Source organism: Beta vulgaris, chromosome 6 (assembly GCF_026745355.1).
Source record: "Beta vulgaris subsp. vulgaris cultivar EL10 chromosome 6, EL10.2, whole genome shotgun sequence".
Taxonomy (NCBI): domain Eukaryota; kingdom Viridiplantae; phylum Streptophyta; class Magnoliopsida; order Caryophyllales; family Amaranthaceae; genus Beta; species Beta vulgaris.
In genome coordinates this window covers 45497047-45569135 of record NC_079207.1, presented here as the reverse complement: position 1 = coordinate 45569135, position 72089 = coordinate 45497047, and the positions used below count along the sequence as shown (strand labels likewise).

The window sequence follows — 72089 nt, the reverse complement described above, 5'->3', positions numbered from 1 at the left end:
GGCAGTAGGTCTGGAAAATTGTTGATGGGTGTTGTTTTTTTTCCTTAATTGAGGCAAAAGACCGAGTAGTTCCTCACCAGGTATCACTTTTATCTTGGTGGTGTTGTAATTGGGAAGAAATTGCAGCACTTTGGAAGTATGATTTTCCTTGAGACTCTTTGTGGGATTGAGTTTTTTTCTGTCTTTCTATTGAACACTGGCCTATTTTAGATTGTTTATCCTGCTCACTTGATTCACAACTTGATTGATATTTCTCTGAAGGAAGAGTGGAAGACTCTTTCTCTCGTGTGTAGTTTTTGGTTATTGAAATTGTGGTCTTTTCTTATCATGAAAACAAAAAATACGTGCAATCTGTTTAATGTTATGATGCTTTATTCTCTCTAAAGGATAGCATATTAGATTACAGAAGTCTTCTTTAGTAACTATTGTCTAAATCCCAAACTTGGCATGCTATACTAGGAATGACTGACATGGAGATGTTGATCTTTGTCTTCCGTATGAACTTGGCATGATACTTAATAAATCGCATCTCGCATTTCAGTCTATCTTCACCATGTATGCACCTAATTTTTGCCCCCCGTGTCTTCGTTGTGCATGATGAATGAGTCTTCTCCAGCTTGGTTAGTATAACTTTTTGCTCATAACTTTCTGTCTATCTGCAAACAGGATTCAGTACTGGCTTAACAGGGTCAATTTTTTCTGGTTTTAAGCAATAAGGAGGACTATGTGGGCATAAGACAGAATTTGAAACCCCACTATGGATGCTGCCTGCAGCTGCATGCCTCTAAGGCACTCCTTCTGCCCTATTGCATTGATTTCACGTTTTCCTGGTCCTCTTATCCGTAAGAAAACAAAACGCCTGCCTTATCGGTCTCTTATTCTTGATAATGCTGAAGGCTCTGCTTTGGAGAAGTCCTCCTCAGAATCTGTTACCCGTCGTCTGATTCTGCTGCGTCATGCGGAAAGCACATGGAGCAATCATTCTTTACGAGGTAATAGTATAATACACTGCTCCTTTTCTTCCATCTCACTTCTATTTAGTTTTCTCCGCAGAAAGCAAATTCTATGATAGGTCAATGACATCTGTGCTAAGCTAAGGAATTATGATATTCTTGAAGCTGTTGCTCCATGCTTATCTTTTGTTGCTTGATGATGGATATGAGAAATATGTCGAATGATATATGCATAAACTACACCAAAACGATTGCTTCTAATAAGAGCATCTACAATGGGTGCACTAGCTTTTGTTGGTCTTACTATTTTTTCTATTCTCTCTCCTTCCTCCTTACACCTCCCATCCCATTAACACCCTGCCAACTCTTTTTTTTTCTCACAATGAGTGCGCTTGTCTTACTTGGTTTTTCTATTTCACTCCCTACTTTTGTTATACTCCACCATATTCTTGTTCTCCTATCCAAAATGTTTTTATTTTTATATGGAGTAGTCTTTTTTTTTTTCTCACAATGAGTGCGCTTGTCTTACTTGGTTTTTCTATTTCACTCCCTACTTTTGTTATACTCCACCATATTCTTGTTCTCCTATCCAAAATGTTTTTATTTTTATATGGAGTAGATAATTTCTATTCGTATTTTAATTAGTGATATATTAATCGTTATTAATGCATTTTAATAATTCGCTATTTAAATAAGTTATGCTAATAAAGTTACTTTAAATAAGTTTTACCCTAATTAAAATACGTTAAATTAATATACCTAATTAACTTATGTTAAATTAAATTACGTTAATTTGACATTATAATTATAAAAGTAGTGAACACGATACATAAGATAGAATAAATTTAAGAAACGCATATACATGAATTTCAAATTACATAAACCATAAGCAATTAAATAAATCGCATCTCGCATTTCAGTCTATCTTCACCATGTATGCACCTAAATTTTGCGCCCTGTGTCTTCCGTTGTGCATGATGAATGAGTCTTCTCCAGCTTGGTTAGATGACCCCGTGCTATTTTTAGGTTGAACTTAATCATACTCATTCGATATTCTGATAAGTATCACGCTCATGTTCAACAATCATATTGTACGTGATGATACATGTCATGATTATTTTCCACAATATGTCTTTATCCCACGCGAGATGGAGGTTGCATTTGATTGTAAATCTAGCTTACAATACCTCAAATGCACACACTACATCGTTCCTGACAACCTCTTGATGTTGTGTGAATAATCTTTGATTGGGGGTTTGTGGGAGTTTTATGACGAGGATGAATGTTGACCATTTGGGGTAGATGCCATCCGTGAGATAGTAATTCATGTTACAAAGTGTCTTATTGACTGAAAAGTAGAACATCATCAAAGACGGGAGATCTCTGCAATACGCTCAATTGTTCATATCGTTGCATGAACCCAAGGTGCCAAAAAAAAGCATGCCATATCCATAGGTCACTTGAAGCAACTGCTTCTAAGATTATTGTTGTTGTTTTTGCTTCTTCTTTGATACATTCTTTTCCAGAGGACAAATTACACATATCAATGCAATGTAGGAGTAGATTATACAATGCAGGGTAAACATATCAATGCATTAACTATTTGCCATACTATTCAAAGTGAGGTGATTAGACAATTCACTGCAATACTATTTGGCATATTATTCAATGTCACATGATTAGACAGTTCAATGCAATAATAATGATAACAATAATAATAATATTAGTAATAATCATAATAATACATTGATATTCAGAAGTTAAAATATATACACATTCATAATTAAAGTACGATACAACTAAATTGCAAATTAAAACCAATTAAAAATCTGAACACTCCACATACTTATCCTGAAATTCTAGCTTAAGTTTTTCATATATTTATGTCTTATCCGCATCAAGGGAGGGCTGAACTATTAATATTTTTCGAAATTTGAACTTTCTTTCTTCTTCTTTCCTCATTCTCTTAATTTTAGGACTTTGTGATAAATGATGAGAACTTTGTGAAGCTTTTTGTGTAGATTGTTGATAATTTTGGTAATTTTATTTGCTTGGAAAAAACATAATATTAGGTAGGTGAATAGACATAATATTGGCTTAAGTAGGTGAATATACATAATTTTAGGTAGGAGAAAGTGATTAGAAAAAAAAGTAGGTTGGGCACAAGTGTGGTGAAATTATAAACGTTAAAAACATTTTATAGATTAAACATTCTATAACCGTTACTCTAATTTCTTTTAATTATAAGCGGATTCTTTTTTATTAACATTAAAAATGTTTGTAACGTTAATCTTACCGTTGTTAAATTACCAAAATTGAAAGCATGACAGGGGCACACGGTGGCGCATCACGACATCAGTTAAGCTAACAACCCAATGGTAATCTTACGTTGCAATTTGCAAAACGCTAGGCTTCACCATATTAACGCGTTCATTTACAAGCACTTGTGTCATTTGACACTAAATTCTATTAGAAAAAGCTTCACTCGACAGCTTTCAATACACGCGACACAATACTACTCGGTTGTCCGAGGCCTTGGTCTGCCGAGAGGACCAACCAATTGCAAGAGCTAGTTGCTCCAATGGTAAAGCCAAGTAAAACTAAGACTTAATTTTCCTACACCAGTAAGACCAAACCATTGTAGATGCTCTAAGTATCTTTTTGCTGACATACAATTGCACATAGTTTAAAATTTGGAGTTTGGTTGGAAATGTTGCTCACCTAGCCCTTCCTTATTTAGTGGAATTACTTACCATAGGACATTTAACTTCGTGGTAACGATCATGGTGATGCAAGAAAGAGGATGATGTGGTTGTTCTTTTGCCAAATATCGGCTTAGACCATGAGATATTCCTTGAATCCGCCTAAAACGCGGTTTTTTACACCTTTACGATGTGAATAGTATCGGTTTGGTTGATCAGAATACCTTTACGACACGGGTGATAAGATACGATGCGGCCTTTTTTTGACACCATGATATAGGATGACGTTTATCATGAGGTGTAATTGTTGTGTTTGTATCAAGTATGCTTGATTAACTATTCAATTTTATATTACATGATGTTGCACATAATTGTGATTGTATCTATATGAATCAATTTCAGACTTGTATTTTTAAATTTAGCGTTTTTTTATCATTATTTGGCTAGATCATGAGCGTCCTCTGAGTAAAGCTGGTCGCGCTGATGCTGCCGATGTCTCATACAAGCTCCAACGTTTAGGTTGGGTTCCAGAGCTGATCTTATGCAGGTTTGTCATCTATTGAATGTGACCGAGTGATGATGTTTTGCTATATTTTGAATATTACATCTACTCAAAGGTGCTTAATCTTCTTACTGATACACACGCTTGTTCCATTCTGGCAGTGATGCTGCAAGGACAAGGGAGACACTCTCGGTTATGCAAGAGAGATGCATGGGCTTCTTACAGGCTGCAGTACATTTCTTTCCAAGTTTCTACTCGGTTGCTGCTATGGATGGTCAAACTGCTGAACATCTCCAACAAATGATCTGCAAATTTTCCTCAGATGACATTCTTACAGTTATGTGAGTTAATTTACTGCATATTTTCACTTGCTCTTCTAGTTTTGGGTATTCATTATTCTGTGTGACCAGATACATAAAGCATTCATTGACAAGCATTCAGCAACACTTTCATCGCCATATAAAGCTGAAGATGCCATATCCTGAATGTGCCAGTCCTGTGAAATTCAGGGGAAAAAAATGTTATGCCCTATATTATCCAATTATCTTTTAACTTTTTGTCAGCATTTGTAAGCTTTTCTGCTTCCATACAGTGCAAATGTGAATTTTTTTGAAGGTAGGGGAAATATGCAATCCTCTCCATGTTTGGATATCTTAAATCTAACAAAAAGATGACCAAACTAAGGTAAGCATGAGTGTAAAAGTATCAACTGGATATCAATGAATTTGTGTTGATACATATATACATATATACATATATATATATATACATATATATATATATATATATATATATATATATATACATATATACATATATATATATATATGTACATATATGTATATATGTACATATATATATATATATATATATATATATATATATATATATATATATATATATATATATATATATATATATGTATATATATATATATATATATATATATATATATATATATATATATATATATATGCAAGCTATGATAGTTGATACTCAGTGCTTTGATACTTATGAGTTGTGACACGAGTATGTTTCTATGTGACTTTGCTTTTTTTATTTTTTATTTTTGCAGTTTCCATTGGTTTTGAAAATTAAGCATGAAGTGTCTATATCCATCTTTACAACACGAGTGCTCAAGGTGAATTTAAGAGACTAAGTTATGTTCCCATAATCCCCTTTCTAAGTTAATGAATCACATTTTTTCAGCTTGCAATATTTTACATTCAATAACATGAATAATAATGATAGATATAGGCTATCCAATAAAAGAAGACCTTACTAGAAAGTGTCGCACTCTGCTTTTCTGTAACATTGTTGGATAAGTGATTATAGTTGTAATCAGAACAATCATTTTCTTCATAATCATAAGGAAATGATTGATAATTTTTGTAGTATTATCTTAGACTAATTGGTGGCGGTGTCGAATTGGAGGATTTTCGGTCTAAGTGGCTCCGCATCTCTTGAGGAATGTTAATTTTAACATTTAAATCCTTTATTTCCATGCCCACTTACCCTTATTTGTGATGTTCAAATTTAGTATGTTACAGCAGCAAGAATTGCTAACGAGGAAAACAAAATGACACTCTAGCACCTGGGGTCTAAAGTGCTTTGGGGGTATGCCCCTAGGCCTTACTGACGTTAGGAAGGCTTCACTAACGTACGAGTAATGTCAAGTGTAAAAATCACCAAAAACCAGTATTTGAAAGCAAATAAAGGGAATAGTAAGAAATAAGAGAAACACTTTTATTCAACTAAAGGCAACGCAAGAACAAAAGATAAGTTTAGGCTGGACAATTGCAAGGAACCATAATGGAAGACAATATTGCTTCCATCATAAGCGCTTGGCAATTGGAGAAAGATTAACAGGAAGATTATCCGGAAAACATGAAAATTATTATACACTAAGAAACTACCCTAATCTAAACTTCTAAGCCCAGTTGCTAAGACTAGTTCTACGAGTTAAGCTGAAGAAACTAGAGAATAGGTGCTGTTTGATGTTGATGATGATGTCCTTTGTCACCTGATCCCATGTTTCTATTTATAGGATTTTTTTTTTTGGCAATTAGTTATGCACTAGTCCCGCCTTTTTGCTTTTATTTTCCTACACTTTTCTTTAGTGCATGCTTCAACCCAAGTTCCTTGTTTTACGCACCCTTAACTGTCCATTGCCGTCTTTTGCGCTGGTTCTTCTTTGGATCCTTTGATGCCAGCGCCTAACTTCTTGATATGAAATGGAAGTCGTTATATAGAGTTCTAGTTCTGTTAGGATTCTATGTAAATTAGGGTTTTAATTTCAGTTTTATTTTAATTAGTGATTTAAGTGATAAAGGAATCCTATTATACGTAGGAGTCTAATTCCTTATCAGAGTCTAAATAGGAGTCTTATTTTACTAATTATATTAGGAATAGACGTGTGATAAGTATAGGTTATTATTTGTCTTTATCCTTAAGATAAAGATAGATAAGATTAGGTTTATCTTTTAAGCTTTGCTAGTTCTAGTAGGTTTAGGAAAACTTGTACTATATATATAGGTTTTCGGCCATCAATAATAGAGAGAGATTTTTGTGTTTAAACTTATTCTTGATTGTGTGCTTATTTGCTTGCAATTGAAACCATTAATTATTCTTCAGGAGTGTTGAATACTTAGTGTTAAACATCTTAATTCCAGGAGTGGTTTAAGAGTATTTATTCAAGGTTCAGGAGTGTTCTTGAATAAATTCATATCCTTGTTCGAGTGTTTAACTTGTTTGTTCGAAGTTCTTGGAGTGCATAGCTTCAAGATTTTTATTCATACTTGATTATTAGACTTCTTGGTTTAGTGATCATATCAAGTGGTATCAGAGCTAGAAGACGAATTCTGACGTGAAAATTGGTGGGCACAAAGTATACATATATTAGAGTGTTGTGTTAAAATTTAATTGAATTTGGACGAGAGACGAAGTCGCAACAGCCCTCGACATTAGACGAAAATTTCTGGCAGTTTCGCAAGAACTTAAGGTGATCTTTGAACGACTCGAACTCCCATAATATTTCGAGTTTTTTGATGATCATTGATCCTGAACTGGACTAAATCCTGTCTAGTTTATTGTGTTAAAATTTCACAAAGTTTCAAGGAGATTTGATAAAGTTTCGAGACTTTTCTTTAAAGGTGTGCAAGAATCGCTGGAATCAAGAACAGCGATATTAAAACGAGGATTGCCAGAACTTGAGAACGCATTTGGCTACGAAATTTTAACTAGAATCTTACAATATACAAATCCAGATTCTGTCAAAATTTCATAAGGTTTGGGTTTGTTTTGAGTAAGTTACGGAGTTCTTAGTTGGCGTGATACAAAACAAGGTTTAAGAAGTGGTTATACATCCAAGATTACACTTTTTACATCCAAGAATCAATCTTTCATGTCCAAGATTATATCTTTTACGTCCAAGATCCATTCTTGAAGTTCAAGAAAGGAGTAACAACCATCAAAGATCTTGACCATGGCATCCGAGATGGAAAAACTTGCTATGGCTATGAGTGACTTGGCTCGTGCTCAAACTGAGTCACGCACACACATGAGTGAACTAGCAAGAACTCAAACTGAGTCACACAACCAAATGATAAGGTTAGAGGCATGCATGGATACTCTTGAAACCATCATAATCAAGAAGCTTACAAAGTCGGAAAGAGTCATTTATGAAAATGAATTGGCTATTCGAAGGCATGTCCAAAGAATGGAAGCAAGAAGTAAGGAACTTGAGAGGCAACAAAAGGAAAAAGAAAACTGGGCTACACTCATGGCGACACTTAAAGATTTGAATGATTTGGTTCAACAACGTCAAGAGAAACAACATGAAGAAAAACAACAACTTCTTATTGTTGAGGATGAAAAAAAGATCGAAACTTTTTCTTATTCTAAGGATAAAGATTTGAACTTTGAAGCTTCTCATGAGGAAGGGGTGGTACCTAATGTTGATTTGCAGAAATATGAGCCTTTAGTTAATATTTCTTTTACTTTGGTGCCTAGTGTTGCTGATGATCGTGGTTTTCCCAAAGTTTTACATGTGTTTGTTAGGAGGGATAAATTGCGACTAGGGACAAATCAAGGTTTGGAAAGCCTAAGATTTTGTGCAGCAAAAGAGGGTGATGAACGACACCACATATTCATGGTGTATATTGCTAAACGCTTGATTTGGATGATTTCATGGATCATAATAAACTTGAGGACAAGTTTTTTCGAAGAAGGGGAGTATGATATGAAATGGAAGTCGTTATATAGAGTTCTAGTTCTGTTAGGATTCTATGTAAATTAGGGTTTTAATTTCAGTTTTATTTTAATTAGTGATTTAAGTGATAAAGTAATCCTATTATACGTAGGAGTCTAATTCTTTATCAGGGTCTAAATAGGAGTCTTATTTTACTAATTATATTAGGAATAGACGTGTGATAAGTATAGGTTATTATTTGTCTTTATCCTTAAGATAAAGATAGATAAGATTAGGTTTATCTTTTAAGCTTTGCTAGTTCTAGTAGGTTTAGGAAAACTTGTACTATATATATAGGTTTTCGGCCATCAATAATAGAGAGAGAGTTTATTTTGTGTTTATACATATTCTTGATTGTGTGCTTATTTGCTTGCAATTGAAACCATAATTATTCTTCAGGAGTGTTGAATACTTAGTGTTAAACATCTTAATTCCAGGAGTGGTTTAAGAGTGTTTAAGAGTCTTTATTCAAGGTTCAGGAGTGTTCTTGAATAAATTCATATCCTTGTTCGAGTGTTTAACTTGTTTGTTCGAAGTTCTTGGAGTGCATAGCTTCAAGATTCTTATTCATACTTGATTATTAGACTTCTTGGTTTAGTAATCATATCATTTCTTAAGCATTGGGTTGCCCAAAAAGTTAAAAATGGGTGTAGGTAAATATTTTTAAGAATTACTTGTGCAATTCTTCTTTCAACAAGTGTTTAATTTTGGAAATTGCTTTTCGCATAATGAACATTGACAATTGTGGGGTTGAGGCTATTGTTTGCAAGAATTTTTTTGAAAAGTAATCCATAGGATGGACATATTAAAAATAATTTAAGAAATTGTGATGCGTGGATGATGAGTAGTATGTTGGTGATGAGTCCTGTTCTGTTAGGACACACTTATTATGTAGTTTCCTAGTTCTGTTAGGAGACTATGTATTTTAATTGCTTTATGACTCTATGTTTTAGGTGTTTGAGTGATGAAGGAATCCTATTATATTTAGGAGTCTAATTCCTTTGTCATTGAGTCTTGTTAGGAGTCTAAGTGAGCTAGGATATGGTAAATCTTATCCTAGGCGTGGCTAGGCTTACTTTTAGGCGTGTGAGTAAGTTTATGGTTTATCTTTTTAGGTTGTGTTTATCTTATTAGTTGCTGTGTGTGATAGAATTTAAAGTGTGCTAGGATAGATTTGTTGGTGATGTTTATTGTTTATCTTTTATGCTTTCCTAGTCTAATAAGTTTAGGACTCTTTGTGTTCTATATAAGGCCATTTGGCCATCATAATTAAAAGAAGAGTTCTTTTTGTTTAAAGTTGAACGTGAGTTTGCTATTGAATTTGGACGGATTTTCCAGATTTGTAATTGTTTTTAGGGAGTGAACCTAAACTACAAGATCCTGATTTAAACAAGTGAAGTTTAGATTACGCTTAGGTGAGTTGTATAGTGAGTGAAGCTAAACCAAATCATCTAAAACCCTTCCTAATTCAAGTTTAAGGTGAGTGAAGCCCTAAAAGTTAATTAGAACCCTTAGTGGAGATTAACTGAGTGAAGGTTATTCGAAGCTAAGCAGCTTTCGTTCACGAAATCATATCAAATTCCTTGCAACAATTTTATTTTCCTCAAGAAATGATCTTGCTTCCAAGTTATTTTCCTCTGAAAACACTTAATTGCACTCGGAAATTGGTTCACAACACTTGAACTTAACTAAATAAGTGGAATCGGAGGGATTTAGAAGTTAATTAGCTTAATATGGGTGTAATATCTTACTTCTACAAAATGCTTGAGGTGTACCTAGACAGGAGCTAGCCTCACTGCTTCAAACAACCCTGGTTGCAGCAAAGAGACAAAATCACTGACTATGAGGCATATTCAAGGCACACATATGAGATCATTCTTCGGCTTATTTATTTGGTTCTTTTCTCCCCGCTTTATAGCTCATCTGTGTCCTTTCAAACCAACCGTTTCTTTAAATGTTGACATAAAATAGAGCAATCTACAAGGCTTTTGCAAAATTCTGCTCCTCAGGTGCTCGATGCGCGTCCCTTCACCTTGCATCTCTGCGCTAGAAATGATTTTGACCTTAGGGAGCCTTGCGCTTTTTAAGCTAAGGTATCTAATGATTCTGACCTTAGGAACCCTTGCGCTTTTTAAGCTAAGGTATCTGTAAAAAGAACCTTTAATTTGATTTGCTGCAAATATTCTTATAGGGATTATTATTTTTCATTCATTTTTTTATATGCTGATAGATAATTTTTTTGTAAGTATATCTTCTGTTCCCTCTGTGAGAGTTCATTCACAAATAAAACTTGAAATAAACAAAGATAAAATTTGTAGCTGGTGTTAATTACTAGTGTAGCGAAGTTAAGCCTGTTGGACTGGAACACGTAGAATAGCAAGGATTGGTGTTATGGGAACAGCTTGAAATTTCCCAAATCGGAGGTAAGTGGTACAAAAGTTCATTATCTTTGCAGCCAGAAGAAAAATTCACTAGAAAAGCAGCAAGTGATAACTTCAACTGAGAAGGATAAGATGTCCTCACTTGAGCATCACAGCCGAAGTTAATACAGAAAGCTAGGCATGCATCTTTTGACCTGGAACTTGTAAAAGAAATGCTTGAGCTTCCACTAGCTCATCAATCTTTCACTATAGATGCTTTACAACCCATGTGCAGTTATTTTCTGATCACCACTTGCACCAGTTAATACAGAAAGCTAGGCAAAGAATATTCTGCTAGAGGAATTTCTTATTATTCTTCTTTTTTTATATGCTTCGAGTTGTATTATCTATGGCTTTTTTGTTGCTATGAGTTCAATGCTGTTAATTTGGTATTGGGGTGTGCCAAATGCAGAAATAGCTCTAAGGTACTGCTAGTTGGGAATTTTGAATTGATTACAGGATGCCTCCAGGAGGATATGTTAGAAGAAGAGATGTGTATGCATTAAACAAGTATAACCAGTAATTTTACAGGTGTATGGGGCATAACAAAGGCTGGGAGGAAGCAGCCTCCATGTTCACTGGCTCAGTGATTGAATTGAAAACATGCAATGCTGCCTTGCTTGAAGCCACTGGAAAATCATGGGAAGAGGTAGGATCACTTATATTTTTCTGTTTTTTTCTTGTTTCAAAAATGATTCCTTAATGAACAGATTAGATGCTTCAACTGCTTTAGAAACAAGAATAAATATCCTTTATGCATCTGGATCGTCACCAATGATGGAGAGTGAAGACCTATATAGCTCAGTAACGGACTTAATCTGTTGCTGTGCACGATAGTGTTTTGATGTCAGGACAGGTTTGATTTGTGAAAACACATTGTTTGAGAATGTACTAGTATCAAGCTATAATAAAGTTACGTAGATAAGGAGTTAAGGACTATAAACAAGCCGAACTACAACATTAGGCAGCCGTAGAGAAATGACAAACTAAGGCTAAACAAAGGTTGTATGTGGATAGAAACCAAACCCAAAGTTTACCAGACTAGTCAATATGCTGAATCCATGGTTAAGGTGCTTTTTACAGTTCATACATATTCTTCAATTTTACCCTAAGGGTTTGGTTGGGGGTCTTCTAGAAAGGGTAAAGCCTAAAGGAATCAACTTACTTGATTCCCTTGTTTTTTACACTATGATTCTCTATTTCTCTTTACCCTCTCCTTATCCCCAAAGTCCTATACTTTCATTTCCCCCCACTTCCTCCCCCCCCCCCCCCCTAACCACAAGGTTTCACATACCCTTTCTTTGACTCATCATTGACTATGCAACTACCACCTGACCGAACCACTCAACCACCGTCTGATCATCGTACTGCCACCACCTGACCCCCAACCACCAGCACTCAACCGCCACCAAAATCTCAGTTGACCACCAACCACCACCTGACCCCTCCACACCAACAACCAGCACCTCCCAATCATCCACCAGGGCACCACCTAAGTGACTCAGCCACCGAGAGATCAATCAGCACCCCGACCAAACCACCCACCCAATTAAAAACCACCAACCTTTTGAAAACCGCCACTACCATCCACCACATAACCACCACTCACCCACACCCTAGAAAAAAAAGGAAGAAAAGAGAGAAAGGGAGATAGTGAGAAAAGGTGGCAGCGACGGAAATGGGAAGGGGAGGGACAACGACGCAGCGGAAGCGGAGGGGAGAGGTGGCGACGCAGAAATTGAAGGGGAGGGACGCTGCGAAAATTGAAGTGGAGGGGGAGGAGCGCTGCGGAAACTGAAGGGGAGGGGGAGGGGCAGCAGCAACCAAACTACCCCTAGTTCTAGAAGAGAAGAGCAGTTACCCAACTTTGTTATTGGGATAAACTAATTCTCATAACCAAATCATTATCTCCAAGACAAATGAGGTTCTGATGAGGAGAATAGAGATGTGTTCTGATGTATGCGATCTTACTGTTCTGTAATGACATTTAACTCAGATTGATTCTCACCTCTTCAAAACAAGGAGGACTACGACAGCTTATAACACTATGAGCTCAGAAGGCTTCTCAGCATATGTATTCTCCTAAAGCATGAGTTCAGTGAACTAGTAGTGCCTTAAAGGACTACAACATTAGCTCAGAAGGCTGCTGAACATATGCATTCTTCTAGAGCATGAGTGCTATATACTTCTGCAGTTTCTTTTTACTTGCAACAAAGAGGTTCTTACGGTAATTAAGAAACAGGAGAGAGGGTTGAAAAGGACATTAACCCATTTATTCAACAAAGCTACTTTAGCAAATACAAAATTTAAAAAACTAATTAGCTCCCTCACACCCAACTTCCCACTTGCCTGGGATACTACCATCATCACCTCCTAGCACCACCACAAACAACATCAGAAAATCAAATCCCAGCTTGGCGTAGCCACATCACCACCACCGCCAGCCGAACTCAGACAGACGACCAACGCCGTCACAAGCCCACTGCAGCAGCATCACTGTCAAACCACAACCTAGCAACACCACCAACCCAAGCTACCCAGTCGAATATTTTCTTTCTTCAGACTACCACCACCATCCCAATCTCTACTGTCACGATTTATAATAAAACAGCCTTTAAGATATTTGAATTCAATCATTAAAAATCCGGATTTGAACTTTGAGGGGTTAAATTGGACCATCACAAGACAATTACTGGTTTGAGAGAGATGGTGCTGATGATGATAAATAAGAAAGCAGCCATGGTTTCTTGAATTTTCAAGGAGTGAAGTCTGGGATAGCTCCCTAGAATGAAGCTTGGTAGGAAGAATAAAGAGAGAAATTATTCAGAAAACTTGATATATTTGTATAGTCTGAAGTTACCAACCTCTCTAATGTGGTAGCTGTATGAAGGATGATACTGATCTAATGTTATCTATCTGTCTTTATACCTTTTTATCCCACTTGCTTCTTATCTTAGTTCTCCTTTGTTCTTAGCTTATTTGCATTAGAAACTATGGGTCTCTATTCTCTAACACTCACATTCCCAAACTGAAATGTAAAAGAGGGGGAGACAGAAGTCACGGAATGACTTAGCACCATTGGACCTGTAAGCTATATTGACCTGTGGGATATGATATATGATCTGCCTTTAAGGTTTTGCTTCTACGTTTTTACTATTTTGTGTCTAAATCACACTACTCACTGAATACTAATGCTATCTTATTTCAAAAATTGCTCTGTTTTTTTGTCATTTGAACTGTGTTTGGTATACTGGGATGATAAGATGTTCATTGTTTGTGCTTGTTGTTGATTGTTGGGAATCCTCTTTTTTTCCTTTAAACCTTTTCCCGTAGTATATTTTCTGTATTAATTTTTTAAGAAATGGAACTTGCAGGCGTTTGAGTCAGCTGGACTTGGGGGATGGAAGCTGCAAGGTCTTGTGAAGCCAAATAGCAGCCTTGAGAATTATGTTCCCACGTGATTTCTTTTCAAACTACAAGAGTTAAGAAGTACTATTATGCAACACTTGCTGCCTAGTCTGCGACTTAGATTCATTGCCATCAATGGTGTACAGTATGACGTACATTGAAAGGGGCCATATTTGTCAACTCATCTCCTTCTGTTCAGATTCAGTGACTTTACTTAGCCGATATGAAGCCTGAAGCAATGCATGCTTACTTTCATCGATAAAATGTGTATGGCACTCTGCAGAAACATGGTAAGGGTAAAGGGAGGGAAGGAGCATATATATTCCCCTCTACATCTATTTGCATTTTTTATATATTTATTTATACCTTATTATTACATTGTTAGAGACATTATTTACCATATTACCCACTCATTTAGTGTGATTCTGTTAAATTGCTCACCAACTGTAATACCGTTATGGCAAGGAAAAAGAATCAACGTCAAAATCTGAAATATCTTGTGTTGGTAGACCTAGTAAAATAGTCTGTCAAGTCGGTTGTGGGTCGGATAACTTCTCATTTGTGTCATTTTTGGGACTGATTATTTGTTTATACTTGGCAGAACAGTAGCGTTTGTTGCGCCCTCTTATCCTGTTGATCGTACACCTTGTTTCCTTGATTGCTGCTGATTTTGTTGCACTTACAAAGTTTCACTTTCTTTTGTACTTAGATTTAAATCATTGTCTCTCTTTTCAGTTGTATCCATGTTCAGTTGCACACTCAAATTTGTCATTTTTAATTTCACTAACAAGTTGCACACCACGAAACAGCTAATGAAATTGTGGCCTGTTTGAAAATAAAATTTTGTTTGGAACTCTGGAATTGGGCTAAATGACAAGTTTCACTATTTCAAGAATTTGGATTTGAATTTGGCTCCAATTCATGCCATTTAAAAAATGTCCTTTCTAAAGAATTACAAATACAATCTTACTATAGGAAATCTAAAATCCCACGAAACTAGAGCTGCTTCACCTTCACTTGTTTTTCATTGATCTCCCATCTAATGCCCCTTTCTCTCTCTCTCTCCTGTTTTTATTGGTCAGTTAGAACTTTGATTTTCATGGTTCCATAATCATGTAACATCTTTTTTTTTTTATAGAATATCTGTTCTGTTTTTGGTTTTGTAAGTTTGTTGGCTCTATCTCTTCTTTTCTATGACAAATTTCTCTCCAAATTTTAGCAATTTGTTGAAACATTCCCTTGTCTTTGCTACATGGATGAATATGGAACTACGATTGTGAGTATTAAGTCTTCTTTGGAAAACTAATGCGTAAAGTAAGAATTCTGGGCTCAATAAATGACTGTCCAATATCACAAGAAAGCCATCCTATCACCAGACAAATGGCATTTGTGGGTCCCAACTCCCACCTAGGAGTTGATCTAATTTTAGGAATTTAGGGGTCCACGAAAGGGCTAAACAGGTGGTTACTTGAAAAGGCAACATAACCACTTATCCCAAGAAAGGCCCATCTTATCAAAGTTACCTGTTTGGGAATTTCCAACAGTATAAATAACATTAGTCTTATCAATGAACATATATTTAATTCTAACCTACCAAAAGCTAAAGCATCTATCTACGTTGATCACTTTCTCTCTCTACTTCAATCACATCTAACTTGAGCGTCGGAGGGGGGATCCTGAAACCACCCATGACGTAGTTTAACCTTGTTTCGCAGGATTTTCGTATACGGTTAGCGGGGCATTGGCAAACCTTCTTGGGGCCCACATCAAGGCTCGACCTTCAACAATCCTTAATTTTTTAGACAAACAATTTGGTGTCATGGGGAAATTAGAATAAAATTACATTCCCATCACTCACCAAGTTTACCTCATTGTCCATTTAGCAATATCCAAACCAAGAACACTTGCTCACAAGCTGACCCCAATCCGACCGGAAAGACCCCAGGCGTTTGGACAAGCTCAAAATTTCGGGCGAGCACCTTCACCTCTAACCCATCGTACTCCCATGGTTCAATCCCTGGATCTTAGAGACGAGAGGTCCAATGGAAATCTTCTGAACTTTGATGGAAATCAGTTTGTGCCATCAAGTCAGCTACAACAAGTTGACCCCCAACCTATACCCACAACGGATATCACTTTGTAGGTGCTTAGCTTCAACAGATCCAAAAGCGCAACCTGATGGAAATGTTGGCAAACCTACAATAAGGGTGCCCTCAACTGAACCCCAACGCATACGCTCTGGTGCCGTCTCATCGGGAAGAAAATCTCCCTCGCTTCATCCATGGCCAACCTAATGACAGGTAGAAGCGTAAGACGCCCTACATTTCCTCAATGAGAAGCGCCTCAGTAAATGATATGATGCCAGACATATCCTTATCAAGAACGCCGCTCAACATGAAGGGCATGGTGACTCCACCCAATCCAAACCCCCTCGGATCAGTAGTGGTTCCCTCGAGTTCATGATTCCCTCCAATCAAGCAATCTTGGAATCCCTCAACCCATGAATAATCGAAAACACCCCCCATTGAACCATTTATGGCCTAAACGACCTAAATGATCACATGGCCACATACAAAGCTCAAATGAGCGTTCAGACAAGTTGTGAAGCTACTTGGTGTCGTTTCTTTCCCACCACATTAAAGGGACTGACACTGAACTCGTTCTAGGAACTGCCTACCGGAATTGTCACTAGCTTCTCGGTACTAGAAGACATGTTCATCCACCAATTCGTCGCGGGAAAGAGGCAAAGGAAAACAAGGCTTCATTTGATAACGGTCAGATAGGAGAAGAAAGAAAGTCTAGCTGACTACATCAAACGGTTCAATGAGGAATCGTTGAAAAGTTTAGATTTTGCAAGATGTGGTAGCATTTGCCACCATGATGTCAGGGCTCTTACCCTGTTGGTTGAGATGGTCCTTGGCTGAAAAAGAAGTTAAAAACTTCTCGAAAGCAATGAGCCGGGCTTAGAGGTTCATCCAGAAGACAGAAATATGTCACCACTTGGATGAAGGGAGTAAGAAGAGGAAGAAAGAAGGAAATTACAAGGACCAGTTGAAACACCAAAAAACGGGAGGTCGGTCGGATAAGTTCAGTGACCATAGTAACGACCCTCGTTCATAAAAAATAGGATAGAAATATACTTGGACATAAAGGACAAGTCCATGCTCAGTATGCCACACCCCATCAAAACTATCTCCATGCGGTGAGACAAAAGCCAATGGTGCGAGTACCACAAAGAGTGTGGCCACACCATCAAAGACTGTAGAGAGTTCAAAAAATCCCTCGATAACTTAGTGGATTAAGGAAAGCTGAACCGCTACCTCAAGCACTCGAAAGAGGAGAATGGAAAAACATAAGGTGGATCAAACAGACAACGGGGACACATAGGGGTTCATCGCGGTCATAGCAAGTGGTTTTATGTCAGGAGGCCTAACCGGCCGATCTCGCACAACCCACCTACAGAGTCTCAAGCAACAAGTGCTTGACGTCCACCACCCCAATCCGATTGCCCTATAAGGACGTTTGGGGAATCCAGTCGGACTCTGCACACGCCACATGATGACGCCCTGGTGATCAATTTAAAGGTGGCTAATACGAGGGTCAAGACACATAGAGTGTTGGTCGATAGTGGGTGATTTGCTGACATAATCACCCTAGGATGCCTCAAAAAAATGAAGTATAATGAGAAGGATGTACCACCCCTGAATCAGCAACTCATAGGCTTCAGGGGAAACTCGATGCACCCAATCGAATCTATAAAGCTACCACTCGGATGGCAGAAAAAAGACAAGGGAAGAAGACTACCGAATGACTTCTTAGTGGTGGACATATCTCTGTCATACAATGTTAAAACGGGGAAGCCAACCCTGAACAAAGTCAAAGCTGCAATATCAATCTATGAGCTCCTCATGCAGTTCGAAATCGACGAGGGTAAGGTCGGAAAGATCTAGAGGGATCAGCAAGAAGCAAGGTAATGTTATGTCAACAGCCTGAAAAACAAAGTCGATGTCCAGAAGGACGCGAAAATGAGAAAGCGAGAGGAAAATCAACCAACAAGCAGCCTCGGGATATACATTACGGAAAACCCTAAGCAGTATGAGCGCCCTCAGCCAGCCGAAAACCATGGAGAAGTTGTCATCGACAAAGAACTCGGTCGACTTTGAGGGTAGGCAAAAGTATAGATCCTCAAGTAAGGGAGGAGATCATCCAAGTGCTCACTAAGTACAGAGACGTCTTCGCCTCTGAAGCCTCGAAGATGCTCGAGCTAGATCCCAAAATTATGTGGCACAAACTTAACATCAAGGAGGGGTTTAGACCAATCAAATAGAAGTCGAGACACCAAGGGTCCGAGCAAAACGCTGCAGCAACAACCGAGGTCAAGAAATTACTTGAGCAAGCTTCATAGAAGAATGTCAGTATTCATACTGGTTGGCCAATGTGGTACTGGTCAAGAAATTAAGCGGGGCATGACATATGCGCATAGACTTCATAGACCTGAAGAAGGCTTGTCCAAAAGCCAACCATCCCCTACCTAAAATCGATAGATTGGTCGATTCAACTGGTGGACATACCCTCCTAAGTTTCATGGATTTTCAAATGTTGGATACCACCAAATTCCAATGGTTGAACACGATGAGGTCCTACATAAACCGAGGCGTGCGTTGTTATAAGATAATATCATTCAGACTCAAAAATGTAGGGGTACATATCAGCAAACAATTAACAAGATCTTCAACGACCAGCTCAGTCAGAACATTGAAGTATATGTTGACGATATGATCGAGAAAAGCAAAGTCCAAGGGAATCACCCCTCAGATTTAAGAGAAACCCTTCGAACCTTAAGGCGGTTCCGCATAATGTTAAATTCAAAGAAGTGCGTCTACTAGGTGAAGGGAGGAAAGTGGCTCGGATTCCTTGTAGATGAGAGAGGGATCGAGGCCAACTAAGAAAAGATTAAGGAAGTTATGGAGATGAAATCCATCCGAAACGTTTGAGAGTTGGAACGCCTTACAGATTGTTTGGTGGCCCTATGACGGTTCCTCTCCAGGTTAGTAGACACTAGCCTTTGTTTTTTCAAGGTTTTGAAAAGAGAAGAGTTCACTTTGGACGAAGAAACTGAACAAGTCTTCACCTCCATCAAAATACATCTATCAACACTTCCTAAGTTGATCTATCCCTTGCTGGGGGAAACCTTGTTTCTGTACTTGGTTGTATCAGAATACGCGTGCTCAACATCGTTCTAGTAGTCGAGAGAGAAGAGAAGCAGCACCCGGTCAATTTCATCAACCATACCTTTCGTGGGACGGAAGCGAAATATAGTGAAGCGGAAAGAATGGTCTTTACCCTCGTGATGGCAAGTCAGACATTAAAGCCTTATTTCCAGGCTCACCAAATTAAAGTCCTCGCCTGACAGCCGCTCCGAAAGCTGATAGAGAGGAGAAGTCATTCCAGTCGAATGGCTGATTGGGCATATCAGCAAGCCGACTTTGGGTTAGAGTATGAGCCTAGAAGCGCTATCAAGGCCTAGGCCTTTGCCGATTTCATAACATAATGCACTATTAGGCTCCTAGTCAGCGAGCGAGATAGTTGGGAGTTGCAAGTGGACAAATCGTCCACCAAGACCTGGTGTGGAGCTGGGCTAGTAATCAAGCCTCCTGTTAGAGATAAAATGGAATATGCCATAAAGTTCAAATTCTTCGGATCAAACAATGAAGCTGAATATGAAGCACTCATACTTCGGCTACAACTTTGCATTCTGGTTGGAGTCACATCCATTAAAGCAAATTCTGATTCGCAACTCATATGAGGGCAAGTGTCGGGTGAGTACGAGGCCAATAAAGACAACATGGGAATGCACTTGGCCAAAACCCAAGAATTCATCAAACAGGTATCTGAATTTGATACCACTCACATACATAGATCATAAAACCAACAAAATGATGCTTTGGCTCGGATGGTAAGCTCAACGGAGTGGTTAGCCCTTCGGACCATCATGTGGGAAGTTTTACATCAGTCATCCACCTGGATGGATAAAGTGAGAAAATATATGAAGGATGGAGAATTACCCGAGGATCATAAAGAGGTCAAGCGGATCAGGCACAAGTTAGGGTGGTTCATGTGGCATGGGGACCAGCTCTACAAAAAGTCATTCACTCATGCCCTGCTCAAATGTGTATCCCCCAAGGAGGAAGACTACATCCTAAGAGAAACTTATGAGGGAGCATGTGGAAGTCATCAAGGGGGAAGGACAGTAGCAAGAAAATTCCTCAAAGCCGGTTACTACTAGCCAACTTTGAAAAGGGACGCACACAAACTGGTTAAGAAGTGCCCCTCTTGCCAGCTCCACTCGAACATTCCCAGGTCCCCTACCACCCCGCTGACCACAATTCAAGCGATTTCGCCATTCGACAAGTGGGGAATGGACCTCCTCAGACCATTTCCCCAGCATCAGGTCAAAGGATGTTCCTGATAGTGGCAATCGACTGATTTAACAAGTGGACTGAAGCTGAACTACTCTCCTCAATAATTGACAAGCAGGTCCAAGCATTCATATGGAGAAACATCATCTTCGGAGTACCAAGGTCCGACAATGGACGAGAGTTCGACAGCGGCCCAACTAGGGAGTGTTGTGTTCGATTAGGAATTTAGACGACGTTCTCCGCAGTATTAAGGCCACAAACAAATGGAAAAGTTGAGTCGGCTAGTGATTTATCCTTGCGTTTTTTTCACTAGTGATTAGCCCCAGTCCGAGCAGCGTCCTACTCCCTCGGTTAGCATGGAGTCCTCTAACTCCTCTGCCGAGCCACTTTACACTTAGTTAAATAATATGACTAAGTATCTCATCGCCCCCACTCGGACAACACTCGTCCGAGTAGCATCCTATCCCTCGGTCAGCATGGAGTCCCCATACTCTCATGTTGAACCACTCTGTACTCAGTAAAAAAATGGCTAAGCATCTTGAGGCCGTTCAGACAGCAAGGGGATTATTAGCCTCATCCGAGTGACATCACACCCACTCGGCTGGTACAAAGACCCTGTAACAAGTGGTGGATCGGTCAGCGCAAGATTGATCCTAAAACTCTTACACTTCAATCGAACATCCCAAGAGGAGGAGACTTCTATTCCGCCACAGATGCACGTCATCAGGTTGGACATCAATGATCCCACATCCATGGCGTGGGGCTAATTGTTTGGGCTCAATAAATGACCAGCCCAATATCACAAGAAAGTTATCCTAATCACCAGACGTATGGCATTTGTGGGTCCCACTTAGGACTTTACCTAAGTTCAGAAGTTTAAGGATCCACAAAAGAGGTGGATAATATGGTTACTTGAAAAGGAAACATAGACACTTATCTCAAGAAAGGCCCATCTTATAAAAGTTACTTGTATGGGAATTTCCAACAATATAAATAACACCAATCTCATAAATGAATATGTATTTAATTCTAACCTACCAAAAGATAGATCATCTCTCTCTAAATTGATCACTTTCTTTCTCTACCTCAATCACATCTGACTTGAGTGTCAAAGGGAGATCCCGGAACCACCCCCGGTGTAGTCTAGCCTTGTTTTGCATGATTTCAGTGTATGGTTAACGGAGCTCAGGCGAGCCTTCTTGGGGCCCACATCAAGTCTCAACCTTCAATAATCCTTAATTTCTTAGACAGAAACATAAGATGTTCATGAAGAAGTTAATCAATATTCCATTTTTTTTCCTGTTAAACTCTTTTCTTAACTTGAAATAACACATCTGCAAAAGATTAAAAGGAAAAATGAGACTTGGTTGATAGAAGAAACTATCTCTATTATATAAGCCAAGGGGGGAGCTATGTGTCCCCCAATGAAATATCTTTTTTATCCTTAGCTAAATATATATATAGTTAATTGGATATTCAGATTTTGTACAATTATATCATTTTCTAATTTAAAGATAGTTCATAAATTCCAAATAAAATAAATATGCATTAACAAAGTAACTCGACATAATAAGAAAAGTGGTTACTCAATAATAATAAAAATTACAAATTTAGTTTGACTACAAAACTTTACATCTAAATGTTTATCTCAATTATTAAAAAATTTATAGATTACAATAGTTTGTATAACAATAATTATAAAGCACACTTATATAATTTTATTTTGATGAAATTTACTAAAAATAGACCCAAACAATCGACGCATGCATCGCGTGCATTGAAAACTAGTGTATTCATATTGGATTTTCAAAGAAACTTCCCCTTGGAAATTTAGAATGATATTCAGAGAAATTTTTATTTGAAATTATGAGAATTCTAGAATAGCAATTATAGTAACTTTTCGAACAATAAATTTGAATTAAAATATCTAAAATACTAAATTTTAGAATTTTCCAGACATTGTATTCAGAATTAAATTTTGCCATTTTGAAAATCTAGAATTGTTGCCTACAAAAAGTAAATCTATATTAGAAGTTCATTATTTAATATAAAATATAAAATCCTAAACACTACCCCGGTGAATCTAATTTCTATAGTGTACAAGAGAAACGCAAAGTTGCTGCTCACAAGTTTTACACAAAACTAGGGAACTAATTATTCATGATAGAAAATAAATATATGTTAAAGAACATCATCGCCAAAAGTATACGATTGTATTGGAACATTTTTACAATAAAATGAACCAAGAAGACATGAATACATTTATAGAAGTTAAGATGTGAGTCTCTATTGTGGGCTAATAGGATTGGAGAAGTCAATTATGACAAAGCTTTTTACTCCCGGCGTCTATTCAGTCAGAGTTGGACAAAACATATAGGAATTTCTTTTGAAATAAGTTTCTTGAATTGGGAGTTACTAATTTAATAGGATAGGATAAAATTTGGGTTCCCAAAAAAGTTTGGCGGTTTGGGTTTTAGGAAAGCGCATGTTAATAATTTGCTTTACAAATGAAGTTGCTTTGGAAGATTATTGATAACCCATTTAATTTATGGGTTAAGATGATTTCTAAAAAGTATCTTAAAGGTTTATCTATTCTTGAGTATTCCCCTTCTAGTAATTGTTCTTGGCTGTGGAAAAAGTTATCTCATCGAGAGATATGTTTAAGAAAGGATGAAGATGTATTGTTAACTCAAGTGTTCAAGTTTCTTTTTGGGAAGATAATTGAGTGTTTCAATACCAATCTCCTCTATTTGTGTCCCCGCTAGGGGGTATGAGAATTTAAAGGTAAGTGAAGTTATTAACGAGTTTCGGCAATGGATAAAGAGTTATCAGCTTCTATTGTAGCTTCGAACATTTGTTAAACTATTTATAGTTTATTTCTTCCATACATAAAGCTGATTCTGATAAATTAATTTGAGGTTTGACTTCAGATGGTAATTATTCTGTAAAGTCAGGGGCTTTATTAGTTCGGGGGTTGGCTCGCCCCCGAAGCCTTTCTCTTGGATTTGGGGGCTGAAGATTCCTCCTAAAATCAAGAATTTTCTTTGGAAGATTTGTTAATATGGGCTTCCGACTAAAGTTAGACTTCAGAAAAGTCATGTCTTCCTCCCTCAGGAAGGAATTTTTGGTAATCACCATTCTGAAATTGTTAATCATCTTCTTTTTGTCTGTCAGTGCTCAAGAGATGTGTTTTCTTGGATTCACGATCTTTATGGATGGGCTTGTCCCCCTTCCGTTACTCTGTCATATGATATTTTTTCTAATTTAAATCTTATCAAGGATAATTCGTCCTGCTTAGATTTGACTCACTTTTTATTTTGCTTGATGGTTTATTTGGTTTTCTAGAAATAAAGTTATTTTCCAGGATGAGGTGTCCTCTCCTCATTAGTCATATAAATATTAAACTAATTAAAATTACATAATTTAGTCATGAAAAAACTCACTGCCATAACCACAAACTAATTTCATCATTCAAGTTACTAATTACATAAAAACTATTAATAAGCTAAATCAATTGAACGAAATCAAAAGGCATGATGAATTTACACTATCCATAATTAAAAGGAAATATTAACATTGAGAGTCTCAATTATGGGTCATTGCTTTTTTTATAGATCCCAACTATTAATGATTATCTATATGACTTGAGCATGGGCTGTTGTGATTTTAGTAGGGCCTAGAAGGTAACCAAACTATGTCATGTGACTCCATTAAGGGCCCATTTGGTTGGAAATATTATGGGCTTGGAAACGGATTGAGGTAACACACTGTAATATCCTGAATTTTTAACGAGTTTGAAATAATTATTTTACACAAATAATTTATTTACATTGACTATTTTTTTTCTCAAAACTCTAATAATTTCAAATTATCCATTTTAATTAAATCCAAGCTCTTAGTCTTCCAATTAGCCAAGTAAATTCAATGGGCCTTCTTGAACTGATCAGAAACTTCAGTTACTGATGGAATACAAAAACAATATGAGTTGTTTGATCTTCCCAATCTGATTCATCTTCCTCCTCTTCACCTCCCATTCCTCCATCCTATATATACTCCTCTAATTCACATCACTCAGCACACATCTCTTCTCTTGCTAACTAGTAATGTTATCTCTCTTCTCCTTCCTTTGTAATCTGAACTCCAATTTCATGGCTACAATAACAAAAAAAAAATAAACAGTCTGGAATATGTAAACAACCCATCAACAGTACAAACCGCCAAAATTCTCCATACATTGACACACACTACCATTCTTTTTCTCTACAGCCATACATATACTCTGAATTTCTCGCAAATTCGAATCTGTTCAGCAAAAAAAAAGAAAAGGAAATATAGAGAGAGAAAATGCTGACCCAAACGAACCCACCAACGACACTGGAGTTCTGGCGACCCGAATCGGCGTCGTGCTCTGGTTATCGGAATGCCATTCTAGCTCCAGCTTCCTTCTTCTTCTTCTCTACTTCCTTTCCCTTCATTTCTTCTCTCAATTATTTTCCTTCATGTTATACAAATATGTTTTGCAAAGTCATCAGTAACTTTGGTTTATTGGGTTACAACCCAATTGCTTTTCATATCTTAAAAAAAAAAAACAAAAGGAAACCTTGGTCTTGTCTCTTATACGATTACAACCATGTTTCCCTTCCTTTTTTAAAAAAAAAAAATATTTTTTTCCTCTTTTGTCTAACTTAAAAGACTAACAACCTTATGTAATTACAATTTAGTTTATGCCGCTTTATTAGTCAACTAATTAGAATTATTATTGTGCTATTGTAGACAGAGAATACTTAGAAGGTGAATTTTAGGCCAACTTTTGCTACGCTACGTGCACTCGAGGTAATTTGCAATGTCCATCCACTTTAGAATCCAGTATAGGAAAATTACGTGCTACGTGTTTACAAACGTGCAATTGTGTGAACCTTATTATTATTGTGTAAAGTACTACTATATGTACCATATGACTATATTAGTAATTATATTATTATAATGTTATAAATAAGTACTTTTACCGTTAGTCTACTATGATGATTTTGTACAACTAATGTTATTATGTTATTCTAAGGGAACTTGGTACTGGTATAATTCACGTTAACTCATGTAAGTTGATGACTATTGGATTATGGAAAAGTTATGATTAAACGATGTATGTGATTTCGGACTTTATGGGTAATGTGATATTGGACGTTTGACTTTTCACAACCAAAAGTAATTAAAGTGTATCATGTTTTATTGTATGTGTATAGTGTGGTGTATGTTGTAAATTATATGTTCTTGGTTGTCCTAAAATTTACTAAGTACGTAAAGTGGAAATATGAAATGGGAATGAAACCTATGGATTTGGATCCTCCATAGGTAATGAACAGCTACCCTGTGAAGTAGTGAACCTAGTGACGTTTGATCATTAGGCTACCAACACGTTGTGAACTTTTATTATTCTGTTATTGTCTTCCTCCTAATAGTGGACATAGTGGCGCGCGTCTGCGGAGATCATTAGGCTATTAGTGAGGGGTGTGCACACTAGGGACATTCTGTAAAATGATGTTGGCCATAAATTACTATTTGGGTGACGACCCACTGTTGAAGTAGGTGGTTACTGGGACTAGTCCCGGCCTACTGGCGTTCCATTCCCATTTCTTAATTAAAGATAACTTTGCATGAATTATATAACATATTATATTAATGTTTTCTTGACTGTTTGTGTACGTGTATATACTATAATATAATATGTTGAATACTATATGAAATTATTTTCAAAATAAAACTATTACTATTTTACGGGATGGAGTTGGAATTACTTAGTTTTTACTAATTTTTGTATATTTATTCTCTTTTTCTTTTCTATTAAATTTTGCAGGTTGGTGAAAGGGGATTACGTTCCAAGAGTGAGCGCTCAAGTAGTTTTAGATCCACCTAGTTGTGAAATAAAAGATTACCTTATTTTGAGGATTATTATTAAGTTATCATAGGATTTTGGATTGTGAAGGCGAGACTATTTGGTTTGGTTTTATTTAATACCTTAACTAACTAGTTTTCAAATTCTATTAATATACTATTACTTTAGTTAGCCTTACATTTGTTTTTGAAGGAAAATAGATGTGGCGTAATAACCCCAAATTTTGAATGGCCGTTTTTTTAAAAAAAGAAAAAAGATGTTGACTTTATTTAATAAAATACGGTTCAAAGATTGGGGTTGTTACACACACTCCCTTATTTTATGTTTGGTTGGGTTATCCATTTTTTTTCACTCCCTTACTGGCCCAATTTTGATTCCATCATCTTGAAACCCTCCTCCCACCAGAGGAAACAAATCACGTTACGTTTGATTCCCCCATCTTCAAACCCTTCACCTCCTTTCTCTCTCCTCTCGCAGACATTGTAACACCTTCTCGGGTTCTATCATTTTTTTTCCAAGTCGACCACTATAATTTTTCTCCGATGGTGCTTTAGTGTCAAGTAATTGCCTCTTTCCTTTTCCTTTATTTCCATCTTTCTGGCTAATACAACCTCTTTCTCTAGTACTTGACATCTGATATATCATGTAGTGTAAAATGTATACAAGTAGTGTAGCATCATGTATTATCCTGCCTATGATGGGATTTTGGGAGGTCTAAATGTGGGTACCCTAAAACCTAACCAATTAAGTTTTGTAGACAGGCTGTTAAACTCATGTCTAAATCAAAATTTGGAATGAATAGTACTTATCATGATCTGATCACCACTGAGGTAATCTCAAGAGCTGATCCAATGCAATCAATATTGAGTTTAATCTAATCAGGTCTGATTCAACTCCTACCCACCTTTGCAAAGAGCTTCCTGGTACTTGTGAATACCAACTCCAACTTTCAATAAGTTTCAGAATTCAGAAACATTGGTAAATTGCAAGCTTCAGAATTCAGAAGTTTGTAGTTGTTGTAAATGCAAATAAATGGTGCCATTTAATTCAGTAAACAAACAATAAACATGCTCTAATTCAGTAGGTAATTCAGCAAAAATACTCTAATTCAATATTATAAGTTCTCTTCAAACAAACAATCACCAAAAATCTCAATCAAAGAACACCCAATTCAAGAATCAAATCAAATCTACAAGAACAAAATAATTAAAGGTTATTTCAAGAAAACTAACCTTATGTGGTAGATGATGGTGGTCGTTGCATCGCACGAAGAGGAGGGTGGGTCGTCGCGTGTGTCGGCGCGGCACCACTGTCGTCTCGCGAACGCTGCTGCAGATTCACAGGTGAGGAGGAGTATTAAAACAGCCAATGTCAATCATTCTGAGGATAAAGTCATGAAATTAAACAATACATCTTAAATTCAGGTAATCACACACCTATAATCTGCTCCAAATCACAATAATCGAAATAAGAACAAATCATAAATCCTAATTCGGGCCATCAATAAAGGTAATGTACAAAGAGAAGATCATAGTTATTAAACAAACAAAATGAAAAAAATCGCACAATTTACAAATTAGATCGATACAGCATTCTCCTACCAAGAAAATTTTCACATGGAGAATAATTAAAACTCTAATTAACGAGCAGAAATCAACATTAATTGATGAAAGAAAACTAAAATGAAATCCAGAAAGAAGAAGAGATAAATTGGGGATGATGATGAAGAGAAGTAAAGGAAAACCTGGAATTGGAGCTTCGAATTTTGATCGTCAATGGCGTTTTCTCAAGTTTCGACTTTAAAAGACGAGGAAGTAAATTTGTTTTGCGTGAGGATGAGGGTGAGGGTGTGGGTGAGGGTTGGTAATTTGTTTTAGGTGGGTTAAATTTTAAAAAGGGTAAGTTAGTCTTTTTAATAAGTTTTCTGTATTTAGCCTTTTTTTTTGCTTTATATAAAACTTGTAAGGTAAAGCTTGATCATTGAGAAGGATAATTATTACTAGGAAAAAAGAAAGAAGCAATGGGATTGGGTAAGATAATTGCAGGCCATGTTTTTGAGATTTCAGGTGTTCTTGAAGGAGCGAGTATGCACGTTGCCGCGTTAAAGGGGGTGGGTGGTGCACTAGTAGCTGGTGCTGGTAGCATGTGTCAATGCAATAAAGGGAGGGGGTTAGGGCATGTGCAATAGCTAGAGATGTGTGAAGAATGCGTACAAGGTTTAGCGACCGAAACAAGAGCGTGCATATTTTTTATTAAAAAATAAAAAGGGTTGTGTTTTTGGCCAACCGCAACCTTAAACTTAAGGGCTACTATTTTTGCATTAACTGCAGCCGTTTTTAAGAAATATTTGAGCTTTTTTCCAATAATGTAAATACTACTTGAAAGTTGCATCAAATAAGATACACATTTACAGGAATATTTAATTAATCTTAAAGTTTACCAAAACTGATTTGAGAAATTTAACACAAGTATAATACAAGTTTAAATTCATAAACTAATTGATTATGAAATCTAAAAACCATAAACAAGAAAATCAATCATACTACTGATTCAAGAATTCCTAAGCAACAAGACACGTAAGAGGGAACAAATGGGCAGTAGCTATGCAGAGCAACAACAACGTAGCAGCTCGCTGAATAGCAACAACATATGACAGGAAACTTGCAAGAGGCATAACTTATAGTACACAAGTAGGAATTGAGTGATTTTTGAGACTAAATTGAGTATCTCGAAGAGATCTACGACTTTCATGCAACATATATTCCCAAAAAACATCTGCATGATGAAGATTTTGAGCAAATAATTGGCCGCAACTTTAGGACCAAGAAAATTAGAGGAGAGAGATTGAATTAGAAGGAGGTGGATAAAATAGAGGAGTTGGGTTTAATTCTCTAGATTTCTAGAAGGAGATTAGATCAATAAGTATTTTTTTTCTAGATTGATAGAACCCAGTTGATTTATGAAGAACTGACACGTCAAAAATATGACATTGGTTGGCTGCATCACAAAATGACACAGAGAGGAAAAGAAGTAGAAAGCTTCTCTTGAACAACCACGAAGAGAGAGAATGAAGATCTCTTTAAAATATAATAATTTCTTTTCTTTTACTTAAAATTAAACTCAAATACCCTCATTTTCATAAAACCCACAATGAGATAATAGCATTTAAAATAATAATTCTCAGTAGATTCCCATTAATATTAAAACTTAATAACTAATAAACATAATTAACGTTAACTAAAACATGATCAAGACATGGGCTATTACAACTACCTACTCTATTCATCATGAAACTCGGTCAAGCTGAGGATTCATTCATAGAATGGCCGAAAGAGTTGGTATTTTTAGCCTCAGATAATCAGGTAACTTATGTTTAGTATTTTGATTTATATAATAAGAAATCTAAATGTATATACTCATAAATCTTGATTTATATATACCAAGTAATCTTTATGTTATATATAGTATGAATAAAAAAGAAGTCAAATTTAATTAAGAACATATACCTAAAGAAGGTGCGATGAAGAAGAAGAAAAAAAATGGTTGGTACCGATCCTTGCACCGATGAGTCTGCACATAGGCACGTAGATCCTTTTATGGACTTGTCACTAGAGGACATGCCTGATATTGTCAAGGATATGCACCGAATATTTTTCAAAAGAACCCCCAAATGAGCCTTTTACTATGGAAATTAAGAAGGGTACTGTCTTCGACTATCATAGTGATCAGATGATCATTCTCTCGCGACAAGATATTTTTCATTTCTCACGGGAGAATGGCTTAAGTATCCATTTTTCAAGTAGTTATGATGTGAGATTTCTCAAACTCTAAACTAATTAAAATTGATATTTATTTTTATTATTGTTTCTCCTAACTATAAGTATTTGGAGTGTAGGCACTTGGCAGATGAGATTGAGGAGCATGGAGATGCATATATTGGTTTCATGTGGCCAAGTTTGATTTCGAAGACCATGATACGCAATCAACTAGATGTCGTGATCAACTACATGGCAAGTTCAATGAAAGAAAATCAACAAATGTGTTTGTCATATGTTCGTACATTTAAAAGTATGTTAGTTAAACTAATCTTTACATTGTTTTATCTTTATGAACTTGTAGTTATATATATGAACCTTGCATTTTGTTTCATGCCTTAGGGAACATTGGATTCTTCTTGTCATTTGTCTATCTAAGAAAACGGTGTATATATTTGATTCGCTTCGGAGAGATAGATTCTTAGCTATTAAGATACCGTTGAATACGTAAGTTAATAATTGTTATATATATACATGTTAAGAAGTTTACATGTATTTTATAATATTTAAAATAATTTATAAATGTTTCTAGTAATTCTTTTATTGTTACAAATTTTTTGTACTTAGTGCATATACAAAATTCACGCGCCTTGAAGGATCCAAAAAAGGAACTAACTTTTCTTGGATAACTATGTGGGTAGAAGTCTTATGGTTTTGTATTTGATACAGATTTTATAATTCCATTTAGTATTCATTTCCGATTTAAATATATATCTAAAATTTAATGTAGTATGCTAAAAAATCGGGAGGAGATGAATGTGGTTATTTCGTAATGAGATACATGCTTCTAATCATCCGCTTCTACTATGATTCAAATAATTTGTATGAGGTATATGTATGTTATAAATTCGTTATTTATACTTATATAATTTTAAAGTTTATTAGCTATTAACATATTTATATGCTTTTCCTTAAAGTCTTGAGCCATACTCGATATATGATATGAACGACCTCAAAGAACTTTTTGCGCAATACTTTTTACGGGTCATCGAAGAAGAAGGAGCCAACTGACTTGTTAGTGTTTGTATTAGATTGAACATTGGTTGAATTGGTTGATTGCAATATTGGTTGCTTGTTTGAGATGTATTGAATCAGGTTTTGTTTTTATATATAAATTTTTCCCACATAATCTTAAAAAAGTGCGAGATTAAACTGCCCTCAAAACCCTCTTTTGCCATAGAACCCGAGAATTACCTAACCAATAACACCCTCTCTCGCCTAAGTTTACAAGTTAACGGGGGTGTGTTGGGGTTTGAGGTTGAAGAGGTGAAGGTTAAGGTGGAGAAGGAGGTTACACCTGCTAGCAAGAGGAGGAGAGAAGAGGAAGTAGGATTTGGGGTCAAGCAGAATGTGAGGAAGAGTCAGAGGCTTGCTGAACCTAGGAGGAACCCAGTGAGTGGGATCATGATTGATCTAGAGGAGGAGCAAGGTCCTTCAGAAACAGCTTCTCAAGCTGTGGATTTTCCTCTTCTGTCTACTTCAGGTCTGCAAGGGATACTCAAGGAGATTCAAGCTTCAATTGCTCTACTCAGAACAAGGATGCAAGCTTTGGAGGCTCAAATTGCCCATCAAGATGTTCAGCATGATCAGCTTCTTCATGCTATGAACAAGGGTGCCTCCAACATTTGCACGAAGATCGACACTGTTGCTGCCTCCTTTCCCATTCATGAACTTCCCTGATCCCAGTCCCTTCTACTTAAGCCTTTAAATATTTTGATTTTGGGTTGTATATTTGACGAACAATTGCATCGTACTTTATTTTGTTTTTCTTTTTCGTGTGGCAAACACAAGAATTTCAATATATGCATTTTTTTTATTTTTCATCTTCTTCTCTTTTATTTTGAACTCTACTCCTGATATACTAGTGCTTTATTGTGCTTGTTCCTGTATCTTTCTCTTGGAATGTGTGGATGGATAATATTCTGAGATTGTATGTTAGAGCTACTTGCCTTAATTTAAGATTGTTGACTCTACTAGTGCTGCAGGTTTCACTACTTAGTTTTGATGATGACAAAAGGGGGAAGATGTATGATCTTTGTCTCTATTCTTAGGATTGTTGTCTTTGTTCCTAGTCACAGTTTAGTGTTTTAGAGTTTTAAATAGTTTTAGAGTGTCTCAGAGTTTTCACATTTTTTTTAAATTTCATAAGTTCTTAATATATTCTTGTTTTTCTTAATTTTTGCCAACTATTTGCCATCATCAAAAAGGGGGAACATTGTTGTATTCCATGTTTTGATTATGCCAAATACTTAGGTTAATTCATTATATAATATTTATTTATTTAAGCGAAAATTATAAAAAACCAAAAATAATGTAATGTTCCAATTTGAATTTATATCTTGTTGAGAAATATTAATTATTTAATCTAAGTCAAGATATTTATCTTATACTCTTTGAATCTTTATCATATGGTATGTTTAATATTCTAGTAACTTAGAATCTTTGGATAAAATATTCTTTAAGCTAGTAGATATTTTGTTGCTGTTGTTATGCATGAAATTAGTTGGAAAATAGCGTGGAGATGATCCCTTGAAGCTCTCCAACAAACTCCCATGGCGTGGCATGAATTGTGGAGCTGATTCCTTGAAGCTCTCCAACCAACTTGCTGAAGATACTTCCACTAACGGCTAGTGGAAGGCAGTTTATTTCCGTTGCAAAAAGAATGGAGGAAGTGCAGTGAAAATCAGGCCATGATCCCATTACTCCACTCGCACCATTTGAGGAGAATATGGAGCACACCATGTCCAGATGAAGGAAGTATTTCAGCAGCTATTTAAGGAAGAAATTATACGAAGAAAACTTAAGAACTTTCACGCGAGATCAAGTCAATAGTTATTTAGAAAGTTTTTCTTGTAATTGCTTCTTTATTTAATATACACATTTGTAATATTCTTAGAGTGTGGGTTGATAGAACTCAAATTTTGTATTCGAGAGTGAGAAAAGAGAAAGAGAACACTTCTAGTGAAATCAAGTGAGGAAAGTCACGTGTCAGGGGGGAACAACGTGACTGGGAACTGGTTCCTAGAGGAACTGAGTGAGGATTGATTTATAATAAGTTGGAATAACTTTTATAAATAAAAGAGCAAGGTTTCTTCCTAAAGAATTGAGGAAGAGAACCTTGTTAAAAGAATTTTCGAGTGTTCTTCCTTGTATTATTTCTCCTCATTATCTTTCAAGTCTTATTATCCGCAAAAAGTTTGAAAATCCCCCCAACTATAATTCACCCACCCTCTTGTAGTTGATCTAGTGTTTATACTTGTTATTTCCCTAGGAACATTACAAGAGGGGGGGTGAATTGTAGGTGTAGAAATAAACGTAACTTTTTGCGGAAATTAAAACTTAAACGAATAAACAAGCTAAAGGAACACAAGGGATTTTTACGAGGAAAAACTTCTTGGGCCCAACAAGAAGAAACAACCTCGACCACTAGGGATTTTAAACTCAACACTTTCACTAATTAGGCCAAACAACTCTGTTACAACCTAATTCTAACTCGAGCCACACCTTGAGTTCCTAAACTCAAGTTCCTGACCACTGTTCCCTTAACAGCAGTTCCTCTCAACTTCACTCGAAGTTTTCTCACACATACAAGCTTCACTCAAAGCCTTCTCTCTTACAGAACTTCACTCAAAGTTCCCTTACCCCAAAAACCAAAATACAATTGATCGAAATAAGCTTAGTGGAATTAGAGTAAGAAGGCAAAGAACAAATGGCTATTATGAGAGAATGAAGGCACTGACACTTAATAAGTTAAACTCACTTAATTACTTAGTCAGACACAATTTGGAACTTATCTAGACTTCTATATTTATAGTGTTAATCATGAAGAACGTGGGATTAATGTTAGAGTACATGTTTAATCCATTACCCATGATGTTCCTTCCCCTAAGGAACACGTTTTACATCATGTCCCATGATCCCATGAACTATAAATGAACGTGGATAAAATGCAGCCATTACTCCTAAATAATAGGAGTTCCTTGAGCTTATCCGAAAATCAGTTTTTATAAACTCTTTTTATCTTTAAACTGAATTTCTAATCTTTAAGAAAATAATATCTTTGAAAAAAATCTTTCTAACAACCGGATATTTATTTTCTTATTTTCCGAAAAATAAAATCTTTTTCAAAACAGATTTTCTTTTTAAAACTGATTTTATCATTTGAAATTAGATATAACTAATTTCCTATAATTAGGCATGACTTACTCATTATCTTTTAACCGTTACAATTACACGCCTAAGTCTAGTTCCTTTATTAATCAGTTCCTTTAACATATTTGCTAAGTGCCACTTAGTTTGTTCCTTACAAAGGAACAAACGCTTCATTCTCAAATAACTGCCACAGTTCCTTACCATTCTTTCTTTGTTCCTTTACATTGGAACTAGAAAATAAAACGCCTAGCTTCTATTATTCTTGATCCAATGCTTGCTCCAGTATCAACATAGAAACTTCTTTACTTAGCCTTTGAAATCCTCTCTTGACTTCTTCATTGACTTCGTATTCTCCCAGTTCCTTGCATTGATACCTTAACACCATACACTTAAATAATTCATTAGTTCACTACTTAGTTTGTTCCTTTGTTTCTTTGTCATTATCAAAACTAGGGTTCAACAATTTCCCCCTTTTTGATGATGACAACAAAGGTACAAACTAAGGAAAATAACAAATAATATAAGTGAATGAATAATAAAAACATAAAGAAGAAAATGAAAAATAAAACACAATTATGTAGTAACTGAAGTTTTGATTTTTCATTTACCTTAACCTTACATTTCTATCTTTTTAATTTTTTCAATTTTTTTATAGTTTATGTACAGTTTGTTCCTTAAATCCTTTTCCCCCTTTGTCATCCTCAAAAAGAATAGACTCTGCATGAATTGATGAATTGATTTATCACCTTAAGACCAATATGCAAGCACCAGTTGTGGTTAAGTTAGAAAATCAAAGAGTAAACTTGCTCAAACATCAATCACATAATACTAGCCATTCCAAGGAAGAAATTATGCAAAACATTTAGAAACATAGACAATATAGCAAAAGTCATTGATTATATAGCACTTGTTCCATAACAAAACAAAGAAAGAAAAGAAAAAGGAAGAAACAAAAGTTGTGTTCCTTGATGAAAGAAACAGGAACAACAAAACAAAAAAAAAAACTAAGAAAGGGAAGGGGAATGGTGTTCCTCTACAACTTCTTCTTCAACCACATCCTCCAATTTTTCATCACCACCCCATGATGAGTCAACCTGTTCCTTCAGCTCCTCCAAGGCACGAGCCATAGAGTCCATCTTCTTTTGCTGCGCAACCACGGTATCACTCAATTTCTTCATAAGACTTATCATAGTATCAGTTTTGGCATCCAAAGTCCAATGAAGATGATTGTAAAATTTTATCATATGTTGTGCAGGAAGGCAGACTTCTTAACCCAGTTAGTATCATCCGGTATTCCTGTTCCTTACCCTTGGAACTGAGGCAGATGGGGATTGTTGAAGGAACTGGAGGGGTTTGAGTGGAAGGCTCATCTGTTCCAGGAATGGAAACAGAAGGTGAAGGGTGATAAATGGGAGGAAGAATGGTGGTGTGGGTGGAAGAGTTGTGGAGGTGGAAGCAAAAGGATTTGGGCCTTTTATTTCATCCTTCAACTGCTCAAAACTGGAAGGAACAGAGAAGGAGAGGTGAAATGGAGGGTATTTTGTGAAAGGAACAGAGAGTTTGGGAGATGGTGGTGGAGTAGGTTCCTTGAGAGTGAGGGTACCTGTTCCTCATTATCCGAAAGGACTAAAGGAGAGTCCTCGTTGGAAGGAACAGGAACAGGAGCAATTTTTCACGAGTGCTCTTTCTCACTCTCAGAGGAACAGAGGTTTAGGCTTAGTGGCAATGTGTTTGCGCCTCTTAGGTTTCGGTTCCTCCGGCTTAGGAACAGGGTTATCCAAGATTACATCATTATTTCTTCTAAGTTCAGTTTGGGCAGTTTTCTTTTTCCTGAGGAACTGGAAGCCATTCTTCCTTGAATGAGAACACCTTCTTGGACAGACAAGCCAAGTCCATTTAGGGTCTTCTCATTCAAGATGTTCCCTTGTTTGACTCCTATGTGGTCCAACCGTAAGTCTTACTTCAAATGATGAAGAAGGAAGTTAAAGCACCGTACCCAATACACAATTATTCTCAATACAGTGGTTAAGTGTTGAATGAAGAGGGAAGGGAAATTGATTTGTATGTGGTGGGCCAAGCAAAACATGTAACACATATCCAAGAGACCCACTTCATTCCTCTTTTCAGTTCGAGGAATGAGTGCTCTCCAAACCAAGTTAAACAGTACTTTGTGAAGGGGAGAGAGTAGGTTATGGTTAAGTTTGTTTTGGCCAGCTGTTCCTCCAAAATATTCTAAGATTTTGTCTTGAGGAAAATTCGGAAAGGAAACAGTTCCTTTCCTTTTAAAATACAAATCAGTTCCTTTGCAAGGAACTTCCCATACTTTGCTTAAAGTTGCTTGATTAAACCTTATTTTCTTCCTCTAACTCAGTTGTGCAAGTTCCATTAGTATTAAAAATTTGCACAAAACTCATCCATAGCTAGAGGAACAAGAGCATTATTAAAGGCGAATTCAAACAAGAATTCCATGCCTTGTTCCTTTAGAATGGAGGTTAATTCTGAAATTCTATTTTATGCCCATTCTAAATCGACGCAAAAACCCAAACATACCTAGATTCACTTCGTTCGACCCTTTTCTTGGAAGACGAAGAAACAGTTCCTTTGGAAGGAACAGGTGAAGTTTCTTCTTCTTCCCCCTGAGATTGTTCCGGGGTTTCTTCTTCATCGTCTTCCCCAATCAATTTTCTTCTTCGCATGCTCCTTCTAGGAGATTCTAATTGTGTTCCTCTATGGGGTTTTCTTGAATTATGTCGGTTTCAAGGGTTTTGTGTGGAGATGAAGAAATTTCCATTTTTGAAGTGTCGGTTGTTTTTGATGTTGGAAAAGGAGAGTTTCTTGAAGTTTTTGCCATGATTTGTGAAGGTTTGGAGGTTTTTATGGAGTATCAAAGGGTGTGATGAGGTTTCGGTATTGGTGAAGATGAAGCGTTTAGAGGAACACGGTTTTTAGATGAATTAAAGAAGGAAGTTTTGCATGTAATAGTACTTATGACACGCGGGAAAGGAATAAAGCAAAAAAATAAAAATAAAATTAAAAAGGAAGAAAACGAAAAGAGAAAAAGAACCAAGATTTAATTAAAACTGGTTCCCCTTATTTTTGGGATTTTTCGGATTTTTCGGATTTTTATGAATTTTAATTTTTGAAAGAAAATAAATGCTAAGGAACTTGTGCTATAGGAACAACTAATGCTACATATCAATTCCTTCATTATGCATGTTTCTTGACCTTAGGAACAGTAAGGGGAGTATTATGTGACATTTGTGAGTTGTTTATTTCTTTGATTCAGTTTATGTTTTGCAACATTCCAATTTGCAATGGTCTTAGGCAATTAAACACAATTATTTTTAGCACACAAAGTCACTCAAATTGATTCAAACATGGGGGAATGACATAGGAACAATCACTTAATTTTTATTAACCTAACTCAAGCCTTAATTTTTCATATCTATCTCTTTGAAAGGCTTAGTTAGATATCAGCAATCTGATAATCAGTTTGACAAAACTCAAGTTTATCAAAACCTTTTTCAACATTTTCTCTTAAAAAGTGATGTCTATATGTATATGCTTTACTCTAGAATGATGCACTGGATCTTTAGATATACTATAGCACTTGTATTGTCACAATAAATAGGAACACATTCAAAGTTTATTCCATAGTCACTAAGTTGTTGTTTTATCCAAAGCATTTGAGAGCAACATGCAGCAGCGCTACATATTCTGCTTCAGCAGTGGATAAAGCAACTGTGTTTTGTTTCTTGGTACTCCAAGAAACTAAACTATGACCAAGGAATTGTGCCATACCTGAGGTGCTTTTCCTATTACAAGATCTCCAGCATAATCTGCATCTGCATATCCTTTTAGTTCGAATGTATCACTTCTTGGATAGTAGAGTCCAAGATCATCTGTTCCTTTAAGTTATCTAAGAATTCTCTTCACAGCAGTGAGGTGAGACTCCTTTGGATTTGCTTGAAATCTAGCACACAAACCAACACTGAAAGCTATGTCTGGACGACTAGCAGTTAGATACAAAAGTGAACCAATCATTCCTCTATATTTTGTTTGATCAACACTTGTTCCTATGGAGTCTTCATCTAATCTAGTTGAAGTTCCCATAGGAGTGTGATTTATCTTTGAATTTTCGAGGCCATATTTCTTTAATAGTTCCTTTATGTATTTTTGTTGGTGAACAATTATACCTTTTTCAGTTTGTTTGATTTGTAGTCCAAGAAAGAAATTTAACTCACCCATCATACTCATTTCAAATTCATTGCTCATGAGACTTGAGAATTCTTTGCACAATGTTTCATTAGTAGCTCCGAATATGATGTCATCAACATATATTTGAACAAGCAAAATATCAGTTCCTTTAGATTTTAGGAACAAGGTTTTATCAACCTTTCCTCTTTTAAAGTTGTTTTCTAAAAGGAACTTGATAATCTCTCATACCATGATCTAGGTGCTTGTTTTAACCCATAAAGAGCTTTATCAAGCTTGTAGACATGATTTGGGAGATTATTATTTTCAAACCAGGGGGTTGTTCAACATATACATCTTCGTTTAGATAGCCATTTAAAAATGCACACTTAACATCCATTTGATATAATTTAAATCCCATGTAAGCAGCAAATGCAATTAAATTCTAATGGCTTCTAATCTAGCTACAGGAGCAAAGGTTTCTTCATAATCAATTCCTTCTTGTTGGTTATAACCTTTTACTACAAGTCTAGCTTTGTTTCTTACAATGGTTCCATATTCATCTAGTTTGTTTCTAAACACCCATTTTAAGCCAATTACTTTTTGTTGTTTAGATGAAGGAACTAGATGCCATACCTTGTTTCTTTCAAACTCATTTAATTCAGCTTGCATTGCATAATCCAATCAGAGTCAGTTAAGGCTTCTTCATGATTTCTTGGTTCCATCATTGATAGGAACGCATGAAATGCACAAAAGTTCCTTAACTGAGATCTAGTTTGCGTACCTTTGGATATGTCGCTGATTATGAGTTCCACAGGATGTGATTTTGTAATCTCCAAGGTTTTGGTTGAAACTCTCTTATAGGAACATGTTGTTCCTCATGAGTTCCTTGAGAGGATGAGGAACTCTGCTCAGTTGTTCCTCTGTTAGCCTCGGTGGACTCAGTTCCTTCATTTAGAGGAACAGGAGCATCTTCTCCTCCTTGAGGAACAGGAACATCATTGATCATTATTTTCGAATTCCTCGTTCCTTTCCTCTTTCACTTCTTCTTCTTCTTGTGAATCTGTGTTCCTTGTACTAGGTTGTGCTAACCCTATCTCATAGTCATCAACCTGTATGCTTGGATTATGTTTGTCAGATTCATCAAAGATTACATGAATGCTTTCTTCAACACACATAGCTCTTGTTATATACTCTATAAGCTTTACTATGTGAGGAGTATCCTAAAAATGTTGCTTCATCACTCCTTGCATCAAATTTTCCAAGATTATCTTTTCCATTATTATGCACATAACATTTGCAACCAAATGTTCTAAAATAGGTGATGTTTGGTTTCTTTCCAAAGTAAAGTTCATAAGGAGTTTTATTAATGATAGGTCTCATCATGGCACGATTAATTATGTGACAAGCAGTATTAACAGCTTCAGCCCAAAAGTTCCTTGGAAGTTCACTAGCAATTAACATGGTTCTAGACATTTCCTCCAAAGTTCTATTTTTCCTTTCTACAACACCATTTTGTTGTGGTGTTCTAGGGGCAGAAAAATTATGATCTAGGCCATTATCTCTGCTTAGGTCATCAAATTTATAATTTTCGAATTCCTTGCCATGATCTGATCTAATGTGCATTATTTTATGTCCACTTAGGTTTTGAACTCTTTTAGCAAAGACAAGGAACTCATCATAAGTTTCATCTTTACTAGAGAAAAAAATAACCCAAGTGTACCTAGAGTAGTCATCTACAATCACAAGTACATACCTCTTTCCACTTCTGCTTTGAATTCTCATGGGTCCACATAAGTCCATATGAATTAACTCTAATGGTTTAGTGGTACTTACAATCGTTTTAGATTTGAAAGAGGATCTTACTTGTTTACCTCGTGCACATGCATCACAAACTTGATCAATATGAAATTTTATGGATGGTAATCCTAAAACAAGGTCTTTTGATCTAAGTTTCTCAAGTAATGAAAAGCTAGCATGTCCTAGACGCTTGTGCCATAGAAGTGAATCATCTTCAATAACACTAAGACAAGTTAAATTGATTTGAGGAACAAGGTCTAGATCCACAATGTATGTGTTCCCTTTCCTTGTTCCTTCCAAATAACCTTCTTAGTTTTAATGTTGATGATTAAGCATTTTTCTTTATCAAATTTTACAGTATTTCCTTTGTCACAGAATTGAGAAATGCTTAATAGATTATGTTTTAGACCTTCAACTAAAAATACATTTTCAATGGAGTGTAATGGTGACTTACCGACCTTACCCATAGCAACATGTTACCTTTCTTATTATCACCAAATGTTACACTGCCACCTTCATAGGTTGTGAGTGAGAGAAACTTCGTTTTGTCTCCTGTCATGTGCTTGGAACAACCACTATCGAGATACCAAGTGTTGTTCCCCCTCACTCCAACCTGCAAAAATCAACTAGTTGTTAGTTGAAGGAACCCCATCTTTCGTGGGTTCCTGTTCTTGACTAGGATTTGTTTTGACAACCCATTTTTTCTTACTTATTGTCACTTTTTCCCAATCATCTCAGATTTTATTGACATTGATTTATGTAATGACCTACCTTGCCACAATACATACAAACTTATCATTAGGTAGATCAACATATTTCTTTGTCTTGTTCCTTTTCTTGTAGTTTTCAAAACCAAGACCTCTTTTGGTCTGTGGTTTCTCAATCCACTTAGGAACTTTCATGATTTTGCCTCTGTTCCTTGCGACAACCAGTTCCTTTTTAAGATTACAGATCTGTTCCTTTAAAATAATTTTTCTTTTATTATTTTTTCAATCTCAGATCTGTATCCTTTCAAAGGGGTTGATCTTATATCAAAGGAACTCAGAACAGGGACAAATTCCTTCAAGTGTGAAATCTCTAAATTAATTAGATAATTTTCATTTTTCAAACTTCATAATCATTCTTTGATTTTTAAGTTTTTATCAAAAAAATCAAAAAATCTAGTTTCGACATCAGTTCTCATTTTCTTAAGCCATTCTATGTGTTCCTTGCAAACCTTTAAGGCTTGTTCCGTTTGTTCACGTTTTTCACGTTCATCTCTACATTCAAGAATTGCATCATAAAGAAGATCATATATTTCAGTCCTAGTTTTACCATCTAGTTCTGACTCAAGTCCATGTTGACTTACCTCAATTTTTCTTCATCTTCTTTTTCGTCAGTGTTTGCCATGAGGCAAAGGTTTGCTGTTTCTTCAGTTGGTTGTTCCTCTTCTTCTTCCGTCTCTGAATCTCCCCAAGCAGCTATCATAGCTTTGCGCACATTTGCCTTAGAGAAAGGTGCTTTTGATTCTTTGTTCCTTTCAGCAAAGCGTTCCTTGTTCCTTTCTTTGGTTTTGTCTTTTCCCAAAGAGGACATTCTTGATGAAGTGATCTGTACTTCCACATTTATGACAAGCAGCTTTGTTAGAAAATTTCTTAGTTTTACCTTTGAAGTTTCCATTCTTCATGTTCCTGTACATCTTTCGAAATTTTCGAACCATGAGGGCTGCTTCTTCTTCTTCAGAGTCCGAATCATCTTCATCATCTGCTTTGAGAGCAATTGATTTTGATTTGGAGCTTTCACCATATTCAGTATCAAGGTGAAGCTCATGAGTCATAAGTGACCCTGCCAGCTGTTCTAAGTTGAACTTAGTGAAGTCTTTTGTTTCTTGAAGAGCGTGACTTTAGCCATCCATCTGTCCTTAGGAAGACTCCTAAGAACCTTTCGAACCTGTTCCTCAGATGAAATAAACTTTCCAAGAGAAGCCAACTCATTTATAATGTTAGTAAAACGAGTAAACATGTCTCGGATGCTTTCTTTGGATTTCATGCAGAACAGTTCATATTGATTCATAAGTAAATCAATTTTCGATCTTTTAACTTCATTAGTTCCTTCGTGGGTTACTTCTAGTAAATCCCATATTTGCTTTGCGGATTTGCATCCCATGATCCTATTATGTTCATGGGGTCCAAGTCCACAATGCAATATTTAATAGCCATGGCATTTACTTCCATTTTTTCAAAATCAGATTTGTCATAATCAGAGAGGGGTTTAAGAGTTACCTCATTTTTGTCATTTGTAGTTGTGACTTCGAAATCACCAACTTCAATGACTCTCCATACCTGATAGTTTTCAGCCTTGATGAATATCTCCATGCGGTTCTTCCAATAGTTGTAGTACTTCCCATTGAACATAGGAGGCCTTTGAGTGGAATAACCTTCTTCAAGTTTCTCGGTGGTATTCATTGTTCCTTGGATCTTTTTCTCAATAGGGTTTCCTATCTTACGTGAGTTCTAGCTCTGATACCAATTGTTATTTCCCTAGGAACACTACAAGAGGGGGGTGAATTGTAGGTGTAGAAATAAACGTAACTTTTTGCGGAAATTAAAACTTAAACGAATAAACAAGCTAAAGGAACACAAGGGATTTTTACGAGGAAAAACTTCTTGGGCCCAACAAGAAGAAACAACCTCGACCACTAGGGATTTTAAACTCAACACTTTCACTAATTAGGCCAAACAACTCTGTTACAACCTAATTCTAACTCGAGCCCCACCTTGAGTTCCTAAACTCAAGTTCCTGAACCACTGTTCCCTTAACAGCAGTTCCTCTCAACTTCACTCGAAGTTTTCTCACACATACAAGCTTCACTCAAAGCCTTTCTCTTACAGAACTTCACTCAAAGTTCCCTTACCCCAAAAACCAAAATACAATTGATCGAAATAAGCTTAGTGGAATTAGAGTAAGAAGGCAAAGAACAAATGGCTATTATGAGAGAATGAAGGCACTGACACTTAATAAGTTAAACTCACTTAATTACTTAGTCAGACACAATTTGGAACTTATCTAGACTTCTATATTTATAGTGTTAATCATGAAGAACGTGGGATTAATGTTAGAGTACATGTTTAGTCCATTAAACCATGATGTTCCTTCCCCTAAGGAACACGTTTTACATCATGTCCCATGATCCCATGATGTAATAGCCCTGTTTTTAAGAGTCTTTATTTAAATGATAATTATAATTATTAAGTTAATTATGTTTCGAAAATTCTTATTTTATTTGAGTTGGAGTATGAATTATTTTGTCGTGCTTAATGTATTATTTATTTAACTTTACGGAGTATTATTATTATTATTATTATTATTATTATTATTATTATTATTATTATTATTATTATTATTATTATTATTATTATTATTATTATTATTATTATTATTATTAGTAATTCATATATTAAGTTTTATGTGAATTAGTCTAGTTGTACTTTTCCCAAAATAGAAACCCAAAACCAAACCCTGGTCCCATTTTTTTGTCGGTCAAGAGGACTAAACCCCCAAACTCATCTCCCTCATTTTCTCTCTCTCCTCTCGTGTCTTCTGTTCAAGGACCCAAGCCACTGCTTCCTCTTTCCTCTCTTCGTGTCATCCAATTTTCAGTGCCACCCAACTACTTCATGTGATTCATCCTTTCACATTCCAATTCTTCAGTTAATTAAGGAGAAAACCTCCATAATTCTCTAAAATATTTCACTCTCCCGAGAAACCTCAAACCCATCTCGTGCGAAATTCCAACTCCATTCGTGTCTTTCTCCTCTGTTCGTCGGCGACTTAAGTTCACCGGAACCCTGACGTTTCCTCGCCGGAGATTTGTGCTGCAGTCCCCCCCCTCGCGATGCTGCTGCTGTGGTTCTTCTTCCCTCGCGTGCTTCGTCCGCTGCTCGGCTTCGCCACCGCACCGGAGCGTTGATACCGGCGAACGCCTCCTGCATCACTGCGCCCTGCCTTCTGCGTTGTCTCGCCGGAGTTCAGCTTGTCCTTTTCTGTCTTCTGTACTCGTGGTGGTGGTAGTGCTGCCACGGGGCAGCCTTCTTGTCGGTACTAAACCCCCCTCCTTTGTTCTTTGTTCCTTTTCTTCTTGTTTGTCAATAGTGAGTGATGATTCACTTGTTGATAATAGTGATTATAGTTGATGATACTTCATTATTGTTGGGTATGAATTCTTATTTTCAATCGATTGTGTTGTGTGGTGGTTTTGCTTCATGATGTTCGTGTTGATTTTATCAAAATCTGATTTAATAGCACCTGCCTAATCTTTTCTTTGTTAGATGAAAATTCACATAAGGATGGATTGATGGTCTTGGTGGTTTATGTTGTGAAATCTGATTCATTTTCTATGTTGCTAATGATTTTCGGTTTATGGTTTCATTTGGTGAAGTTGTTTATGAAACCAGTTTATAATTTAAATTGTAATTGGTATTACTAGTAAGATATTGTGATTGAAGGCTATACCTTTGTCGATTAGTTCAGTTTCGAAATCTCAGAATATCTTTAGTTTAATGTTGATAGAAAATTACCAATAAATGTGGTAGTAGTCCAAGTTTATGGTTGAAGTATAAGTTAAAAGAATAGTAATTAAGAAGTGTATGATGTTCATGTGTTTAATTAGTTTTCTCATATTAAGTTAGAAAGAGAATAAATTAGTCCTTATTAGTAATGTGAAGAGTACTTGAGTTAGTTTTATTAACTATGGTTTTGATTAATGAACTTGTGGTTAATAAAGTATTTTAGTTTGATAACTATAAACGGAATAGGATAATAAAATCGGCTTATTTGACTAGGGATTCACTAAAGTAAGCTAGTGTGTGTGTTTAACTACATAAATCCAAGTAAGTTAAGATTTACTTTGAAGAAGTCCCACTTAGATAATGGAATTGTTTTAATGAAATAAACTCACTATGTATGACGATGAGTATGATCTGTACTTGGTTTTATTACTGTTTGTGTTAATAAGAACTCACCTAATGGTATAACATGGATTATATTTAGTTACTTATAATCAACCTATGATCAATGAAACTTGTGTTGTGTGTTTTTGGTTTATTCTCGTTAGTTAATTTAACTGAGAGACTTAGTAATATTGTTGTGGATATTTGTTGACATGATTAATTACTACCAGTTGTGTTTATGTTGATAATTGGAATTTGAAAAGCATATATGTATCGATTTGAAATATGTCTTTATAAGAGTTAGACGATTATGGTTATCTACAGGGGAAATGACTAGGTTGGATACAAGTTGCTAATTACTTTAATAGTCTTGATTAGTGGAGGATGATTTTTGAATGGAGTATCATTGGGGATCATGAAGGAGATTATAATATTGGAATTGTTATTCGATTGGTTAAGGATTTGAGTGCAAGATAGAAATAAGTTTATTGAGGTTTATTTATGAGTCGAGCTAGCTTCATATTCTCAATATATTTGTGGTAGCAAAATTATGTTCTTGATTGAGGTAAGGTTGTGAGTTATGTTTAGTTGGGTTAGTTATATAATTTAGAATTGTGATTATGAATTGGGATGCAAGTCGATGTAGCTAATATCATCGAAGTTATTGTTACTAATTAAGGATTAAGGAAATTAGAATGTTAAAGGTTGATCATTTGTGAATTGGGAATAAGTTACGATTACGTTTTTATAGTTTAGATTAGTCTAATTTTTGGTTATTGATTATCAATGTTATTTTGAGGTGATTGTTGGAGGATGGCTATGTAGACGTATATAATTCAAGATGACATGGAAATCAAGTCATCATGCTTGGAGGTTTCGCATAATTGTGATAGAGTGGATGTAACCTTTATGTTCAGCAATATATATTTAAATGCTCCTGTGTGCGTTATATGAATATTAGATATCATATATCGTTTATAGTAATGCCTGTGATTATAGATGTATCTCTATGAGTTAGTTGTGAATTGCTATTGGATTATTATAAAAGTATTCTTTTTGTTCAGTCATGGGAGTTTTTCGAAAATACTATGTTTCTGAAAATATGATTTGGTATGATAATGAGGAAATGATTCAAGTATGAGTTAAGACCAGATAAGATCGAATATGGTATTATTTTATGAGTATTGAGGATTCAAGTATGAATCATAAAATATCTTATTTTATAAATATGAAAGTGAGGCATGAATAGGCACCCCGAGTTAGGGCGGGTAGAGTCCCTAGCTGTTGCCTTCCAGGAGGGGCTAATTCCTGGCGTTATAGGACATGTCCGGGTAAGTCTTGCAAGCATAATAATAAAAGGCTGGGTGACGACCCTCACTAGTTTGGGACAGCTGGTACTGTGTGGTACCCCTCTCCACTCGCGTTCATGCCAAACGATCGGATTTTGTGAAAATATAGTAACTGAGTTGAAAGGTTGATTAAATGAGAATATAGAAATATGTCACTGTTGAGAGTCATCTTATTGAATTTTGTTACTATATGACTGATGAAGTATTATGGAAGTGAATTTGGAAATGTAATATGTATGTTCAACAAGAATATTGCTGCTAAGTATGCTATGATTGGTGTGATTGTTGAACTTATATTGATTGTGTGAGAGTCGTTTTCAAGTAAAAACCACCAAAGCATGTGTTACTCTTGTTTACGGTTAGTACTCAGCTTTGCTGATGTGTATATGTTGTTTTGTCATTTCTGTGGCCTGTCACTTGGTGGGTGGCAGTTTTCCTAAATGTTTCGGTTGAAGCCGAAAGTTAACCTTTGCAAGTTGAAGCTGATACAAGCTGGAGTAGTATTATAGTTGCTATCGAAGTGAGGACGCTTGACTTTGTAATAGTTAGTTATTTATTTTCTATAATCTATTTCTACATTTAAGAGTCGCTAGTTAGTGCTCCTAATTCTCTATTGGTTGTTGCTCCGCGAAAGCGTTGAGATTGTTGAGCTTTGGGATTTGGAAATATTTATAAATTGCAATTGCAACAGGTTCATATTATTTCTCGCTTTAGCGTTGTCCTATTTTCAAAGGAAACTCTGCCGGATTTTCTGTAGAAATTTATGAGAATAGAGTATGAGAATCAGAGCGTAGTTATAATAGTTAATTTATTTGAATAGAGTTGGGAATTGAGTTCCACACTCTCCGATGTTGTTCGGTGAGTGTGATGGTAACAGTCCGAGTTACCTCGACTAGAGTCTCTTTCGCTGTGCTTAATCCTTTGTAAGCTGGTGGGGAAATTCGGGCTGTTACACATGAACTATAAATGAACGTGGATAAAATGCAGCCATTACTCCTAAGTAATAGGAGTTCCTTGAGCTTTATCCGAAATTCAGTTTTTATAAACTCTTTTTATCTTTAAAATTGAATTTCTAATCTTTAAGAAAATAATATCTTTGAAATAATCTTTCTAACAACCGGATATTTATTTTCTTATTTTCCGAAAAATATAATTTTTTTCTAAAACAGATTTTTCTTTTTAAAACTGATTTTATAATTTGAAATTAGATATAACTAATTTCCTATATTGTAGGCATGACTTACTCAATTATCTTTTTAACCGTTACAATTTACACGCCTAAGTCTAGTTCCTTTTATTAACTCAGTTCCTTTAACATATTCGCTAAGTGCCACCTAGTTTGTTCCTTACAAAGGAACAAACGCTCATTCTCAAATAGACTGCCACAGTTCCTTACCATTCTTTCTTGTTCCTTTACATTGGAACTAGAAAATAAAATGCCTAGCTTCTATTATTCTGATCCAATGCTTGCTCCAGTATCAACATAAAAACTTCTTTACTTAGCCTTTTGAAATCCTCTCTTGACTCTTCATTGACTTCGTATTCTCCCAGTTCCTTGCATTGATACCTCAAACACCATACACTTAAATAATTCATTAGTTCACTACTTAGTTTGTTCCTTTGTTTCTTTGTCATTATCAAAACTAGGGTTCAACAATACTAGACTAACGTATATATATATATATATATATATATATATATATATATATATATATATATATATATATATATATATATATATATATATATATATATATATATATATATTATATATATATTATATATATATATATATAAAATTTTCAATGTTTGTCTGACCAAGTGATTAAGTGAGTTTAGCAAAGTAAAGTGTTAGTACCTTCATTCTCTATAAGCCATTTGTTATTTGCCTTCTTACTATATTCCACTAAATTTATTGATCATCATAATTTTGATTTTAGGGTAAGGAGATTTTGAGTGAAGTCACGTATAAGAGAAGCTTTGAGGGAAATGAGTTAAGGTGAGAGAACTTCAAGTGAAGTTGAGAGGAACAACTATTCAGGGAACAGTTGTTCAGGAATTTGAGTTTAGGAACTCAAGGTGTGGCCCGTGAGTAATGTTAGGTTGTAACAAAGTTGTTTGGCCTAATTAGTAAATTGAGTTTAAAATCCCCAGTGGTCAAGGTTGTTTCTTCTTGTTAGGTCCAAGAAGTTTTTACTCATAAAAATTTCTTGTGCTCCTTTAGCTTGTTTTATTGTTTTAGTTTTATAATTTCGTAAAAAGTACGTTTATTTCTACACATACAATTAACCCCACCCCTCTTGTACTATTCCTATTGAAATAGCAATAAAGAAGATAAATAAAAAATTCTTTAAATTGCTGAGAAAAAAAAGAGTATAAGTCATCTTTTTATTTTTTTAAATTTATAATTTCTTAGTCAAGATGTTATTCGAGCGAAATGGGTAAACATGATGAGAAAAAGTAAGCATAGAACAATTTCTTTTATCTTCATTTTCAATGCAATGTTTTGTAAAAATAAATTGTAAGTACAAACTACGTGTTTATTTTTCACATTAATATCAATGTTTTTTACGATTCCAAATATCAATTTTAATACTAATAGGTCATAGCACACATCGCATAAATATGAGGCTAGTATTAAAATTAAGTGATAGCAGGGATCACATGCAAAATGTATGGCTCATAATCCTTTGACTTATATTAAATTTCATGGTCGTTATTCAAAAACGACTATCTTATCCATACCCAAAGCACTCTTTAAAAAAAACAATTAGGGTGATTCTATCATGGTATTTTGTGAAAAAAGACCATGGAGGTCAAAGGTGGTCATACAAGTGTGAACCACACATTTGTGTTAATGGACCCCTTACCCCTTTTCTTTTAGTTGTTAAAACTTTTTTTTTCATTTTGTTTATTTACCAAAATTTATATAAATAACTTATAAAAATCCAAAAAAAAAGTTAAAACAAACAAACCAAAATGAAAAAAAAAATATTTTACCAGCCAAATGAAATTTCACCTGGGGAAAAAATTTATGGAGCCAAAATTTTTTCTTATTAATTTTCTCTTTCCGCCCTCTTCTCTACTGTTCTTCATGTTCTTCCTCCAAGAACTCAAGAATACGTTTACTCTTCCATGATTCTCAATTGGTTTCCACCCAAATTCGACCCAAACTTCCACTTGTCCTTTAATGTCAACCCAATCTTCCATCTTTTCCCTCAATTTCGACTCAATCTTCACCTCCATTGTTGAACTACCAAGTTTATGACCTACATGGAAATCGACCTAAATTCTTCACACATAGATGAAATCGATGTAAGTTATTTCGCATATTAACAAATTTATGATTTTTCATCTTCATTTGTGCGTTTGAGTAAGATTAAACTTGCAAATTATCAAAAATTTCCCCAAAAAACTAGGGTTTTAGGAAAAATAAAATAAGGTGTAGGTGATATGAAAAAATTTGTAGTTACATTTGCTGAGTAGATCATACTTTAATTTAGCAATCAGATGAAAATAATTTGCAAAATTGTCGAGACCTCCATTGTCGTATCCATTGCAGGTTGAGCTAATTTTTTGTCTAAGTTAGTGTAGAGTTTAGGTAACTACTAAGCTACTTTGGTCGTGACCTAAAATAACCACTGTATATGTTTAGTAATTACCTAATTAGATTAGGATATTACCACATATTTTAGATCATCTCCTAACCCAGTTTAGAGCATTACCTAAAATAGTAATTAGCTTGGGCAATGTCCTCAAACTATTTGATCATAACATATATGATGAGGACATTGTAGGATTAACATGTGGGTTATTGATAAATTAATCTATGACGTTTTATGTGGTTTTATATGACAATATGCAATCGGGGTAAAGCGTTGCATTTTGCCTTTTTCTTTTGCTCTCAAATGATAGAATCGAATGACTTTGGTGATGTGAAAAATTCATTAATGGAATGTTTATGTGAATAGCGGATTGGAATGGTAGAATTCTTAAAACAATCGTCTCCAAAGTGGATGCGATATTCTCAAGTAGTGCGTATTGAGGTAACACTAGAGAAGCTTATCTCAAGCCTACTTCTAGAAGATAAGAAAAAGACACATGATAAGGGTGTGAATGATAATCACACCACCAATAGATGATAAGGTAATTATGGTGGATGGTAGATAACAAAATCTTCAGCGATATCCCAACTATCCCTACTAAACTGGAAACGATGGGAGATAAGATGTGCTCTCCGTTTATAATTCTCATACTTAGTGATACCTTGATATGTGCAAAGTGTAAAATGGATGTTGACAATGATAATGAGACTTTTGTGCCTAGTGTGAAAGTTAGATCATGATTTAGAATTGAAGATATTCGCTTTGACACCCCAAGCCTATCTTTAGTTTGGAAACCCTTTGGGACATGCCATTAAAGAAGTTAAGGCCAAAAGAGAGCACCAAAAAAGCCAAGACAAAAAAGAAGAAGATGATGGTGTATCAAGCGTTTTGGACACGCCTTTAAAGAAGGTGATTCCGAAGAAGATCGCCACATAAACACACCTCCGAATGCCAGAGATATACGGATAGAATTTATTTTAATTAGCTCTATTAATTTGTTCTCCTTACACATACTATGACATTATACATTGATTTTGTTAATGACCAAATTTGTGTTTGATCATTTCATATGTTCATATACTCTTATTTGTTCTTGTATTTTTTAATGTATGATGAGATATGACCCAAAGTTTTCATGCTATATTATTTTGAGTCCCGAGTTGTAACAAGTAAGCAAATTTACATTGATTTGGTAATGATCGAATTTGTGTTTGGTTATTACCATACATTCATATATATACTCTTATTTGTTCTTATATTGTGCATGCGTGAAGAGTTATATGACCCAAAGTTTTTCAGACGGGAGTTGTAACAAGTATATAAATAAGCTGGATACTCTTAATCAAGGTCATGATTTTATGGCCGGAGTTGTATTTGGTCATTGGCTTATATGTTGATTGGGAATGTTACTAACATCAACGCGTTTAACATAATAGATGACATCTATGTATGTTACTAACTTCACTTAGTGTTATCTTATTTGTTATTTGTCTCCATTATGGTAGGCAAAAATATCAACACCGAAAAGGTTAAAATGTCGGAAGAAGGTGGGAGTGACACCAAAGAATCATTGGTATCAAATAAAACTTTCCCGTGTTTTCCTATGTCTTTAGTATACAGACTTTTATATATATATATATATATATATATATATTATATATATATATATATATATATATATATATATATATATATATATATATATAATAGTCCAACAAACTATGCCTCGAATTGTAGGAAAATGCTAAAGAGAAAGCGGTTGGGCAACAATTTCACTTACTTAATAAGGCCCTTAAGAATGGGATGTCCAAGACGAATGAAGTTTTTATTGATCGGTCATTTACCCAAAATTGTGGTAGGCCGCTTTCATTTTTCGAAGAGTACGTACCCTCTTTGAACTCGATTGAAAGAAATATTTGCAAGAACATATTGAAAGGACCGTGAAATGAAACTATTTACCAGCCACAAGAGTCTTGGAGTTTTCTTAGTGCATACAAATGTCATTATGTACCCTGATCAATGGCTAAGGACTCAGGTACATACACTATTCATTTCAAATTTATTTCTTTGACACGAGTTTGGGTATCTTGTGGTCTGACAGTATTTGGTGATCATCCAAACATGTTTTGGTGAATACCTAAACTTATTCAGAATACAAAATGGTATTCTGATAGTGTTTGATAATTACCAATGATATTTTTAGTCATCGCCCAAGTTATTTAGGTTATATGATAGTTATGTTTGACATGGGTCTGGGTAATGACCTTGGTGTTAAGGTAATGACTCAAACGTATTTTCGTCATCACCTAACACTGTCAGAACACCAATCTACCATGTCAAAAGGTTTTGGTAATTGGCCGGTCTACTATTAATTTGTGTTGGATTTCACCCGTTCCTTTATGTGTGTATGTATTGTAATAACCCAGTTTTAAGCAATTTTAATTAAAAGATAATTATAATTATTAGTTTAATTAATGGTTTAAAATCTGCATTTATACCACTAAGTTTTAATTACAATATTTTTTAGAAAAGTAAGATTTTGCCCAAGAATTACAAAATGCCCTTATGAATTTCAAAAAAAAAAAGAAGGAAAAAAAAGAGGAAAAGCTTGTTATGTCATGGCTTGCTTTGAGAATGCCAACAAATTTTCTTGTTGTCAACTCTTACTTCAAACTCATTTCTAATTGTTCAGTTCTCAAATGAAAATCTAACTAGGAGATTATCAATTGAAACCCAAAGCCTCGTCTACTCTAATTCCCTTGCAATATAGAGTTGCTACCCATTCATTCTTTTCTCTCTCGAACATTATTCTTTCTCCTCTGTTTTCGCCAATATGTTTCCTTAATTATTTACTGCATGCAATATAGTTTTGTTCTTTGTTTCTTCATTAAAGTTGTAGATTTTTTCGAGTTATTGAATTTAGGCTAAAAAATTTCTTCAATCGAAGTTCGAAGCTATGAGTTATGGCCTTTGCAAGTTTGGTATTGCTGATGTACTTTTTATGCATTGCTACTGCATGTTGTTGCTCTTTATTCTCTCAATTCTCATCTTGTACTTTCTCAAAGTGGAAATACTCATATTATTGAAGGTATAAGTTAAACCCATTTTCTTCTTTTCCCCCTTAATTTGAAGAACCCATATTTAGATTCCATTGGGTTTGATTCAATAAAATTTGTTAATGATTGAGTTCTAAATTGTTGTTATAATCACAAATCAGTTTGTGGCAAAGTAAAGATTTAATCTTGCCTTTTTATTTTAATGGATTGAAGATTATAATATTTATTAGTTCTTTTTAAGTTAACTTAAGAAATCTGATATATATATATATATATATATATATATATATATATATATATATATATATATATTTATATATATTATTTTATTGATAAAGTTCTCTATGAATTGGGATTAATTAGATTCAGAGATTGATGTTGTGAGATTGGTTTAGAATGATATATGATTATTGCTATTAATAAAGATTGAAGTTAGCCTGTAATGATTGTAGTTAGTTCATGAAAAAGTTTAGAAAGTATGAGCAAGTCAATTTATTTATCTAAATTATAGTTGGGATGAATGTTAATTGTTGTTATTATTGTTGTGAGGTGATTCTTGGAGATTGATCATGAATTGAGAGATTTGGTCGGTATCCTGGCCAAGAAGGGATTTGGTCGGTTGATAAGCAGGGCTCCATGTTGCCCATTGGTGGGTATGAACTCCTTATGATACTCCTTCAAAACAAAATTAGATGAGGTATTTGTTATGGCTGCACGTCAATAGACCATCGGCTGCACCACTGTTTTTTCTTGCCATGGACGAAGAAGGGAAGAACCCATACTTATTCCTTCTATATCCTAGAATATATATCTTCAAGGGTGGATCTCTCAAATATGGTGTAGACCCATGGCCGACTGTTGTAATGCAAGAACTTTCTTTTCTTCCAAATATTTTTGAGCATTTGTTTGCATTTGATGCCCATTCGGACGCCGGTCATCCTGGGACCTAACCACCAGGTTTCATTCCATCTTACTTCGCTGCTTGCTACATGCCGGTTGTTTTCTCTGGTTGTCCTTCAAGAAATTTCTTGGACAAGCAACATTCTCTTAAGATCTGTTTTCTCGGTCGACTCTGGATTCACCTGAAAAATCAGCATATTGTTCTTGATCTGTTCTTGGAAGACTGATGCCATTTTCCAGATGAGCAACACTTAAAGGACGTTTAATATTTTCTTAGAGAACAGGTACTTGATGTTGATCAGGAACATTAGATGGAGTCCCTCCCTCGAGGTGGTCGATCATCATCCACAGTGTTTTCTACTAGAATTTGATAAATGCGATTTCTAGCTACGTTGGATGAGTGACAGTCAGTCATCGCTACTTCTCCTATAGACTGCGCCAAATCTCCGTCTCTTTTGTATTCCGCTGCCATTATTCATATCTTTTTCCTTATTTTAAGTCTTTGTTCTTCTTGGTTTTGGACGGGATGTTACAACTTGTGAGTCAAAGAACTTCTTACTTCAATATATTCTTGGAAAAGACTTGTGCAACGATGCCCTTGCTCCGCACTCCGAACCTGTAGTAAAGGAAAAACCTTGAAGGTTTTTGTAGTGCTTCCCCCTCTGAAGCTTAAGTTATTTTAGGTATGGAATCAGGTGTAGAGATAGCGAGAGAAAGAGAGAATATTTTAGTAGAGTAATGGCACAATATTCAATGATCTACCTTTTACCCGATTTTGAGGGGACTATAAATAGTGTTTTGAATCTTAAAATTGCCATTTAATGTCACCCTAGAATGGGCGCATTTGATTGGCTAAGCAATCATAGTTTGACACGTGGAAGACAATGATTGGAGGCTGAAATGAATCCAATCATATGTAGTTGTTTTTTGGGAATTGGGCCTTGATTATTTCCTATGGCCAAAAGCGGGCTTTACAATACCAGAGGAATAAAATGCTTTAAAAAGCTAAGTTTCCCTCCAATTTCAAGGACACATGGAAGCCTCTGGTTTTGTCCACGTGCCCGCTTCATCAACCATTCATGTTCAGGTCACAACAAAAGTGAAAAAGATTTCCCCCAAAAATGAAAATTATAATTTCGATTTAACAACTTCTCCATCACAAATTCATGACTACTTCATGAATTCTTACCATTTCATTATAAGAGAAGGGTATTAGATTAAGAGAGGAAAGAGAATTACTAGAAAATTCGAGAAGAATTGAAGATCCGTTGAAGAGGATGGGAGGAAGGGAAGAGAGGAGAGGGAAAATCTAGGAAAAAAAATTCCATTTTTTTTGTCAAAATTATTTTTCGAACTTTAAGAATTTTTTTCAAATTATTTTTGTATTTTTTGAAATTATATAAAACATATTCGGAAATTAGAATAAATAATTTTGGTATTTTCTAAAATCATTTCAAAAGCAAAGAAAAAACCAAAAACTGATAGAAATAATCCCACTTTTTCCCCGATCTTCTCAAATTGGTCCAACCTTTGCATAATATGAGAACACTTCCACCTTTACACCTTATCTTCTTAAATGAAGCATTTACCATGAGCAACTTGTTGCACCGGTTCGAACCGCCAACAAAAATCACATCAACATCTTTGAATTTAACTTAAAATTAGTAGATCTGTAGACCTCCAATAACAAACTCCCAATTCTATCTTCTTAAATTCAAGAAAACTTCCTCCTCCTCATGCCTATATCAGGTTAGTGCATCCATTTTCATCTTCTTTGTCGGTGACAACTCTTATTTTCACTATCAACATCGTTCTTTTTAGTGTGAGTTGGTTGTCACCACTCATCTTCTTCTGTTTGTTGCTGCAGTGCCCAACCAACCCACTTTATATCTCTTTTGTTTTTGTTATTTGGATGTTGCCGACTTCTTTTTGTCCAACTATCACTAACATGCGTCTATATTTGTCTATTGTTGCTGCAGCAAGGTGCAGATTTTGAAAAGTAATGAATTTAGACTCAAAAATTGCTCAAAAAGGAGTTTAGAGTTAGGAGTTATGCCATTGGTGATGTTGCTGCCATTTTTCTCATGCAGCTATAGTTTCATCCTTGTCGTTGACTTACTGCTATAATGTGTTGCTTGTTCCTTTGTTTCTACTCCCAATTAGTAAAAGCCTAATAAGTATATTAGGCTGAGTATTGATTTGTAAATGTATTTGAGCTAATAATGACAAGATTTTGATTTGGATAGGTTTTCTTTGGATGTAGTTTTGGAGAAGAAAAAGTGAGGACCACTGGAACAATGAGGAGAAAAGGATAGAAGGGGGGAATTAAATAAATAAAAGAAAAAGAGAAAGGTGTTAGTAATGATCAATGACATGTGATGTGTTCAACCTATAATTGAAGGTCATCAATAAGTAAATGCTTATTTTAATAAGATAAGGTAGAAAGGTGGATTATTCTCTGATCATATGAAGGTGGGATCGTTTAAAAAAAATCAGCAAAAGGTGGGGGCGTTTGGTTTATGAAGGGGAAAGGGTAAGGGTTTAAGAAAGAGAAATAAGGAGAAAGGAAAAGAAAACCCTTTGATTAAGAATGTTGTTTGGTTGAGAATAATGAGAACTCATCTTCCTCATCTCACTATTTTTCCCCCACACTCTCTCCTGAGTACCACCGCTCCCACCGCCCTCTCACTGCCGCCCATCAACTCAACCTCTCAATGCCGCCCCTCACTACCGCCCCTCACCAGCGCCACCCACCGTCGCCACCTACCGTCGTCACCTCAGCAATCCCCCTTCCTTCTTAACTTTCTTTACCACCATTAAAGGCCACATTTGAGGTTTTAAAGGTCAAATTGGACCATAAAAACTTCAAATCTGAAATTTTTATTGTCGAATTTGACCATCTAAAGCCATAAACATGGATTAGAATTGGGTTTTTTAGTTGGGTTGGGATTTTTTTTCGTGTGGGTGGATTTGGCTCGAGTGGTGATTTCGGCCATGGGTACGTGGTTTTCGGTGCGTGGGTTGGTCTTTTCGGCCATGGGTTGGTGGTTTTAGCCTTGTGTTGGTGGTTTTCGGTGCATGGGGTAGTGGTTTTGGTGGCATATGGTAATTTTAGGGGTTAGCGTGGTGGTTTCATTGGCGGTACTGGTGGTTTAGTGCGGTTCAAGGTTGGTTTCAGTGGCGGTCAAAGGTGGTTAGGGGTTTGGAGTGGTGGTTGAGTTGTTGGGGTGGTGGGTTCGGTGGTTGATGTGGTGGTTGTGTGGGGTTTGGTGGTTGGGGTAGTGGTCAATGATTGGTCAAGGCCACCATGGGGTAGAAGAAAGAAAGAGTAAGTGAAACCTTGGGGGAGGGTGGGGAATGAAAGTAGAGGAGTTTGGGGGAAAGGAAAGGGTAAAGGGAATGATTGATATGACTTAACAAACAACAAGTAAGAGAATTGAGCTAGTTGATTCTCTTACCCTTTCCTAAAACCCCCAAACCAAACACCCTAATTTTTTCAAAACAAAAAAAAAATCTATATGTATAAAACTCATATTCGTTATGGCCCCACAACTTTAATGGCTCTTTGTTATTTTTTAAAAGACACCTTAGAATTTTCAAAATGACTACGGTGGAATTATCCAAATAAGTAAATGAGAGATAGGTGCCTGAAAAGTGAGACTGAAGAAGAGGAAAAGAGAGTACGCAAGGAAGAGTAAGAATGAGCAACTGAGACTACTCCCTTTTCTTTCCTTCCCTCCCCTATAGGCGACAATTGAATCTGTTGATGCAAACTTGTTAACAACTTACACAACAAATGAAGCAGAGGATTGAACAACCTCTTCGTCATAGTTGTTCAACCCTCTTCCTCATCAAATATGTTTTGCTTGGATTAATCCTCTTTTTTGGCGTCTTTTGTTTCTTTTTTGGCTCTATTCCTTACTCTCTCACTCTTGACCCCCACAACTATCACTCCGTTGTCGCCGAAGACGGGGTTGATCCCGTCTTCAGTGGCACTGTTATCAAACATGATGATTCTGCTGGCACTTTCGATCTTCTACACCTCGATTCTCTGCTCCCTCAGAGTATACCTGTATGTTTCTCTTCCTTTTTATTGAATTTTCATTTTCAAGGTTGTAATTCTGATTTTTTACGAGATCTGTGGTATGTGATTTTTAGGATATGTGCTTGTTTTTGGATTTATGGAGTTTTTTTTTATAGGTTTCCATTTTCTGGGAGGAGTTTCTTCAATCATGTTGGTAGTTTAAAGGAATTTTGAGGGGAAATCTTACTCGATTTCCTAATTGAAGTTATGCCAGATGTAGCTTATTATTTCCATGTTTCTAAACAATTTTGTGCGGTTATTGATGATGCAATAATTACTTTTAGCGTCGTAACAAACATTTGTTTTACTTGAATCCCATGAACGAGGGCTGAATTTTTAGTTCCTATTAAGTAACTATATAAAGAAAGAATTACTACTCTTCTTGTCGAGACTAGGGGAGTTGTATGTTCAAATGTGATGAATTGTTTACAAGCTCTTGAACATCTAAAGCATTTTAGCAAACTGCTTTGTGACCTCATCACTTTCATCTCTGGAAAAGACTTTGAGTTGTTTTGAATAGTTTGTGTTCTTAATATTGTCAAAGCTCATTTATAGCATGTTGAGTAATGTGCTGCTTCGGCTGTTAGAGAAAACTACGTCAATGTGTTACAGGCTTACAGCCTCTTCTTGCTGTTAGATCGTGCTGCACACTCTACTTTTCTGCGGCAAGAGCACAGCGTGTGAGGCTAACAAGTCATGACTTGGTTGGGTTTTTGGCAGGAATTTCTGAAGAGCATTGAGTTTACGTAATGCTATGTGCCTATGCACATTTTCTTACAACGAAAAGGCTTGAATAGTGTCCTTGTGTTCTAGTAAGGGAGAACTGGCTTCTTAATTGCTGTCAAATATACCCCAGATGCTTTAATAATCCGAACAGCTTGTCCAATTTCTTCCTTACTAATTATTAAGCTTGGGTCAATGGTGTGAATTAAAAGGACATGTGTGTTTGGCTTGATGATTTATTCGAAACTGGAAGGAAACAAGATATGTACTTCATCCATTGTTATCCTAAATCGTCATTGGATATCTTTCCCTCCAAATTTCATCAATTTAGAGGAAAGGCAAATTAGAGTTTCTAGCCCTTGTTGTTACGTCAGCTCCTTTTCTACCTTTTTCTGTAAACTTTAATTAAGCAAACAAAAATTTTTGAACTTTCTTTTTCATCCATTGTTATCCTATGGAAACATTTATATGCTCCTATCTAGTAAAATGTACCGTTGTTTTTTTATTCCCTTATAACCCAAATCCTTTCCTCCAAGTTTAGCCATTTTTTCTGATTGCATCTTATTTATTCACACTACTAATAGGCAAGATGGCCCACCATAATGGCTTTCCTAAAATACCATACTTTTTTCTCTCTACAATGTTTTTTGGGACAAATGATCAAATTTCTCAAGAATAAACTTGTGTTCCCAAAACAAATTTACATTTTGTTATTTCAGTCTTTTATCTGGGGGCGGGGTGTTGGAGCCTGGAGATTGGGGGAAGGAAAATTCCAGGGTGATCCTTGCTTGTTCCCAAAGTTCCCATGTCTTTTGGGATTGGTAAACCCAACCAGCGATATACAACAAACAAGTCTTTCCTCTTGTTGAGGTGGGGGGCGCAGAGCAGTTCAAAAATGAACCCCAAGAAATGAGCTCCTTTTCTGTAATCTATGCTTTTTGTAACTTCCATGAGTTTTGTTTCCTTCATGACTTTTTAAACTGCAACCCCCCCCCCCCCTCTCCAATGCTAATATCTGCAGCATATTCCCTTTGAGTTGAGAATTGAATTGGTTGGGTTTAATTTTGCCTGAATTTGCTGGGTTATGTCTTGGTTCTTTTTACAGATATGTGACATGAAATATTCAGAGTTGATACCATGCTTGGATAGACATCTAATATACCAGTTACGGTTAAAGGTAAATCTTACATTAATGGAGCACTATGAACGTCACTGCCCACCTCAGGAGCGACGTTACAATTGTCTTATTCCACCTCCAAATGCTTACAAGGTTGGTAAATTATTTCTTTTCTTTAGAGACTAAGGTTACTCCTGTTTCACTTGATTTTGAATCCGATGAATTTATTGTTAGAAAATCAGATACCTGTCAGATGGCCTGCTAGCAGAGATGAAGTTTGGAAAGCAAATATCCCTCACACGCACCTCGCACAAGAGAAATCTGACCAGCACTGGATGGTTGTGAATGGTGAAAAGATTAACTTTCCTGGTGGTGGAACCCATTTTCATGATGGTGCTGATAAGTATATAATTGCTCTTGCAAGGGTATGTAGCATTTCGTTCATGTTATAGTTCTGCGATATCTGATCAATCATACTAATGAATCCTATTACATTTATGCAGATGCTCAAGATTCCAGGTGATAAACTTAGCAATGGTGGCAATATCAGAACCGTTCTTGATGTGGGATGTGGAGTGGCGAGCTTTGGTGCATATCTTCTATCCCATGATATTATGGCCATGTCATTAGCACCTAATGACGTACATGAAAATCAAATTCAATTTGCATTGGAGAGAGGAATTCCGTCTACTCTTGGTGTTTTGGGAACTAGAAGACTCCCATACCCCAGCAGGTCATTTGAAATGGCCCATTGCTCTAGATGTAGGATAGATTGGCTTGACAGAGATGGGATTCTTTTGTTGGAACTTGATAGATTACTAAGACCAGGGGGATATTTTGTGTACTCTTCTCCTGAAGCATATGCGCAAGATCCAGAAAATAGAAAAATCTGGAATTCGATGTACAGCCTTCTAAGGAGGATGTGCTGGAGAGTTGTTTCAAAGAAAGACCAAACTGTAATATGGGCGAAGCCATTAAGCAACAACTGCTATTTGAAGAGAGAACCTGGAACTACACCACCACTATGTAGTTCAGATGATAATCCAGATAAAATGTGGAATGTTTCAATGAAAACATGCATCACCCCCTATTCAGCAAGTGAGTGTCATTGTTTAAAGCACATTACGTAGTCATCTAGTTCTTGTCAAAGACATAATCCTTTGTGGCAAAGGATTATCAAAGGGAATAAATTAGTTTGATCTGCTAATTTGATTTCCGTGGAGCTATTAATTTTTGAGAAACTAGTCTTGCAGTTACCTAATTTCTTGTATCTGACAAGGTTATTTGCTTCTTTTTGTCCAAATTGTAGAATTAATTGCATTTTTTTACTTTATTTGATGGAGAACTTCCTGTGTCACCGGACTATGACCTGTATCTAGATCTGATTGGAGGATATGTATATAATTGCTTGGTTCTAGAAAATCCATTTCCTTCTAAAGATTAGACAACTGGTATGAGTAATTTCCTTATGCTTTTTGGGGGAAATCAACAATTTCTTTAACATTTTCATTTTCCTACTGATGATATATATACCTTAATGCCTACATGAAAGTCTGATAGAGGACCTATGACTTTACTTGAAAGCTTATTTTGTTAGCTCTAGCCCTCAGTTTGTAGATTTTATGAGGTTAGTTACTAAATAAATAATTCCACTGCGCTTCCAATGAAATTGTCAAATTAGAGTCTGTCAATACATTGCCTGAGGGTACTCTATGTTTACCAGTTTTTATTATGATTTGACCTTGAGTATTCTTTTGTCAGATGTCGCGAAGCGTTTAGCCTGACAAGGTATTAGATACGATAAAAACATTCAAAGCTAAGCAAAATATGTTAAAGGTTCTTATGATAATACCTGCTAAAACAGGGATTACATTTTACGTATTAGCTTATTAATACTTTTGTATAACCCCAATACCTGCTGACTAAGTACTTCTTGTCCGACCATTCAACCCTTGAATTTGTATTTCCCTATAAGGTAATAGTAGCTAAGTCATCCTATGATATACAATCAGTTTCCATTTCTAAATAAGTTAGTAGGTTTTGTATTTACTGGTCTTTCTATGCTTTTTTTTTTGGTGAAATTGGATCAAAATTGAAAGTTGGAAAGTTCTCTTATTTGCTGTATAGGTTCTTTATCATCTTCTTTTATTTTTTATTTTTGTTAATCTGTTCTTGGTGTGTATTCTCTACAGAGATGCATAAGGGAAAATCGAGTGGTTTACTTCCTTGGCCGCAGAGGCTTACTGAACCTCCACCTCGTTTGGAAGATATTGGCATTAGTGCAGAGGAATATCAATCAGACACTGTATGCTACCCTTGCTACATATACTTAATTATGCACACAAAGCTGTGATTCCCTTTGTAATAGTTAAGTTTAAGGTTGACTGACTGTGAGGATCCATATGTCACAGGTAACGTGGCGTTTGAGAGTGAGTGAGTATTGGAAGCTGATGAAACCCGTTGTACAAAAAAACACGTTACGTAATGTCATGGACATGAACTCCAATCTTGGCGGATATGCTGCTGCTTTGCATGATAGAGATGTTTGGGTGATGAATGTTGCTCCAATTCGTTCTGCTTCGAAGCTGAGGATCATCTATGATCGAGGTCTCATTGGAACTGTGCATGATTGGTAAGAAGTTTTATGGCTTTGTCTATATATTGTTGCTTGATATCCAAGTAAATTTAGATTTTTAGTCTTCACTACCTTTTTTTTCCTCAAAGCTTGAGTTATTTTGTGCTTATTGAGAGAAAGTGTCCCCTACTTCACACTGTATGTCGATGTATGATCACAGATCTCCTAGCACAATATTGCACCTCGTTGTCAGTGGCTTTCATCACGATTTATGTCATAATCATTAACTATCAACCCTAGTCTTCCGTCTAGGTGGGGTGAAGGGGATATATGTATACAGCCTTATCCTTGCAACTAAGATGAGGTGATAGCAGGGCTTCTTGATTTGGAACAGAGTACAATTTCTGTGCTCACTGTTTACTTTCTTGAAACTGTTGATGGCTCAACAATCTCAACATAACCTGCTGCTGAGTTTTGATGGATAGACCAAATAAATCCTTTCAAGTAAGCAAAACATATATTCATCCTGCACAATTAGATGTAGTTTGATCGTGTAGCTCAATCAAGTATCTCCGAAGAGAGACATTTGATGTGAAGTTTGAATTCCTTGTATTTGGAGTATATGCACTGACACGAAGCATTTTCTGACCTTATGAAAGCTTATGAATATAGTTCGCATCTTGTTCAACACTTGGTGGTGAAGTAGGAAAATGAAGCACTGAAATCTTAATTGCTGAGAACAACTGACTGAATTTTTTTCTTACTGAGAGACCCAGCACTTTTAGTATCAGCATATGATCTGTTCGCATAAGACTTATAACTTGCAGAGAGCTTTCTTGAGAGGCTAATTGAACACTGAAGTACCTTATACGGAATTGTCCTTGAAATCCCAGGATTGAAACAGTCTCATCTTTCTTTTCTGCCAACCCCTCTAATAAACACTAAACATGGAATTCTAATGCACGCTGTTTTCAAGGTCAAAAGCATAAGCAACCTCAATATTGTCTCCTGGAATAGTAGTATACTTGGTATTACGCCAATATATTCAATGTTTCGTCATTTATCTAGTTTGCCCGCTCTATTTGACCTACAAGTTTTACGATGACAGTTCAAAAAATGGAGAAGTTTGATAGCACATCTTCAGGACTTCACCTTTTTGATGGCCCTTTTTTTGTTCTTAATTTCTAATACTTATCTGGAAAGCAAGTTGAGTTTGAAGCACATGTTCCATTGTAGGTGTGAAGCATTTTCTACATATCCACGCACGTATGATCTACTGCATGCTTGGATGGTGTTCTCAGAGGTTCTGGAACGGGGCTGTAGTGCAGAAGATCTTTGATCGAAATGGATAGAATTCTGAGACCAGAGGGATTTGTCATCATCAGGGACCATCCTTCAGTCATAAACTATTTGCACAAATATTTGATTGCCTTGCATTGGGATGGATGGGGTTTGGAGGTGGAACCAAGGGTAGATACTTTGTCACTGAGTGAAGAAAGAGTTCTAATTGCACGTAAGAAGTTGTGGCGATATGGGGTTACCACCTAAAGGTATGTACATAGCCTAAAAAGTTGCATATTTCAAATTGCTTAGAATATGCAGTGCCACATAATCTAAATATAGAATCGTTTTAAGGTCTATGCAAGTAAGGCCACCTGGGTGGCAAATTGGTAATGTAACCTTTTGAAATTATCCAATTAGTAAATTTTTGACACTGGAAGCTTTGACTATAATTTCTGTTGTCTTTTTCTTTGCCTTTTTAGATAATATGTAATGACGTGTCTCTGACTTGAGGAGTTGCCTTAATAGATGCTAAACTGTTGAACAGAAGTAAGTTGATAAATTTGAAGTAACAAGTACATATGTCTTCAACAATCTGGAAGAACATGAATGCTTACTGGACCTTTTCCTTAACGAATGAGCTTTGGTTTCTTTTTTTCTTTTCTTTTCTTTTCTGTTACATTTTTTACTGATCTCTTTTGTTGGGTGGAAAGTGTGGTCTGTGTAATAAGGGAGCTTCCTTCTGCTTTAGGACGCACTCGATGCATTGCATAATGAATTTCACTATATCTATGCTAGGATTCAGGAGGTTTTTAATGTAATTACACTTCATAAAAAACCATAATTACCCTAAAATATGTTATCAAGATAATGACATAATGCATCAGTAAAATAACCAAGAATTGAAATTGTATTAAGTGAACAAATATGGGATTTATATGATTACCCTCCCATTCTAAATGGAAATGCCTAGATCGTACTCAAGCTAGGATGTCAGTTGTAAAACCTGGTCAGTCGCTATGCTCAATGTAGTTCCTTAATCCTTGTCTAGGACTAGGTGAGGGGGAAAAACCGGCCCCTTTTCTTGTATGTTGAATTTGAAGTAGTCAATTACTACTCTGACTTTATTAGTATTTCATTGCTAATAGTTTATATTAAGCTATATAGCATTTGATAGTTTATGTTTCTCTTCTCAAAGGTTTGAATACTGTTGTGAAGCATCCATGGCCTTATCAAAAGGATTCTGATCTTGGTTAGCATTTTGTAAAATTACATCCTGATTTTGTGGCCGACAAACATCAACTGCGGTGAGAAAACTACTTGGCAAGATTCAACTTGAAAGCAATGGCTATTAATGAACCGAAGGTTTGTTAATGTTCTTTTTGGGTACCCTTGATACGCTTTTATTTGGCTGAGACATGAAAGCCACATTGTTTGGACCTTGGCATCTTTTGCTGCAGAAGTATTTCTATTGCGGTCCTTGTCTCCTTGGTATCAGTATTTTTGTTGATGGAGATGTTGTCCATTTTATTCTTGGGTAATTCTATTTGGCAATCTAACTTGTGTCGATTGGATTCACGTTAACAGTAGTATGCACCACACCAAAAGCACGTGTCAATTCTCTACAATCTATTATATCATTCAAATTCATTATATCATGTCGAAACCTACTATATTGTGTAGAAATTCACGTATATTATTCAGATACTATATTATGAATAACCTACTTCATCTCTAAACAATTTGCTATATCATGAAAAAATCCACTAATATTATACCATGCAAAAATTATATCATTTTTGAATAATTTAATATATCATTTAGACAATCACTGTATCATGTAGGAACTCACTATATCATTCATATACTTATTATATTATGCACAGATTACATTTTTCATATATTAAAGCACATGTTACAATATATATACTAAACAATATATATCTTTTGCACATAAAACATTAAAATTAATTCTTCCATTATATTGCATATAATTTCAATATATGGTTTTCGTTAAATAAAATCAATTATATTGTATTTAAGTTCACTATATGTCTATAAAAACTCAACATATAGTTAAAATCAATTTTCAACTCGGTGCACACTAAGTTAGTATGTATTAGATCCATTTAAGTTTTTTTTTTAGTTCTATATAGTGCCTTTCTATATTTTATTTTTCTATATAGTACCTTAATATGTTTTTGGTATATTTAATCTTCTAAAAGACTAAATTACAAGTGCGGAAGTTATATAATGCAATCAATAATGTTCGAACAATGTAAAAGAACCAAAGAACAGGATAGTTCTTAGATTATTCAATGATAAAGGCACAACCACCACAAGGAATAAATCTAAGGGTTTTGAATGTATAAAGGCAAAGCCACTAACAATCAAGAGAATTTGTATTAAACACTCATGTTTAAAACTCACGAAATTTTATTAATCACTATGTATAAAATCCGAACTACATAAACCCTATTTATATTAGTTTAAACATGTTAATCTTAGTAGGAAACAAATATACTAACCCTAGTAGGAAACACAAATACGAACCCTAATAGGCTTAGGACAAATCCCTAAGTCCTAGACTCTCTATACTCCTTGAATCATGTAAAATCCATCGTTTTAAGAACGTAGGCAAAACCATGATTCCTAATACAAATAGAACTAGGAAAGCAATAAAGATATGAGTTCTAATAGAACTAGAAACCTCATAGACATGTGCAAATCACACGCCTACTCCACGCCACCTAGGTTGGTTAGCAAACATGCTATCACCTTAGTAGTCATCCCCATGAAGAGTCTTTCATGTACATCAATTGAGCCAAGGTCTACTGACACATTCTTATGTACATACAAGAGCTAGTAAAGTTGCATCAACTACTGTTTTCCACTCGTATAGTCCCATCTTAGTCTTGAATGTTGTTTTCCACTCGTCTCCTTCTCTCATTCTGATTTGATGGTAACCACTCCTCAAATCAATCTTAGAGAAGATAGTGGAACCATGTAACTCATCAAGCAAGTCATCCAATCTAGGAATAGGAAAACGATACTTAATGGAGCAGCTTTGTTAGGCAAGGAGGCACCTGGAACTAAGTCAATTTGATGCTCAATGCCTTGAATTGGTGGTAATCCTGGAGGTAAGTCTTGAGGGAGAACATCACTGTACTCATCAAGGACATGCTCAAGGTGTTTAGGAACCTTGTATCCTTGCTGCTCCCCTTCTACTTCACGTTCCATTAGGAGGTACCCTTCATTTTCTTCCTCCAATTCCTTCTCAATCTCTTTAGCACTCACCAATAATGAGCCCTTCTTTGTAGGAGTGGAAGACAAAGGTTTCAAAGCTGTTTTCTTACCTCCCACAGTAGCAATGCACACATTAGAAATCACTTCGCAAAACGATCATATTGCCATGGTCTTCCTAAGAGGATATGACAAGCATCCATGTTGCACACATCATATAATACTTCATCCTTGAACTTTCCAATTTTGAACAAAATCAAGGCTTGTTTGGTTACTTTGATGCCATCATCATCACTAAGCCAATTTAGCTTGTAGGGGCGTGGGTGATTAGAAGTAGGCCATTGTAGTTTATCAACAAGGGTGGTAGATACAACATTAGCATTAAATTATCAATGATTAAATCACATACCCTTTGCTTACTAGGCAACGAGTTAGTCCCTTTGAGTGTGGTCCAAAGGGGTTGGTTGTGTGTGGAGCATACGCCTCACAATTAGTTGTTGTCCCTCATACACTGGCTCTTCCTCTGAGTTTACCTCATATGCCGCCTCTTCTTCATGCTCTTTCTCTCCATCATGCTCCTCTTCTTCAAAGCTTCCCTTAGCATAATCAACATCAATCTCTTGGATGTCCCTTAATGTCATAACTCTATTATCAGGGCAATCCTTCAATGATTCCTGAGCAAATACACCTCTCTTCAGTGGCTAAGGGTGTAGGAGAATTCCCTTTATCCCCCTTAAACTTGTCGAATCTAGTAGAGGAAGTGGAGCTACTTCCTTCATCCTTCTTGGCGCCACCACTTGGTTTGTCTCCTTGCTTCACAAAAGGCTTAAAGGTGGAGGCTTTCTTGGCCTTACATACTTCTCAACTCATGTCACTTGTACCTCTTTAGAGTCAAAGGGTTGAAGATCAACCTTCTTGGCTAACTTCTTGTCCAAACCAGCTATTTATGTGCCTTTTCATCCATATCACACAACATCTTGATCCTCTCAAACTCCACCACATACTCTTCAACGCTTAGTGAGTGTTGTTGTACAACTTGAAGCTTGCGAGACATATCTTGTGTGAAATAAGAAGGGAGGAAGCGCTTCTTCATTATAGTCTTCAACTTCTCCCACGAACGTAGCTAGGTTTGCCATCCTTGCGCCTCTTGTTTCTCAAATTTTCGTACCATAGGCTAGCATACCCTGTAAGCTTAAGGATAACCACCTCGAACCTCTTAGCATCATCATAATCTTTGTAATGAAAGACTCTTTCCATCCTTTACAGCCATTCTAGGAACTTTTCGGGCTTCATTGCGCCATCAAACTTAGGTAGATTCAGTCTTACGCCTCGATCATCCTCTCTTGGTGGTTGTCTATGCCTTCGATGATTAACATCCTCATTAGAACTAGCTTCATGGTTGCTAGTACGTGCACTCCTAACAGGACTAGGAGAGTTTGTACGCCTATTGTCACGCATGCCATGTTGCATCATGCACATCAATTCATCCATGCGTGTTGTTAGGTCTTCAAGCTGCCTATCCCTACGCAAGTTTTGGGCTTGCTCAAAGGTTAGCCCTCTAGGGACTCTCCCTTCTCCACCCTCTCTTCCACCTTGGTCGCTATCCATGCTATAGCCAATCAGAATTTGGCTTGGACGAACCAAAACTTGGGCTCCACGTAACGAAGAACAATGTGTGTTTGATCGAGTTCTTGGATATTTTTATGGATCTTGGATGAGTTTCTTTCACCACTTGACAACTAATAAGGATGTCCTATATAACTCGTTAATCACATACTAGGAGTCCTCACTACTATTAATCTTATTATTGCCATTAACTAGACCCACTATCATCGTTTTTCGTAACCCTTGGACCTTAGCTTTATGAATAATGATGTTAACTATTTTATAATACCATCAGTTTAGAGTAAAAAAATGTCAAGAGGAAATGTGGCAGGTCTAGGTGGTGGTAATAGTGAATGTGAGGATTGTGGAAAAGGTGTTGATGGGTGGTAAAGATGACAGTTGATTGAATTTTTTTTAAGGTGGAACCATATAGAAATGTTAATAGTAGAGGGGTATCATGTATAATTTTGAAATTTGAAGCGTACCAAATAGAAAAGTAAAATATAGAGGTGCACAATTATAAACACAGAATCTTCCCCATTGAGTATCTTATAATAACTAATAACAACTTTAATGGGTCTGGATCGAGGAAAAAATAAAGAACAAGTCTAAAATAAAATGTTTTATGCCCAAAACATTTTCTAACTTGTTTATTAACTCATTTTCAAAAATCTTTTTTATATAAATAATTTACTAAGTTCGCTTTCTAAGACGTTTTCTAAAAATAACTTTTTATAAGCCATCTTCAAAAAAAATTTAATAGATTTTATGAAAGCTCTATTTTTAAAACTCTTTTTAAACCCAATTTAAATATAATTAATAATTATATTAATTAGTTTTTATTAGTAAAAATATATTTTTTAAAAACTAATATTTTTCCAAAGCGTTTTTTAAATATTGTTATCTAACTTTAATCTTTTAAACTAAAAATCTTTTAAAAACCTACTCGGTTTCGAAAACCAACCACTTAGACTATACTCCCTTCGTTTTATTTTAATCTACACACTTTGATATTTTACACTATTTACAAAATTTACTTTGACCATCATTTGTGATTTATATGCGGGCGAAAATATAGTCATGTGGGATCTTGTTAGATTAATCATAACATGTATTTTATTATAAAATTTGTATTTTTACAAATACAAAACTAAAGATATATGTGCTCAAAGTTTTGCATTGACATGCGTGAAAAAATATAAGTGAGTAGATTAAAATGAAATAGAGGGAGTATATTACACCTAACCTCATCTCCCCTCACAACTAATGGACACGGCACACAACCGCCTAATCAAAACACAAAATTCACGCAGCTCCACCGACAATTCTTACGGCAGCAGCAGCACCTAACGAAATCCTCTCACGGCACACTTCATAGGTTCATATTTTACCCAGCATCTTACAACTCCCCGCCTCATTCTACTCTAACACATAAGAATCTTCCTCTCACATAGACCGTCTAATCTCACGCATCCTATAAGGCTATCATCTCTACGCCAATCATCAACTAGCGTAGTAGCATCCATTCATCATCGTCGCTTCATGCAATCAATCCTACACCATCACTAATTCTCAATTCCACGCCAACATCTCCAGTCATCACCTCACGCCATATCATATCATATCACCCATCAAACACATCATCACCCTTTTACTTCTTATCCCACTGTCACGTAAAAATTCTCATGCTACTTTAATTTAACCCCTTACACTAAACATCATGATCATCAACGCAGCATCATCATCCCATAATCTACAATTTATTAGCGCCTAATACAAGCAGACATGTTTTTCTAAGATTTGTTCAATATTTAATTTTCCGAGATCCGTATAAATCACGACCCCAAATGGTGTTACACTGTCTGAGGGTCAACTAAAGTAACAAACTTGATTTTTTCATTATTTTTTATTTTTATTATTTTATTGAAGTTACTAACCTTATATTCGTGAGGTAGATTGTTAAAATATTCCAACCACTATAATTATTGTATATTATACCAACTCTCCGCAATATTTTATTGCTTATTCATAAATGATATTTTTTACTTCTTGTTGGTGCAAAATCAGTTGGTTGACTTTGCGAATAAGTCAATGCACACCCAACAATTAGATATTAAGCGCCATAGTAGTCTTAGTCTCCGGGGGCTTACCGGTTTTAATTCGATAAAACCTTGCTAACGTACTTTGTTGTAATCTAATTAATTAAACTACAACACCTAATAGATTCAGGCGATAAGTGTTATTCTAATGTGATCAACATACCTTTCTTTATGATGACTAAATTTAGTTGAAAAGAACAGTCTATCCTGTATTCCTTCCTTTTTTCTTCTAGCCATTGTAAAGTCCATCAAGAAGGTTTAATTTGTTTAGGACGTGATCCTATAGGATAATTTTGTAATATCCAATGAGGATCTACATCATGAATCATGAGTTCATGCCATATTTGAGATAAACAAGTATATCGTACCAAATCTCTTGAAAATGATCCATCCACCATTCTAAATACTTTTATGCTTTCTGTACTTCCTTTAACAGAAAGTATTTTCCATATCTCCAAGGCATATCAGGTTGTCAAATTTCTTCCATTATGGTTTTACCCCATACTTTGTACCAATTAGGAAGTGCCTTGATCATTTTTTATCAAGTTTTGGAAATATCCACTCTTGCATTAAATCTAAATTTGACCCTATTTGAAAGGCCTTAGATCTATCTATATGTTTCAGATCCTTTTGTATGATAGGATTGTTGCCAAAACATTTATTAATAGAGGCAACCCATTTAATGGATTATTTCTTCATGAATTCATTCTTATCTCACTAGTGGAAAAATAAGGAAGGGCTGCGCTAAAAAAGACCCTTAGGGCTGCGCTTTTTGATAGCAGCCCTTTCAATAGCAGCCCTTCACTTTTTAAGTAGGGCTGCACTTTCACAACAAATAAAAAGCGCAACCCTTCTTGCTTAGAAGGGTTGCACTTTTAAGGGCGCAGCCCTTCTAAGATTGAAGGGTTGAAACTATGAGCCCTTCATACTATGAAGGGCTGCGCTTTTTTAACAAGCGCAGCCCTTCCAAGCAAGAAGGGTTGCGCGTGTTTCAACTAGCACAACCCTTCTAAGCTAGAA

General features: G+C 35.8%; 3 protein-coding genes and 1 long non-coding RNA gene across 9 annotated transcripts in view; 3 read left to right on the top strand and 1 right to left on the bottom strand.

Annotated features, from left to right (window-relative positions):
• Positions 1-14876, top strand: part of LOC104908506 (hypothetical protein) — a 15807-nt gene extending 931 nt beyond the window's left edge. Inside the window, exons 2-7 of one of the 4 annotated variants that reach the window (XR_008969804.1) lie at positions 667-992; positions 4103-4202; positions 4319-4493; positions 5233-5298; positions 11358-11475; positions 14201-14876. Coding sequence is in view for 1 of the 4 variants with exons in the window: in XM_010697622.4 (XP_010695924.2) it covers positions 758-992; positions 4103-4202; positions 4319-4498; positions 11358-11475; positions 14201-14287 (720 nt within the window). In the remaining 3 variants the exon portion in view is untranslated. Of the gene's footprint in view, positions 1-666; positions 993-4102; positions 4203-4318; positions 4499-4567; positions 4842-5232; positions 5299-11357; positions 11476-14200 lie in introns of those variants that run through there. The other 3 variants (XR_792195.4, XR_007274959.2, XM_010697622.4) reach the window with 3 other exon arrangements.
• Positions 14877-24587: 9711 nt separating this feature from the next.
• LOC125498347 (uncharacterized) lies at positions 24588-28671 on the bottom strand. Of its 3 annotated transcripts, XR_007275280.2 has the most exons (4): positions 28288-28663; positions 27776-27872; positions 25006-25148; positions 24588-24805 (listed from the first exon to the last, which is right to left on the bottom strand). It is a non-coding gene; the product is annotated as an uncharacterized LOC125498347 (long non-coding RNA). The 3 variants fall into 3 exon arrangements; XR_007275279.1 differs by lacking the exon at positions 24588-24805 and having other exon boundaries at positions 24840-25148; positions 27776-27923; positions 28288-28671; XR_007275278.2 differs by lacking the exon at positions 24588-24805 and having other exon boundaries at positions 24840-25148; positions 28288-28660.
• Positions 28672-57957: 29286 nt separating this feature from the next.
• LOC104908505 (probable methyltransferase PMT9) lies at positions 57958-65689 on the top strand. The gene is given in 9 exon segments (XM_010697621.4): positions 57958-58414; positions 60255-60419; positions 60509-60691; positions 60770-61364; positions 62459-62571; positions 62678-62898; positions 64078-64172; positions 64175-64391; positions 65321-65689. Coding segments are annotated over 8 exon segments (1863 nt in total). The 5' UTR covers positions 57958-58138; the 3' UTR covers positions 64390-64391; positions 65321-65689.
• Positions 65690-69279: 3590 nt separating this feature from the next.
• LOC130591842 (uncharacterized) overlaps positions 69280-72089 on the top strand; it is a 16414-nt gene continuing 13604 nt past the window's right edge. Inside the window, exon 1 of the mRNA XM_057395779.1 lies at positions 69280-69356. Coding sequence (XP_057251762.1) covers positions 69280-69356 — 77 coding nt within the window. The remainder of the gene's footprint in view (positions 69357-72089) is intronic.